This window comes from Triticum aestivum, chromosome 6D, assembly GCF_018294505.1.
Source record: "Triticum aestivum cultivar Chinese Spring chromosome 6D, IWGSC CS RefSeq v2.1, whole genome shotgun sequence".
NCBI classification, from domain to species: domain Eukaryota; kingdom Viridiplantae; phylum Streptophyta; class Magnoliopsida; order Poales; family Poaceae; genus Triticum; species Triticum aestivum.
The window spans coordinates 287,991,696-288,063,784 of record NC_057811.1 but is presented as its reverse complement, the minus strand read 5'-3'; the positions used below and the strand labels follow the sequence as shown (position 1 = coordinate 288,063,784).

Genomic DNA, 72,089 nt, shown 5'->3' with positions numbered 1-72,089 from the left:
GGCATCATCGACAAAGCTGAAGGAAATATGCCCTAGAGGTAATAATAAAGTTATTATTTATTTCCTTATTCTCATGATAAATGTTTCTTATTCATGCTAGAATTGTAACCGGAAACGTAATACATGTATGAATACATAGACAAACAGAGTGTCACTAGTATGCCTCTACTTGACTAGCTTGTTGATCAAAGATGGTTATGTTTCCTAGCCATAGACATGAGTTGTCATTTAATTAACGGGATCACATCATTAGGAGAATGATGTGATTGACTTGACCCATTCCGTTAGCTTAGCACTTGATCGTTTAGTATGTTGCTATTGCTTTCTTCATGACTTATACAAGTTCCTATGACTATGAGATTATGCAACTCCCGTTTACCGGAGGAACACTTTGTGTGCTACCAAACGTCACAACGTAACTGGGTGATTATAAAGGTGCTCTACAGGTGTCTCCGAAGGTACTTGTTGGGCTGGCGTATTTCGAGATTAGGATTTGTCACTCCGATTGTCGGAGAGGTATCTCTGGGCCCACTCGGTAACGCACATCACTATAAGCCTTGCAAGCATTGTAACTAATGAGTTAGTTACGGGATGATGTGTTACAGAACGAGTAAAGAGACTTGCCGGTAACGAGATTGAACTAGGTATTGAGATACCAACGATCAAATCTCGGGCAAGTAACATACCGATGACAAAGGGAACAACGTATGTTGTTATGCGGTTTGACCGATAAAGATCTTCGTAGAATATGTGGGAGCCAATATGAGCATCCAGGTTCCGCTATTGGTTATTGATCGGAGACGTGTCTCGGTCATGTCTACATAGTTCTCGAACCCGTAGGGTCCGCACGCTTAAAGTTCGATGACGGTTATATTATGAGTTTATGTGTTTTGATGTACCGAAGGTAGTTCGGACTCCTGGATGAGATCGGGACATGCGAGGAGTCTCGAAATGGTCGAGACGTAAAGATCGATATATTGGACGACTATATTCGGACATCAGAAAGGTTCCGAGTGATTCGGGTATTTTCGGGGGTACCGGGGAGTTACGGGAATACGAGGAAGAAGCAATGGGCCTCATGGGCCAAGTGGTCGAAGAGATGAGGCAGGGCGCGCGGCCCCCCTAGCCCAAACCGAATTGGACTAGGGGGCCAGCCCCCTTTCCTCCTTTTCCTCCCTCTCCTTCCTTCTCCTTCTCCTTCCCTTCCTTCCCCTCTCCTACTTGGACTAGGAAAGAGGGGGGAATCCTACTTGGAGTAGGATTGCCCCCCTTGGGCGCGCCTCCTCCCCTTGGCCGGCCCTCTCCTCCTCCCCGTCTTTATATACGGAGGAGGGGGGCACCCCATAGACACAACAATTGATCCCTTGGATCTCTTAGCCGTGTGCGGTGCCCCCCTCCACCATAATCCACCTCGGTCATATCGTAGCGGTGCTTAGGCGAAGCCCTGCGTCGGTAGAACATCATCATCGTCACCACGCCGTCGTGCTGACGAAACTCTCCCTCAAAGCTCGGCTGGATCGTAGTTCGAGGGACGTCATCGAGCTGAACGTGTGCTGAACTCGGAGGTGCCGTGCGTTCGGTACTTGATCGGTCGGATCATGAAGACGTACGACTACATCAACCGCGTTGTGCTAATGCTTCCGCTTTCAGTCTACGAGGGTACGTGGACACACTCTCCCCTCTCGTTGCTATGCATCACCATGATCTTGCGTGTGCGTAGGATTTTTTTTTAAATTACTACGTTCCCCAACAGTGGCATCCGAGCCTGGTTTTATGCGTAGATGTTATATGCACGAGTAGAACACAAGTGAGTTGTGGGCGATATAAGTCATACTGCTTACCAGCATGTCATACTTTGGTTCGGCGGTATTGTTGGATGAAGCGGCCCGGACCGACATTACGCGTACGCTTACGCGAGACTGGCTCTACCGACGTGCTTTGCACACAGGTGGCTGGCGGGTGTCAGTTTCTCCAACTTTAGTTGAACCAAGTGTGGCTACGCCCGGTCCTTGCGAAGGTTAAAACAGCACCAACTTGACAAACTATCGTTGTGGTTTTGATGCGTAGGTAAGAACGGTTCTTGCTCAGCCCGTAGTAGCCACGTAAAATATGCAACAACAAAGTAGAGGATGTTTAACTTGTTTTTGCAGGGCATGTTGTGATGTGATATGGTCAAGGCATGATGATAAATTTTATTGTATGAGATGATCATGTTTTGTAACCGAGTTATCGGCAACTGGCATGAGCCATATGGTTGTCGCTTTATTGTATGCAATGCAATCGCCCTGTAATGCTTTACTTTATCACTAAGCGGTAGCGATAGTCGTAGAAGCATAAGATTGGCGAGACGACAACGATGCTACGATGGAGATCAAAGTGTCTCGCCGGTGACGATGGTGATCATGACGGTGCTTCGAAGATGGAGATCACAAGCACAAGATGATGATGGCCATATCATATCACTTATATTGATTGCATGTGATGTTTATCTTTTATGCATCTTATCTTGCTTTGGTTGACGGTAGCATTATAAGATGATCTCTCACTAAATTATCAAGGTATAAGTGTTCTTCCTGAGTATGCACCGTTGCGAAAGTTCTTCGTGCTGAGACACCACGTGATGATCGGGTGTGATAGGCTCTACGTTCAAATACAACGGGTGCAAAACAGTTGCACACGCGGAATACTCAGTTAAACTTGACGAGCCTAGCATATAACATATATGGCCTCGGAACACTGAGACCGAAAGGTCGAGCGTGAATCATATAGTAGATATGATCAACATAGTGATGTTCACCATTGAAACTACTCCATCTCACGTGATGATCGGACATGGTTTAGTTGATTTGGATCACGTGAGCACTTAGAGGATTAGAGGGATGTCTATCTAAGTGGGAGTTCTTAAGTAATATGATTAATTGAACTTAAATTTATCATGAACTTAGTCCTGATAGTATTAGCATATCTATGTTGTAGATCAATAGCTCGCATTGTTGCTCCCCGTTTATATTTTGATATGTTCGTAGACAAAACTAAGTTGAAAGATGTTAGTAGCAATGATGCGGACTTGGTCCGTGATCTGAGGATTATCCTCATTGCTGCACAGAAGAATTATGCCCTTGATGCACCACTAGGTGACGGACCTATTGCAGGAGCATATGCAGACGTTATGAACGTTTGGCTAGCTCAGTATGATGACTACTTGATAGTTTAGTGCACCATGCTTAACGGCTTAGAATCGGGACTTCAAAGACGTTTTGAACGTCATGGACCATATGAGATGTTCCAAGAGTTGAAGTTAATATTTCAAGCAAATACCCGAGTTGAGAGATATGAAGTCTCCAACAAGTTCTATAGCTAAAAGATGGAGGAGAATAGCTCAAGCAGTGAGCATGTGTTCAGATTGTCTGGGTACTACAATCGCTTGAATCAAGTGGGAGTTAATCTTCCAGATAAGATAGTGATTGAAAAAATTCTCTAGTCACCATCACCAAGTTACTAGAACTTCGTGATGAATTATAATATGCAAGGGATAAACGGAAATGATTCCCAAGCTCTTCGTGATGCTGAAATCGACGAAGGTAGAAATCAAGAAAAGCATCAAGTGTTGATGGTTGACAAGACCACTAGTTTGAAGAAAAGGGCAAAGGGAAGAAGGGGAACTTCAAGAAGAACGGCAAGCAAGTTGCTTCTCAAGTGAAGAAGCCCATGTCTATACCTAAGCCTGAGACTAAGTACTTCTACTGCAAAGGGACTGGTCACTGGAAGCGGAACTGCCCCAAGTATTTGGCGGATACGAAGGATGGCAAAGTGAACAAAGGTATATTTGATATACAGATTATTGATGTTTATTTTACTAGTGTTCGTAGCAACCCCTCGGTATTTGATATTGGTTCAGTTGCTAAGAGTAGTAACTCGAAACGGGAGTTGCAGAATGAACAGAGACTAGTTAAGGGTGAAGTGACGATGTGTGTTGGAAGTGGTTCCAAGATTGATATGATCATCATCGCACACTCCCTATACTTTCGGGATTAGTGTTGAACCTAAATAAGTGTTATTTGGTGTTTGCATTGAGCATGAATATGATTTGATCATGTTTATTGCAATACGGTTATTCATTTAAGTTAGAGAATAATTGTTGTTCTGTTTACATGAATAAAACCTTCTATGGTCATACACCCAATGAAAATGGTTTGTTGGATCTCGATCGTAGTAATACACATATTCATAATATTGAAACCAAAATATGCAAAGTTAATAATGATAGTGCAACTTATTTGTGGCACTGCCGTTTAGGTCATATTGGTGTAAAGCGCATGAAGAAACTCCATGCTGATGGGATTTTGGAATGAATTGATTATGAATCACTTGATGCTTGCGAACCATGCCTTATGGGCAAGATGACTAAAGACTCCGTTCTCCGGAACAATGGAGCGAGCAACTGACTTATTGGAAATAATACATACTGATGTATGCAATCCGACGAGTGTTGAGGCTCACGGCAAGTATCATTATTTTCTGACCTTCACAGATGATTTGAGCAGATATGAGTATATCTACTTGATAAAACACAAGTCTGAAACATTTGAAAAGTTTAAAGAATTTCAGAGTGAAGTGGAGAATCATCGTAAACAAGAAAATAAAAGTTTCTACGATATGATCGCAGAGGAAATTTTTTTTGAGTTACGAGTTTGGCCTTCAATTAAAACAATGTGGAATAGTTTCACAAACTCATGCCACCTGGAACACCACAGCATAATGGTGTGTCCAAACATCATAATCGTACTTTATTGGATATAGTGCAATCTATGATGTTTCTTACCGATTTACCACTATCGTTTTGGGGTTATACATTAGAGACAGCTGCATTCACATTAAAAAGGGCACCATCTAAATCCGTTGAGACGACACCGTGTGAACTGTGGTTTAGCAAGAAACCAAAGTTGTCGTTTCTTAAAGTTTGGAGTTGCGATGCTTATGTGAAAAAGTTTCAACCTGATAAGCTCGAACCCAAATCGGAGAAATGCATCTTCATAGGATACCCAAAGGAGACTGTTGGGTACACCTTTTATCACAGATCCGAAGGCAAGATCTTTGTTGCTTAAAATGGATCCTTTCTAGAGAAGGAGTTTCTCTCGAAAGAAGTGAGTGGGAGGAAAGTAGAACTTGATGAGGTAACTGTACCTGCTCCCTTATTGGAAAGTAGTTCATCACAGAAATTTGTTCCTGTGACTCCTACACCAATTAGTGAGGAAGCTAATGATGATGATCATGTAACTTCAGATCAAGTTACTACCGAACCTCGTAGGTCAACCAGAGTGAGATCCGCACCGGAGTGGTACGGTAATCCTGTTCTGGAGGTCATGTTACTTGACCATGACGAACCTAAGAACTATGAGGAAGCAATGATAAGCCCAGATTCCGCGAAATGGCTTGAGGCCATGAAATCTGAGATGGGATCCATGTATGAGAACAAAGTGTGGACTTTGGTTGACTTGCCCGATGATCGGCAAGCCATAGAAGATAAATGGATCTTCAAGAGGAAGACAGACGCTGATAGTAGTGTTACTATCTACAAAGCTAGAATTGTCGCAAAAAGGTTTTTCGACAAGTTCAAGGTGTTGACTACGATGAGAGTTTCTCACTCGTATCTATGCTTAAGTCTGTCCGAATCATGTTAGCAATTGCCGCATTTTATGAAATCTGGAAAATGGATAAACAAAACTACATTCCTTAATGGATTTATTAAAGAAGAGTTGTATATGATGCAACCAGAAGGTTTTGTCAATCCTAAAGGTGCTAGCAAAATATGCAAGCTCCAGCGATCCATCTATGGACTGGTGCAAGCATCTCGGAGTTGGAATATACGCTTTGATAAGTTGATCAAAGCATATAGTTTTATACAGACTTGTGGTGAAGCCTGTATTTACAAGAAAGTGAGTGGGAGCACTACAACAAATAGTTATAAAAGATAATTTACCACATCCGAATCATAAAGCGGGAGAGGGCCGACGGGGACAGACATCAAGACCATGGCACTATGTATAGGAAACAATCATACAAAGTAAGACAATTATACAAGTAACTATATAAATCATACAATCATACAACACTACTGCAAGATACTGCTAACGCGACACTACGATCAGAGACCCTTTGCTGAAACTGTGTGCGATGCAATAATCGCAAACCCTGGTGTAAAAAAACCGCCAAAAAAGGTGCAAAACATTTGCGATGGCAGAGCCATCAAACTCGGTTCAGATTTTAGTTGCGTTTGCGATGCAGGGCACACGGTTAATCCATTCAAATTGTCTGTGATGAGGCAGAACAACAGAAACGGGCAGCCATAACAATGTGTGTGCGATACAGGACACACGGTTAATCCATTTGAACTATTTGCGATGAGGTAGAACAACAAAAACGGACAACCATATCAATGTGTGTGCGATATACGGCATACGGTTCACTCGGACAAACTGTTTTCGATTAGGGAACACAATAGAAACGGTTCAACTTAACAAGATGTGTGTGATATGCGGCATACAGTTCGCATGGATGAACTGTTTGCGATGAGCCAAAAGAACACAAACGAGTCGTGTAGACAAGATGTGTGTGATACGTGGCAAACAGCCAACTTGGATGAACTGTTTGCGATGAGAAATTACAACACAGACGGTTAATACGGTTACTTCGTGTGCGATTCTATGTGTACAAAAAACTTTGAAAAATGCAAACTAGTTGCTTGCGGTGGCTAGGAATATCACACACAATGCGTCTGCGAGTACTCGTGTGCGATGATTAGTATGTTACACATACGTTTCCTTATGTTAACATGTGTGTGAATTTGTAATATGGACAGTTAATATGCAAATGCCTTCTGGACATCGGGCACACGCTTAAATTCAATGAACTGTGTACGATACTAATACTTTCCATGAAAATTTATTTACTTGGGTAACAGCATTTGAGTAACATATATATAGTGGTTACACTATTCGACAAAAGGAGGATCTTCGTAACATGGTTTTGACAACCATATGGTCCATATCTACATACTTAACATAGTAACAACTATCACATTTTAAGAGGCTGAGGGCCAACAACCATATGGCCCATATCTACATACTTAACATATATAGTAACAGCTAGCACATTTTAAGAGGCTAAGGGCCAACAACCACAACTATCCACTGGAAGCAGCTTGATCACGGCGACTCGGCATCTCGTCAATGAAAAGGAAGAGCCCTCCTGTGCCTTGGTAGAGCATGAGTAGAACAATGTCTCCAATTTTCCAATATGGATGCATTGCCACGAGAAACGAGAACTTGTTAATTTGAATGGTTCCATTTCTACGGGAAATGCAGTACCTTGCAATCACTTTGGCGTTATTAGCAGGAACAACTGTAATTCCACCACACCGGGAAATCGATCCAGGAATTGCTACAGGGGGCAATTTCTGTTGACATGTAGAATAAAAAACAATTGTAACATATCGTTGAAGATATATATAGTTTATGAGCATCAACATTAAAATAAGACTTTTTACCAGCGTTTTGTGCACACAATTGGTCTTGTTCAGTGTGTGCACCATAGGTCTAATTAATCTCATCCAAAATCCAGCGTTCAGATGATGTGCTATCTCTATCAGATTATCAACAAAGTTTATGTGTAGCGACCAGACCTCAAATGGCCTGTGCTGCTGTGCACCAGTGTCATCCCTGGATCAGTAATGCTGACACGCACAGTACAAATGGAGGATTTATAACAGAGTAGCAATCACACACTTATTACATCGAGTAACTCCGAAGAGTTAAGTATGATAAACATGGCTTAAGGCCATCTAACAATGATAACAGCGGAAGACTTGGAAGATAAGTGAGTCCATCACACCAGCGGCATCACTGAGTATAAGACCACGACCTAAAGCACCTTACTCGTCGTCTGAAAAGTCTGCAACATGAAACGTTGCAGCCCGAAAACGGGTCAGCACATAGAATATGCTGGCAATGTAACACATAGAGAATAATGAACAAGGATAATGCTATACTATATGCATTTATGGCTGGTGGAAAGCTCTATGGTTACAGTTTTTGCGAAAAGCCAATTTTATCCTACTTCAAAAGGAATAAATTTTATTTAACTATCATGGTGGTTGAAACATTGAGAAGGTACCTCCAACTCAATCCCAATTAAGTAACATCATTAACCCAACAAAATTAATTATAAGTATCACGGTGATGAGATTCAAATGATAATCCAGGTACTAGATACTCAAGTTGTCCATAACCGGGGACACGGCTAACCATGATTAGTTTGTACACTCTGCAGAGGTTTGCGCACTTTTCCCCACAAGACTCGATCGCCTCCGCTTGATTCTCGCACTGCATGATGTTTGAGAAACGGATGACCGAGACACAGTCTTTCAGAAACAAACACTCTTTACTCTGGATGGACCGGTACACCTACTTTCCCCTACATCTGCTAGTCCACCTCTTCAAGAGATCCTGTAACCTACTCAGCTATGCTAGAGCCCATAATAGCTTGTGGCTGCACACGGAAGTTTCTAGCATGAATAATCTTATGATCCCTTTGAGCCTGGGTGGCGGACCTTATACAAACAGACAACACTGGGTTCTCCAGGTGCCTCAATCCACCCAGATGTGAGTTTTAGTTGCCACCTTAAGTTGAACCATTAATAAACATCTCACATCTGTCGTGAATATCACTCAAACCCAAATCCACGTCTACGAGCATAGCATGGCAATAATAAAAGCAACGTAGAAGTAACTCCCAAGGGTTTGATAAGAAAACAGGTAATAGGTACTACCTCAACTACTTCCCAGTTCCCACAATTTAATTAGATCCTAATCATGCAATGTTTGAAGAATAGATCTAATGCATAAAAACTGGGTATGAACGAGGTATGATCAAAGTGTTACTTGCCTTGCTGATGATCCGCAAAACCTAGCGAGTCGAAGTAACAAGCGGCACACTCCGGGTACTCTATCGCAAACAAACAAGCATACAATCAGTACTCATCTAATGCACAGGTAAAACTCGAATGAAAGATCCGACCAGAAAGTTCAACTTAAGAACTCCGGTTTGCAAAAAGAATCAACTCGAAAGAAGCAACGAAAGTCAAACGGCGAAAGAAAGAAACTTCGTTTGCTAATCTGAATCTAGGTCAAATTTTACTGTAGCAAAAACTTGTTTGAGTAGGTTAAACGGAAAGAGAATTTCGAGACGAAACTCTAGGCGCTTGAATCGCCTGATTCCGATAAACGAGCGAGAAGTTAAACAGAATCGAAGATTCGATCAGAAATCGAATCTGAGAAAATAACGAGAAAATCCGACGAAAAAGAAAAACGGACGAACGGTTAAGTAACGGACGTTCGTTAACAGAGAAAAACCGACGAACGCGTTCGTTAAAACGAACGGTTCGGCAAACGCTCGCAAAATAATAAAACCAAAAAAACCGATCTAGGGTTTTTTTAAAACGAAGGGTTTTTTTTACAGAAAACCGGCAACGACGGAAACGGGCGGCGGCAGTACCTCGACGGGCGGGCTCCGGCGAGGGGCTCCGGCGGGCGCGGGGCTTGGCGGCGGGGCTCGGGCTCGGGAGGGGTGCGGCGACTCGGGGCGGCGGCTCCGGCGGCTCCCAGCGGCGGCGGCAGCGAGGCAAATGGCGGCGGCGGCGAGGCGAGATGCGGGCGACGGTGGGGCTACTCCGGCGGCGGCGGTGAGAGGAAAAAGGAGAGGGGGGTATTTAAGGAGGGGGGTGCGAGGTGGCTTGGGGGAGGGGTCGGGCGAGGGGAGGCGTGCGGCGGCCGGACTCGGCCATGGCGGCAGCGGCGTCCCGTGCGGAGGAAGGAGAGGGCGCGGACGGGCCGGCGCTCGGCTGGGCTTCGGCCCAGCGGGCGTCGCGCGGTTTTTTTTTAATAAGTTTCGCGGAAAATAATTCATAGAAAAATAAATAAAAAATCAGAAAAATATGAAATAAATTTTCCCCGTCTAGTTAGAAAATCTAGAATAGGGTGAACATTTTTATAATCCAAAATAAATATTTTGAAAACATGCAATATTTTTAATGCAATAAAAATTGCAAATAAAATCCAAATAAATTCCAAATAATGATTTTAACATTTTTCCTCCAGTATTTCAATTGTTTTGGAGAAGTCATATTTTCTCCTCTCGTTTATTTAAAATGAAATATTTTTCCGGAGAGAAAAATAATTAAAACCACAATCCTCGTTTGAAAATCAAATTCGAAAATTCGAGAAAATCCCCAACTCTCTCCGAGGGTCCTTGAGTTGCTTAGGGTTTATCGAGGATTTTGTCAAAATGGAACAAAACATGATATGCAATGATGATCTATGTATAACATTCCAAATTGAAAATTTGGGATGTTACAAACCTACCCCCCTTAAGATGAATCTCGCCCTCGAGATTCGGGTTGGCTAGAAAACAGGTGGGAGTGGTCTTTCCGTAGATCTTCCTCTCGCTCCCAGGTGGCTTCATCTTCTGTGTGGTGACTCCACTGAACTTTGCAAAACTTGATAACCTTGCTGCGGGTAACTCGGCTGGCATACTCGAGAATCTTAACTGGTTTCTCCTCATAAGTCAAATCACTTTCCAACTGTATCGCTTCCAGTGGCACAATATCTCTCAGTGGTATCTCAGCCATCTCTGCGTGGCACTTCTTCAACTGCGAAACATGAAATACATCATGTACTCCAGACAATCCTTCGGGCAATTCCAACTTGTATGCAACTTCTCCCATACGTTCCAACACTCTGTATGGTCCGATAAAACGGGGCGCTAACTTTCCCTTAACTCCAAAGCGCTTCACTCCTCGAAGGGGTGATACTCGAAGATACACTCTGTCTCCGACTTCGTGAACTGTCTCCTTTCGTTTAGAATCAGCATAACTCTTCTGTCTGGACTGGGCTACCTTGAGCCTATCGCGAATCAACCTTACTTTCTGTTCAGACTCCTTAATCAAATCTGGTCCAAACAACTGACGGTCTCCAACTTCGTCCCACAACAACGGTGTTCTACACCTCCTTCCGTACAAGGCTTCGAAAGGGGCCATCTTCAAACTGGTTTGGTAACTGTTGTTATATGAAAACTCTGCATATGGCAAATTGTCGTCCCAACTAGATCCATAATCTAGTGCACATGCTCTCAACATGTCCTCCAAAATCTGGTTGACTCTCTCGGTCTGTCCATCTGTCTACGGGTGAAAAGCTGTACTAAATTCCAGCCTGGTTCCCAATGTTTCATGTAACTGCTTCCAAAACTTCGAGGTAAATTGGGTTCCTCTGTCTGATACAATGGTCCTCGGAACTCCATGCAAACATACGATCCTGGTCATGTATATCTTTGCCAACTTAGCACTGGTGTAAGTGGTTTTCACTGGAATGAAATGAGCCACTTTCGTCAATCGGTCGACTACAACCCATATCGAGTCATAGCCTGAACGAGTCCTGGGTAATCCTGTGATAAAATCCATGCCTATTTTATCCCACTTCCATTCGGGTATCGGCAATGGCTGTAGCAATCCTGCTGGCTTCTGATGCTCTGCCTTCACTCTCTGACATACATCACAAACTGCTACATACTCCGCAATATCCTTCTTCATTCCGGTCCACCAGAAAGTATTCTTCAAATCCAAATACATCTTGGTATTACCTGGGTGAATCGAGTATGGTGAATCATGGGCTTCCTGCAGAATCAACTTCCTGATCTCCGGATCATTTGGCACATATACACGGTCCTCGAACCATAAGGTATCGTGCTCATCCTCACGAAATCCCTTGGCTTTTCCTTTGCTCATCTTCTCCTTTATCTCCTCAATCTCCTGGTCTGTCTTCTGAGCTTCTCTGATCCTTTCCATCAAGGTAGACTGAATCTCCAATGTCGCTAAATAGCCTCTTGGGACTATCTCCAAACATAGCTCGCGAAGGTCCTCGGCTAACTCCTGAGGTAACTCTCCGGTCATGAGGGTGTTAACATGACTCTTGCGGCTCAACGCGTCTGCTACTACGTTAGCCTTTCCGGGGTGATAATGCAATCTCATATCATAATCTTTAATGAGCTCCAACCATCTTCTCTGTCTGAGATTTAACTCCTTCTGCGTGAAAATGTACTTCAAACTCTTGTGATCCGTGTACACTTCACAATGATTTCCGATGAGAAAATGTCTCCATGTCTTCAATGCATGCACCACGGCTGCTAATTCCAAATCATGCGTAGCATAATTCTTATCATGGGGTTTAAGTTGTCGTGAAGCATACGACACAACTCTTCCTTCCTGCATAAGCACTGCTCCAAGTCCTCGACGAGAAGCATCGCAATAAACTTCATAGTCCTTGCGTTGATCTGGCAGAATCAACACTGGTGATGTAACCAATCGTTTCTTCAACTCTTGGAAACTAGCTTCACATTCCTCAGTCCAATTGAATTTGGTGTCCTTCTTCAATAGCTCAGTCATGGGCTTAGCAATCCTTGAGAAATTCTCGATGAATCTCCGGTAGTATCCTGCAAGTCCAAGAAAACTCCGGATTTCTCCAACTGTCGTGGGTGATTCCCAACTTGTCACTGTGTCAACCTTGGCAGGGTCTACTGCTATTCCTTCTCCAGAAATAACATGTCCAAGGAATCCAACTTCCTTCAACCAAAACTCACACTTGCTGAACTTGGCATATAACTGATGTTCTCTGAGCTTCTCAAGTACCAATCGTAAATACTCCTCATGCTCTTCTTCATCCTTGGAAAAGATTAAAATATCATCAATGAACACCACGACGAACTTATCCAAAAACTCCATAAACACTTTGTTCATCAGGTTCATGAAATAGGCAGGTGCGTTAGTCAGTCCAAATGACATAACGGTATACTCATACAATCCATATCTGGTGGTAAATGCCGTCTTGGGTATATCCTGCTCTCGAATCTTTAACTGATGGTATCCTGATCGTAGATCAATCTTGGAAAATACTTTAGCTCCTTGCAAGCGGTCAAACAAATCATTGATCATCGGCAGTGGGTACTTGTTTTTGATGGTCACTTCATTCAATCCTCGGTAATCAACAACCATCCTCAGCGATCCATCTTTCTTCTCCACTAGAAGTACTGGTGATCCCCAAGGTGACGAACTTGAGCGAATATAGCCTTTATCCAGTAACTCCTTGATCTGCTTCTTAATTTCCTCTAAATCCTTTGCGGGCATCATGTACGGTCTCTTAGATATTGGCCCTGTGCCTGGCAAAAGTTCAATCAAGAACTCAATGTCTCTATCCGGTGGCATGCCTGGCAACTCTTCTGGAAATACATCCGGATAATCCTTCACCACTGGTACTTCCTCCTGTACAACTCCTGATAAGGAATTCACTTGAGTCCTCTTCGGCATATGCCGGGATACATACTTGATCCTTTTTCCTTCTGGGGTGGTAAGCAAAATCGTCTTGCTGGCACAACGATAGCCAATCCATTCCCAAAATCACATCCAAACCTTGCGATTCAATAACAATGAGGTCTGAGGGGAAAACATGCCTACCAATGGCCAATGGTATCTGAAAACATCCTTGGGTGGCCATATACTCTGCTCCTGGCGAGGTTACTAACATGGGGCTTTTGAGAACTTGGGTGGACATCTTAAACTTGTTTACGAATCCCCTTGATATGTATGAATGCGATGCACCAGTATCGAAAAGAATGGTTGCAGTAAATGACTTAACCAAAAACTTACCTATTACTGCATCAGGCTGAGCTTCAACCTCCTCCACGCTCACGTGGTTCACATGTCCTTTGTTGAACGGGTTCGGCTTCTTCCCAGAGCTTCCATTGCCATTTCCATTTTGGGCTTCGGGGCAATCAGTAGCATAATGTCCCGTCTTCTGGCACTTGAAACAAGTAATGTGACTTAGATCTCTCTTGGTTGGGGTAGATGGGTTGGTGCGGTTCTGTCCGTTTCCTCCTCCATTCCCATTACCTCTCTTGGAGCCATTATGGTTGTGCGAGCTACCTCCTCCATGGGTATGTTGAAACTGTCCTCCCGGCTTCGGGGTAAAACGGGGCTTCTGCTGGGCTCCAGAATTGTACTTCCCTTGTCCATACTTCCTCTTACGGTTTTCAATCTGCTGTTGCTTCCCTTCAATCATGAGAGCTCTATCTACTAGCTCCTGGTAGTTGTTGAAGGTTGCTACCATCAACTGCATACTCAGTTCATCATTCAGTCCTTCCAAAAACTTCTCCTGCTTGGCTGCATCTGTAGCAACGTCATCTGGTGCATAACGTGCTAACTTACTGAAATCCTCCACATACTGGCCTACGGTGCGTCCTCCTTGGCGTAGGTTGCGAAACTCGCGCTTCTTCATAGCCATAGCTCCTGCTGAAACATGAGCTGTACGGAAAGCTTGCTGAAACTGGTCCCATGTGACAGTGTCAATAGGGTGCGTGGCTGTATAATTCTCCCACCATGATGCTGCGGGTCCATCAAGCTGATGTGCGGCAAAACGCACTCTTTCCGCATCTGTGCATCCTACAGTGGTCAACTCCCTTCCAACTTTGCGGAGCCAATCATCTGCTACAATCGGCTCGGTGCTACTGGAAAACACCGGCGGGTTTAGCCTTAAGAAACGGGCTAAGTGATCAACAGGTGGTGGTGGCGGTGGGTTGTTGTTGTTGTTGCCTTGGTTCTGAACTAACACTTGCATCAGGGCATTCTGTTGCTGAATCAACTGGGTGATCTCTGGCGGGAAAACAAATCCGGTGTCGCGTCTCGGAGGCATCTGATAGGTTTAGAAAAGATGAGAATTAAGAGTAGAATGAGGTCTAGAGGGAAAACACTACCCATATGCTCATGAGACAAATTCAATCAATATCACTCAATCAATCCAAACAAGGCCAAACAATCGATCTAACTAGCGTTACAAAGTGCTTGAACTATACTATTAAATGGAGGAAAACTACTACTGATATGGTGGTCTACTAGAAATTCTGATCCGTTGAAGACTCCATGATGTCTGCTCCAGCTTCATCAATCCATTCGTCTTCACTTGGTTCTGAGTCGGTGTCGTCGATGATGATGTAGTTATCCGGACAAGTGCATTCGTCGACTTCTGCTTTTGGTACTGGATTTCCCACGAATGCTCCAATCTTGTTCTCCAGGTCGTCAATCTTCCCTACTAGTGCGTTGATTTCGTCCAAGTAATCTTCGCGTGTAGCCTTGAGTTCTTCTTGGAGCTCCTTGATCTTTGTTAATGCCTTCTTCAGTTCTTCCTTGTCCGTGCACATCTGGTTCTCCTGGCGTCGGATATGTTGGTTCTGCTCCTGGATGAAAGCTGCAATTGATCCATCCTTCTTGGTCTTGATCATCTCCCATTGCGCGTCTCGACGTCCACAAATTTGGTAAATTGTATCCTTAAGCTCCTGGTGATAGACTTCTCCAATGCGTCCCATGGCGATGTGTGCGGCCATGCTCTTCCCTAAACTCCAAGTTGGTGCTTCGAAAACCAATCTCATGGGTTCCGTAATTGGCACAAACGTCCTTCCTGGAATGATAACTTGAATCTTCCAGGTCTCCTCTTCAGGTAATGTGGCGTTGTAGGTTCCGGTGACGCTTGGTATTCCTATGTTCAAGTACTTGGTGACTTCCTTCAAGTGTCGACCAAACGGCGTGTCTTCATCCGGTTGCATGAACTTGCTCCTTGCATTCGCCATTCCTAAAAGAGTAGAAAGTGGAGAGGGGTCAGAAATGAGAAGAGAGAAGCTTTCTAGGGCTTAAGCTTAGTGGTCGTGTCCTATAGCCAGCGTGTGCTCTGATACCAACTTTGTAGCGACCAGACCTCAAATGGCCTGTGCTGCTGTGCACCAGTGTCATCCCTGGATCAGTAATGCTGACACGCACAGTACAAATGGAGGATTTATAACAGAGTAGCAATCACACACTTATTACATCGAGTAACTCCGAAGAGTTAAGTATGATAAACATGGCTTAAGGCCATCTAACAATGATAACAGCGGAAGACTTGGAAGATAAGTGAGTCCATCACACCAGCGGCATCACTGAGTATAAGACCACGACCTAAAGCACCTTACTCGTCGTCTGAAAAGTCTGCAACATGAAACGTTGCAGCCCGAAAACGGGTCAGCACATAGAATATGCTGGCAATGTAACACATAGAGAATAATGAACAAGGATAATGCTATACTATATGCATTTATGGCTGGTGGAAAGCTCTATGGTTACAGTTTTTGCGAAAAGCCAATTTTATCCTACTTCAAAAGGAATAAATTTTATTTAACTATCATGATGGTTGAAACATTGAGAAGGTACCTCCAACTCAATCCCAATTAAGTAACATCATTAACCCAACAAAATTAATTATAAGTATCACGGTGATGAGATTCAAATGATAATCCAGGTACTAGATACTCAAGTTGTCCATAACCGGGGACACGGCTAACCATGATTAGTTTGTACACTCTGCAGAGGTTTGCGCACTTTTCCCCACAAGACTCGATCGCCTCCGCTTGATTCTCGCACTGCATGATGTTTGAGAAACGGATGACCGAGACACAGTCTTTCAGAAACAAACACTCTTTACTCTGGATGGACCGGTACACCTACTTTCCCCTACATCTACTAGTCCACCTCTTCAAGAGATCCTGTAACCTACTCAGCTATGCTAGAGCCCATAATAGCTTGTGGCTGCACACGGAAGTTTCTAGCATGAATAATCTTATGATCCCTTTGAGCCTGGGTGGCGGACCTTATACAAACAGACAACACTGGGTTCTCCAGGTGCCTCAATCCACCCAGATGTGAGTTTTAGTTGCCACCTTAAGTTGAACCATTAATAAACATCTCACATCTGTCGTGAATATCACTCAAACCCAAATCCACGTCTACGAGCATAGCATGGCAATAATAAAAGCAACGTAGAAGTAACTCCCAAGGGTTTGATAAGAAAACAGGTAATAGGTACTACCTCAACTACTTCCCAGTTCCCACAATTTAATTAGATCCTAATCATGCAATGTTTGAAGAATACATCTAATGCATAAAAACTGGGTATGAACGAGGTATGATCAAAGTGTTACTTGCCTTGCTGATGATCCGCAAAACCTAGCGAGTCGAAGTAACAAGCGGCACACTCCGGGTACTCTATCGCAAACAAACAAGCATACAATCAGTACTCATCTAATGCACAGGTAAAACTCGAATGAAAGATCCAATCAGAAAGTTCAACTTAAGAACTCCGGTTTGCAAAAAGAATCAACTCGAAAGAAGCAACGAAAGTCAAACGGCGAAAGAAAGAAACTTCGTTTGCTAATCTGAATCTAGGTCAAATTTTACTGTAGCAAAAACTTGTTTGAGTAGGTTAAACGGAAAGAGAATTTCGAGACGAAACTCTAGGCGCTTGAATCGCCTGATTCCGATAAACGAGCGAGAAGTTAAACAGAATCGAAGATTCGATCAGAAATCGAATCTGAGAAAATAACGAGAAAATCCGACGAAAAAGAAAAACGGACGAACGGTTAAGTAACGGACGTTCGTTAACAGAGAAAAACCGACGAACGCGTTCGTTAAAACGAACGGTTCGGCAAACGCTCGCAAAATAATAAAACCAAAAAAACCGATCTAGGGTTTTTTTAAAACGAAGGGTTTTTTTTACAGAAAACCGGCAACGACGGAAACGGGCGGCGGCAGTACCTCGACGGGCGGGCTCCGGCGAGGGGCTCCGGCGGGCGCGGGGCTTGGCGGCGGGGCTCGGGCTCGGGAGGGGTGCGGCGACTCGGGGCGGCGGCTCCGGCGGCTCCCAGCGGCGGCGGCAGCGAGGCAAATGGCGGCGGCGGTGAGGCGAGATGCGGGCGACGGCGGGGCTACTCCGGCGGCGGCGGTGAGAGGAAAAAGGAGAGGGGGTATTTAAGGAGGGGGGTGCGAGGTGGCTTGGGGGAGGGGTCGGGCGAGGGGAGGCGTGCGGCGGCCGGACTCGGCCATGGCGGCAGCGGCGTCCCGTGCGGAGGAAGGAGAGGGCGCGGACGGGCCGGCGCTCGGCTGGGCTTCGGCCCAGCGGGCGTCGCGCGGTTTTTTTTAAAATAAGTTTCGCGGAAAATAATTCATAGAAAAATAAATAAAAAATCAGAAAAATATGAAATAAATTTTCCCCGTCTAGTTAGAAAATCTAGAATAGGGTGAACATTTTTATAATCCAAAATAAATATTTTGAAAACATGCAATATTTTTAATGCAATAAAAATTGCAAATAAAATCCAAATAATGATTTTAACATTTTTCCTCCAGTATTTCAATTGTTTTGGAGAAGTCATATTTTCTCCTCTCGTTTATTTAAAATGAAATATTTTTCCGGAGAGAAAAATAATTAAAACCACAATCCTCGTTTGAAAATCAAATTCGAAAATTCGAGAAAATCCCCAACTCTCTCCGAGGGTCCTTGAGTTGCTTAGGGTTTATCGAGGATTTTGTCAAAATGCAACAAAACATGATATGCAATGATGATCTATGTATAACATTCCAAATTGAAAATTTGGGATGTTACATTATGACATGCTTCAAGTCCTTCCAGTGGAATTTGATACGCTTAGTAACATACAGATCATTCACTATGCATCGAACATATCCTGCTTAAAAGGTAGAAAGGTATTATTTATTCAGAACATGGCAGAAAAATATATAGTGCGCATAAATTGGTAAATACAATTTGTTACTGCCTAGGAACGGAGTCAGAATATAATATCACAATTGGTTGCTTAAATAGTGATCAATTTGTTGCTTAAATAGTAATATGACAGCATGGACAAAGTTGAAAGGACACTAACCTCGATCAGACTTTGATAAAACTTTCATGGACAAAGTTAAATTGCTGATGACGTTGGGGAAGTAAACATCGATGTTAATTAGACCAGGCTGTGGTGCACGCACTAGAATCTTATTGCCAGCTTTCAGTTCATAACACTTAGAGATTTTTCTCCAAACGTCCGCATTAAAATAGGAGTGACCATCTTTATCAAGTTTTATGCTAACCATGATTGTAAATCCATGCTGCGTTGTCAATATGACATCCTGGGAGTCATCAGCAAAGTAAAGCTCAAGATTTCCTTCTACTCCTGTTCTTGCAAAGCAAGGGATGTACTGCTTGAAATGAAAATTAAGATTGTAAATTAGATATATTGAAATAATATAGCAAGATGCAAATATGGGAGTAACTGATAGAACAAACCAATATATAGATGAAAGCAAGGTACAAAAATATAGAATTAAAAATAGATAATGTAACAAAGATCTGATGCAAATATATAGATAATGTAGCAACAGACGGTATATGTTCACAAATTTAGGCCATGCCGACCGTGGTAGGTTGAGATTGAACATACCGAGCGCTCCCTGAAGTCATCCGGAATGGTGAGATAGAACTTCGTTTTTGACTGGCCACAACCACAATTGCCCGATTTGTGCTCGCACTGTGGACACATGAATGAACACCCATGAATCAGCTAGAACAAAGATGATTCCACGGGGATTTCCGCCGGTTGATTAATAGCGACGGACGGACTGCGATAAGAGATGAGTGAATATTTCGCTAATTAAGTTGATTACCTTCTCCATGAGAAAAATCCCCGGCCCAATCCCGCAGAAAACCCCAGTCGACCAGAGTCTAGAATGTCAGTGCAGATAGGCGGCGGAAAGTGGTAGGGGCGAAATCCTGCGCCGTTTGGATCTCGACCTACGCCCGCCGCCAACAACCGTCGAGCTTAGGCTGCAGAGTTGCGGAGGAGTCCGCGGCGAGTGAGTGGGGATGAAGTGGGTGAGGGTTTTGTTTTTTCCTTTTGCATGTGTGAGTGAACACACACGGTTCGCAGAGGCGACGGAGATGAATCGTGTGTGATAGTAAATCACCGAGATTGAATGGGAATCCAAATTTCCTTTGTCCTTCATCCATGAGTTTTTTTCTACGATGAACATAAACCCTGCTAATCACCGTGTTCAAATTTGACACTTTTTCGGGTTCATTTACAATATTTAGGGGATTATGTGCATTTTGTAGGCATTAATGCACATAATTTTAATTCAAACAATTGGTGCTTGAAAAGGTGCACAAGAACGGTCTGGAAAAACCATACTCGTGGTATTTAGTAACTTCTCAAGCCTTTTACAAGGAATGTGCAGAGATTTCAATGGAATGCGTGGCAATAGTCAACCACAAACGCGTCATTTACTGGGTTATCAAGTACAGAACAATGAAATATGTGCTTGAAAAACAAGACGCCTGGCATGGTGCCATGGTATGGCCTCACCGTGCCTTGGTTAAAAGCTGAGAAGGTTTGATTTATGTCGTCATGCACGCCCTTCATAAATCAAACCATCACCGAGGAAGTTCAATACTTTCGAGAGGGAAATCACCAAGATTGAAGGGGAATCCAAATTTCCGTCCTAGTTTGGGAATCAGTTTTTTTCCAACGATCAACATACCGCCTCAAATGCAACGTGTTCAAATTTGACATTTTTCCGAACTCATTTACCATATTTAGGGGATTATGTGCATTTTCTAAGCATTAATTATGCACATAATTCAAATTCGAACAATCGGTGCATGAAAAGGTGCACAAGAACGGTCTGGAAAACCATGCTCGTGCTATTTAGTACATTCTCATGCCTTTTACAAGGAATGGGCAGATATTTCAAGGAAATGTGTGGCAATAGTCAACCATAAACGCGTCATTTACTAGGTTAACAACTATACAAAAATGAAATACATGCTTGGAAAACATGACGCCTGGTGGGGTACCATGGTATGACCTCACCGTGCCCTGGTAAAAATGTCGTCATGCACGCCTTTCATAAAACGAACCATCACCAAGGAAGTTTCATGGTTTCAAGGGGGAAATCACCAAGATTGAAGGGGGGTCCAAATTTCCTTTGTCCTTTGTCCACAAGTTTTTTCTATGATGAAAATACAACCTGCAAATCACCGTGTTCAAATTTGGCACTTTTCCGGGTTCATTTGCCATATTTAGGGGATTATGTGCATTTCCTAGGCATTAATGCATGCACATAGTTCAAAACTAAATGTGAGAGCTTTGATATTCGTACGATTAGATCCTTCTGCCCTAGGCGGTTTGATCAATTCGCGTTCTCACCTTCTATTGGAGCCTCTGGCGGGATTCTCGTCGTTTGGAATTCCTCGATCTTTCATGGCCAGCTTGTGGATATTCAGAGGTTTGGTGTTGTCGTCTCCTTCCAATCATTGCAGAATTCTAAAAAATGGACCCTAACCTATGTCTATGGGCCATGTGAGGGTCAGCCTAGGGACGATTTCGTTAGTTGGCTTTATCATCTACAAATCCCTCCCGATGAAAATTGGCTCTTGTTGGGGGACTTTAATTTCATCAGATCTTTGGAAAACCGAAACCTCCCCGGTGGTGATACCAACGATATCTTTCTCTTCAACGAAATAACTGGTCACCTTGGACTTTTGGAGTTGCCCTTGAAGGGCCGTAGCTTCACCTGGTCTAATATGCAGCAAAACCCCCTGCTTGAGCAACTTGATTGGTTCTTTACTACTACTGATTGGATTTCACACTACCCAAACACTGTGGTTACTCCACTAGCCAGAACTACCTCCGATCACGTGCCTTGTGTGGTGTCCATTGACACTACCATTCCTGCGGCCAAGATTTTTCAGTTTGAAAATTTCTGGCTGGATATGCCGGGGTTCATGGATTGTGTCTCCAAGTCCTGGAATGCACCTATCTTCTCTGATCTTTCTGCTTCTGCGGTTATCACAAGGAAATTTAAGCGACTGTGGTATGATTTGAAAATTTGGAGCAAAAAGCTATCGTACATCAAAAAGCTTACTGTTGATTGCTCAAAGGTGATCCTGCACTTTGATCAGTTGGAGGAGGTACGACCTTTAACACGGCCGGAATTCAACTTCCGGAAACTTGTGAAGTTTCACTATGAACATCTGTTAAGACTTCACTATATATATTGGAAACAGAGGTGCACTATTAGGTACATCAAGGTTGGCGAGGAGAACTCAAATTTTTTTCATGCCATGGCCTCTGAGCGTATGAGGAGAAACTCCATCTCCAGTCTGAAAACCAGTTCCATGCTTGATCCAGTGACTGATCACGCTCAGATGGCGGGAATCCTTTGGGCCTCGTTCAAATCTAGGATGGGCCAGGCCCAAGGGATCATTATGGGCTTTGATTTGAACCATTTAATCCAATCCATCCCGGGACTGGAGGAGCTGTCCTTGCCATTTTCTGATGAGGAAATTAACAAAGTCTTGCAGGATTTGCCGGTGGATCGGGCACCTGGTCCAGATGGCTTTAATGGGATGTTCGTCAAGCGCTGTTGGCCTATAATTCAGGAGGACTTCTTGAGGATGATTCGGGATTTTTATGAGGGGAAGCTTTCGTTGGAAAATATCAATTCCTCCCTCATTACGCTCATACCCAAGATCATTTCACCAGAAGGGCCCGATGATTTCCGGCCAATCTCCCTCACCAACACTTGTCTTAAATTCCTAACAAAATTGTTGGCCAATAGGTTGCAGAGGGTGATCCTTAAGTGCATCCACAAAAATCAGTATGGGTTTCTTAAGGGTAGGTCGATTCAGGATTGTCTGGCCTGGAGTTTTGAGTATATTCATCAGTGTAAACAATCCAAGCATCCAATTATAATCCTTAAGTTGGACTTTGCTAAGGCCTTTGACACCGTTGAGCATGAGGTTATTCTTCAGATGTTGCAGCATAAAGGGTTTGATGCCAAATGGATTCTTTGGATTAAACAGTTGTTGTCTACAGGTTCTTCTTCTGTTCTGTTAAATGGCATTCCTGGAAAGCAATTCTTGTGTAAGTGTGGCGTCAGGCAGGGTGATCCACTCTCACCTCTGCTGTTCGTCATAGCAGCAGATCTGTTGCAATCTGTGGTCAACCAAATGCTGGTGTCTGGCACACTCTCTTTGCCTCTTCAGACCCATGACAGGGATTTTCCCATCATTCAATATGCGGATGACACGATCCTATTTCTTGCAGCTAAGGATGATGAGCTTGTTGCCCTCAAGAATATGCTGCTTACATTTCAACAATCCACTGGTTTAAAGGTCAACTTTGCTAAATCCTCAATGATCCCACTGAATATGCCTAATGAGGAGGCTGACAGACTTGCTGCTATTCTCGGTTGTAAAATTGGCCAGCTTCCATTTGCTTATCTTGGATTGCCTTTGGGAACTACAAGGCCAAGGATCATTGACCTCATGCCCTTAGTTGACAGTCTTGAAAGGAGGTTAACTGCAAGCTCTTCTATGCTAAATCAAGGCTCTCGTTTGCAGCTTCTCACCTCTGTCCTGACCTCTCTGCCAATATACTTTCTGTGTAGCCTCAATATCCCAGCCGGGATCATTAAGCAACTAGACAGAATTTCAGGCAATGCCTTTGGAGGGGTAACACTGATGTTCCAAAACAGTCGCTGGCTGCTTGGGAACTTGTTTGCAGGCCAAGAGATAAGGGTGGTTTGGGTATTATTAATCTGCACATCCAGAACAAAGGCCTGCTTCTCAAGCATCTTCACAAATTCTATAACAAGGTTGATGTTCCTTGGGTGACTCTGATATGGAATAGCTACTATGATCATGGGGTTCCACAGGCAACAGCTAATGCTGGATCTTTCTGGTGGAGAGATGTTCTGAAGCTGCATGAGGCTTATACTGCTATTGCCTCAGTACATATCAACATGGGTGATTCTGCTCTGTTCTGGACTAACTCTTGGCACATTGGGGGCTCTGCTAGACCCCTATGTTGGAGATTGCCAAGGTTGTTTTCTTTTGTCAATAATGACAGGATCTCTGTGCGGGAATTCCTTCAATCCCAAGATCTTTTCTCTATGTTTTATTTGCCCCTTTCTCATGAGGCTGCTGCTGAGTTGCAAATTTTGGAAAGTTGGATCATGCAGTTAGACAGAGACCCTACCTTACCTGATGTTTGGATATGGCCTGGTCAATCAAGAGGGTACAGTGCGAAAAGTTTTTACATGATCATGCACTCACACTTACCTACAATACAACCTTGCAAATGGCTTTGGCAGAGTAAGTGCACCATGAAGATCAAGGTGTTCGGCTGGCTTTTATTCTTTGACCGACTTAACACCAAGGATATGCTGGTTAGGAGACACTGGCGCTCAAACCAAGATGGCAATCTTTGCCTCACCTGCAGTGAGCTGGCATATGAGGATAGAATACATCTGTTTTTTAACTGCACCTTCAGCTGTAGAGTCTGGAACTATCTGGGTATTGATTGGTCTGGAGGCTCAGATATTCTGCAATGTATCCTGCACGCCAGGTCCAGCTTCACACACCCTTTCTTCATTGAAGTTATGCTAACAACAGCATGGAATATTTGGATTTTGCGAAATGGCAGAATCTTCAGAGCTGAGAGAGCTACTTTCAGTGCTTGGAAGTGTAAATTCATCCATGATATTTCTTTGCTTGCTCACAGGGTGAAGGACTGTAACAAACCAAAGCTATTGGCTTGGATTGCTTCTTTGTTGTAAAGCAAGTACAGTTAGTTAGCAAATAGGTAGACTCTTTTCCCTTTTGTTTTCCTTCCTTGTATAGTTTGTTTTTTACTTGTACAGTGGTGCTTTATCTAATAAAGGGCTGTGGGGCTTTGCCTCACAGTATATATTCAAAAAAAATGCACATAGTTCAAGTTCAAACAATCGGTGCATGAAAGGGTCCACAAGAACGGCTTGGAAAACCATGCTCGTGCCATTTAGTAAATTCTCATGCCTTTTACAAGGAATGGACAGATATTTCGATGAAATGTGTGGTAATAGTCAACCACAAATGTTTGTTTGTTGGGTTTTCAACTATAGAAAAATGAAATAAATTCTTAAAAAACATGACGCCTGGCATGGTGCCATGGTATGACCTCACCATGCCCTGGTAAATTTTTTTAGAAGGTTTGGCATGTGTCGTCATGCACGCCCTTCATAAATCAAACCATCACCGAGGAAGTTCCATGCTTTCGAGAGGGAAATCCACAAGATTGAAGGGGAATCCAAATTTCCGTCCTAGTTTGTCATTCAGTTTTTTTCCAACGATCAACATACCGCCTCAAATGCAACGTGTTCAAATTTGACATTTTTCCGGTCTCATTTACCATATTTAGAGGATTGTGTGCATTTTCTAGGCATTAATGGACATAATTCAAATTCAAACAATCGGTGCATGAAAAGGTGCACTAGAATGGTCAGAAAACCATGCTCGTGTTATTTAGTACACTCTCACGCCTTTTACAAGGAATGGGCAGATTTCAAGGGAATGTGTGGCAATAGTCAACCATAAACGCGTCGTTTACTGAGTTAACAACTATACAAAAAATGAAACACATGGTTGGAAAACATGACGCGTGGCGTGGTGCCATGGTATGGCCTCACCATGCCCTGGTAAAAATTGGAGAATGTTTTCCTTATGTCGTGATGCACGCCTTTCATAAATCGAACCATCACCGAGGAAGTTTCATGGTTTCGAGGGGGAAATCACCAAGATTGAAGGGGGGGGGGCAAATTTCCTTTGTCCTTTGTCCATGAGTTTTTTTCTACGATGAACATACAACCTGCAAATCACTGTGTTCAAATTTGGCACTTTTCCAGATTCATTTGCCATATTTAGGGGATTATGTGCATTTCCTAGGCATTAATGCACATAATTCAAGTTCAAACAATTGGTGCATGAAAGGGTGCACAAGAACGGCCTGGAAAACCATGCTCGTGCCATTTAGTAAATTCTCATGCCTTTTACAAGGAAGGGACGGATATTTTGATGAAATGTGTGGCAATAGTCAACCACAAACGTTTGTTTATTGGGTTTTCAAATATAGTAAAAATGAAATAAATGCTTGAAAAACATGACGCCTGGCATGGTGTGCCACGGTATGACCTCACCATGTACTGGTAAAAATTAGAGAAGGTTTGGCTTATGTCGTCATGCACGGCCTTCATAAATCGAACCATCACCAAAGAAGTTCCACGCTTTCGAGAGGGAAATCACTAAGATTGAAGGGGAATCCAAATTTTCTTTGATATTTGCCCTGGAGTTTTTTGTACGACGAACATACAACCTGTAAATCACCGTGTTCAAATTTGGCATTTTTCTGGGCTCATTTACCATATTTAGGGGATTATATGCATTTTCTAGGCATTTAGCGCATATAAATCCAATCCAGCTACAGGTGCACGGGAGTGATGTGAGGGACGTGGATTGTCGTTCGATCATGGCGCATCCTACGGTGCACAAGCGTGATCCGCGTGGCTGGGGTTCCGGCCAATCATAATGCAACACACAATAGGCTCAGCGCACACTATTTCCGGAAGCGACGGAGATGAACCGTGTGCGATAATGAACGAGCAAAATTGTAAGGGAAGCCAAATTTCTGTTGTCGTTTGTCGTTGAGCTCTTGAATACCACCGCACTGTATGGCTGCCCGGCCCCTCCATCCCAGAGCTCTCTCCAGGCGTTGTCCATGGCACCGCGGCGCACAGTAACCGGTAAGGAAATGATGGCATCCCGCTGTGCCGCGTTCCTCGCCGCCCGCGACCGCACACATGGTAAGGAAGCGATGGCATCCCGCCGCGCCGTGTTCCTCGCCGCCCGCGACCGCACACATGGTAAGGAAGCGATGGCTGATACGTCTCCAACGTATCTATAGTTTTTTATTGTTCCATGCTATACTATATTCTGTTTTGGACATTAATGGGCTTTATTATACACTTTTATATTATTTTTGGGACTAACCTATTAACCGGAGGCCCAGCCCAGAATTGCTGTTTTTTGCCTATTTCAGAGTTTCGCAGAAAAAGAATATCAAACGGAGTCCAAACGGAATGAAACCTTCGGGAACGTGATTTTCGGAACGAACGTGATCTAGAGGACTTGGACCCTACGTCAAGACATCAACCAGGAGGGCACGAGGTAGGGGGGCGCGCCTACCCCCCCAGGCGCGCCCTCCACCCTTGTGGGCCCCCTGTTGCTCCACCGATGTACTCCTTCCTCCTATATATACCTACGTACCCCCAAACTACCAGATACGGAGCCAAAAACCTAATTCCACCGCCGCAACCTTCTGTACACGTGAGATCCCATCTTGGGGCCTGTTCCGGAGCTCCGCCGGAGGGGGCATCGATCACGGAGGGCTTCTACATCAACACCATAGCCTCTCCGATGATGTGTGAGTAGTTTACTTCAGACCTTCAGGTCCATAGTTATTAGCTAGATGGCTTCTTCTCTCTTTTTGGATCTCAATATAATGTTCTCCCCCTCTCTTGTGGAGATCTATTCGATGTAATCTTCTTTTGCGGTGTGTTTGTTGAGACCGATGAATTGTGGGTTTATGATCAAGTTTATCTATGAACAATATTTGAATCTTCTCTGAATTCTTTTATGTATGATTGGTTATCTTTGCAAGTCTCTTCGAATTATCAGTTTGGTTTGGCCTACTAGATTGTTCTTTCTTGCAATGGGAGAAGTACTTAGCTTTGGGTTCAATCTTGCGGTGTCCTTTCCCAGTGACAATAGGGGCAGCAAGGCACGTATTGTATTGTTGCCATCGAGGATAAAAAGATGGGGTTTATATCATATTGCATGAATTTATCCCTCTACATCATGTCATCTTGCTTAAAGCATTACTCTGTTCTTATGAACTTAATACTCTAGATGCATCCTGGATAGCGGTCGATGTGTGGAGTAATAGTAGTAGATGCAGGCAGGAGTCGGTCTACTTGTCTCGGACGTGATGCCTATATACATGATCATACCTAGATATTCTCATAACTATGCTCAATTCTGTCAATTGCTCAACAGTAATTTGTTCACCCACCGTAAATACTTATGCTCTTGAGAGAAGCCACTAGTGAAACCTATGGCCCCCGGGTCTATTCTCCATATTAATCTCCCAACAACAAGCTATTTCTGGCGCCGTTTTTATTTTTACTTTCTTTACTTTGCATCTTTATCATAAAAATACCAAAAATATTATCCTATCATATCTATCAGATCTCACTCTCGTAAGTGACCGTGTAGGGATTGACAACCCCTTATCGCGTTGTTTGCGAGGATTTATTTGTTTGTGTAGGTGTGAGGGACTCATGCGTGGCCTCCTACTGGATTGATACCTTGGTTCTCAAAAACTGAGGGAAATACTTACGCTACTTTGCTGCATCACCCTTTCCTCTTCAAGGGAAAACCAACGCAGTGCTCAAGAGGTAGCAATGGCATCTCGCCGCGCCGACTTCATCGCCACCGCCGGCCAGACAGTTACATGGGCGGACTTTGAGGGTGCCATGGCCGAAAGGGTGGTGGATCTAGAGGCGGCCAAAGCCGCACAGAAGGAGCGGAAAAGGGAGAAATCAGTCAAGAAAAGAGAGTCCCGCCGCCGCAAGAAAAAAGAGGTCGCACGATGTGGTGAGGAGAGCTTGGCGAAGATCGAAGCACGATTGGCTGCCGCCTACAAGGCCGGGAAGGAGAACGCCGGCGTCTGGCCAGCATGCCCCGATGGCAGCATGTGAGAAGTAGTTTAAGTTTGTATTATTAGAGCAAATTACCAGTAGTACTTTAAGTTTGTAGTATTAACGTACAATGTCGGTAAGAGCATCCTTTGAGGGCTTTGAGCGTTGATTAGCATGTGTGCCCTTGTGCGTTTTTTGCGTTAATCATTAGAAGATCACAAAACACACAGTTTCTATGCCGTACCCATCTGCGTTTTTTTTGCGTTAATGACCCATAAGTTAGTTACCTGTGCAATCTTTCCTAATAAACCAGGCGTACCATTGACCGAAAAAGTCAAGTACACGTGTACATTTTTTTGGAGACGGGGCGTGCCAACTTTCCTTTTTCTCGCACACGAGTATTTTTCGCGCTTCGTTTGTGTTGTGTGTTTCCCCCGCCCAAGTTTCAAGTTTCGCAGCGAAATTTTCATTAGGCGCGCAATTTCAGAATTTATTCCTCCAACCACATCCCCACCCTCAGTATCCCCCCTCGCGCCTCCCCTACCGGCATCTCAAACCACCACCGCCGCAACCACATCTACGTTCTGCTCGGATCCAGTCAGGTAACCCACCGATCTCTATCACGGCCCCGGCCTGATTGCTTAAATGGCGCATGCGAAACATCCTCATGCCTCCAAATCCCCACCGCCAGGAGCTGATGGCAGTCCATGGCGCGATGGCCGCTTTGCGTGTTGACCCGGAGGAACACCTCGCCTCCACCGCCGCCCCCGACATGGTGCAGGCTCTGGCCTAGATGAAGTCCCCAGCGACTACCCCCAGGACTTAACAGGTAAGATCTGACCAGCTAAATCTTACCAATACCACTTGCAATGGCTATGACTTGTACGGTTGATGTATTAAGCATGTTCGTGCCTTGTTTATTTCAGTACTGCACACTGTGTGATGTTCAAATATTACCGTGTCCAGCTCAATTTCACCAATACCAGCAACAAACTTACAATACATGACTCTGGATATCACTAGAGATGCTGCCCATTTGCTATTTTTAGTGGATGCTAACCCTGTTGTACTTAACATGCCTGTCCATGTACTTACGCTGGGTCATAACGGTCGATGCTGTTGTTTGCCTTCGAGGTTAGCTGCATCCCATGTCTTACAGTATTTCACATCATTTGTGCAATTGCAGTTTAACTTCTACCATTTACTGGTTGCCTATAGGTACACATGTTAGTGGCATTGATCCACGCTTCGACCCGGAGGAACAGCTCGCCTCCGCCGTCGCTGACTTTGGGCGGGCTCTAACCAAGATGAAGTGCCCCAGCAACTATCTTTCAGGACTTACCAAGTATGTACTCACCAGTTCAATCTTACCAATACCAGTTGCAATAAATGGCTATGTTCTGTACGGTCGATGTATTAAGCATGTTCTAGTAAACATGCCTAACACGTTTTTGCTACTTTCCCTACCTTTTTATAGACATCTGGGCCATTCTCTACTCTGGCACCACCTGCCTTGTGATGTTTAACTATGCCAATTGCATTTTTATCAGTACCGGTTTCAATGTCTATTAAGCCTGTTGCAATTAACAGTTGAATCCATTTTTAAATAGTTGTATGTCAATGGCTACAAACTTACAAAACATGACTTAGGATGTTGTTAAGCCTGTTGCAATTAACAGTTGTATCCATTTTTTAATCTGTCCATTTGCTATCATGCTACTCTCCGCAATGAAGATATACTAAAGATGCTGCCCATTTGCTATTTTTGGTGGATGCTAACCCTGTTCTACTTAACATGCATGTCCATGTACTTACGCATGGTCATAACGGCCGATGATGTTGTTTGCCATCGAGGTTAGCTGCATCCCATGTCTTACAGTATTTCACATCATTTGTGCAATTGCAGTTTAACTTCTATCATTTACTGGTTGCCTATAGGTACACATGTCAGTGGCACTGATCCACGCTTCGACCCGAAGGAACAGCTCGCCTCCGCCGCCGCCGACTTTGGGCGGGCTCTAGCCAAGATGAAGTGCCCCAACAACTACCTCTCAGGACTTAGCAAGTATGTACTCACTAGTTCAATCTTACCAATACCAGTTGCAATTAATGGCTATGTTTTGTACGGTCAATGTATTAAGCATGTTGTAGTAAACATGCCGATCACGTTTTAGCTATTTTCCCTACCTTTTTATAGACAACTGGGCCATTATCTGCTCTGGCAGCACCTGCCCTGTGATGTTTAACTCTGCCAATTGCATTTTTATCAATACCAGTTTCAGTGGCCATTAAGCCTGTTGCAATTAACAGTTATATCCATTTTTAAAGAGTTGTATTTCAATGGCTACAAACTTACAAAACATGAATTAGGATGTTGTTAAGCCTGTTTCAATTAACAGTTGTATCCATTTTTTAATCCGTCCCTTTGCTATCGTGCTACTCTTTCGAAATGAAGATATCACTAAAGATGTTGCCGTTTTATTACCATTTGCTATTTTTGGTGGATGTTAACCCTCTTGTAGTTAACGTTGGCTTTCCATGTACTTACACAGGGCTACAGTGGGCGATGCTGTTGTTTGCCGTCGAGGTTAGCTGCATCCCATGTCTTATACACCATCTATTCCTAAATATAAGTATTTTTAGAGATTCCAATATAGACTACATAAGGAGCAAAATGAGTGAATCTAGATTCTAATCTAAAGTATATCTATAATTCTATATACATCCGTATGTAGTTCATATTGAAATCTAAAAAAACGTGTACTTAGGAACATAGGTAGTTGTATTTTACATCATTTGTGCAATCTCAATTTAGCTTCTAACATTTACCGGTTGCTTGTAGGTACATATATGAGCGGTACTGATCCACGCTTCGATCCCTTTTGCGTATGGGGCAATGAGATATTTATGAACAAGCGTCAAGTGAGGAAACTAAGAAAGATTGTTAGGCGAAAGAAACGAGTGATTGGAATTAAGCTCTTTATTTATACTTTGTCGAAGACAACAGTGAACTTTAGGATGGTAAGTAATGTGTTGCCTTTTCCCCCTGCCCACAACAAGTTACTCTATTAGACCTCAGTATTTGATATTTTTCTCTTTTCATTGGTTTCCGAAGCTATTTACTGATGATTACCTTGCAAACTACATGACCGGAGTGGAGACAACTAAGGTTAAAGTATATAATTCATGCTACCATGATAATGCTCTAGAAGTCTTCCTGAAGGCGGTGAAGTATGGGCGGGCGATCGTCACAAGGGGTTGGACAAAAGTGGTTCGTGCCTATGGCATGCAGGAAGGCACATTATGGGCATTCCGCTTCTTCAACACCGTTGGCAGTCAAAATGATTTACACTTGTCTCTTCACCTTTACCGCCTTTAAATATTGTGGTTCATCATAGTTAATTGCTGCCTAATCCTGTAATTACTGAACATATTGTACTGGCAATTTTATTTATGGATTCGTTGTTGAACCATTGTGCTGATAATTTGAATTGCACATTTCATATTTCAAATTTCCAATTCGAATAATATACTACAGGCAAAAATAAAAAGAGAACAGACGGTCATGGAACTTTGCAAATGGCTCTGGCAGTAAAAGCGCTTGTGATGGTTAGCCCAACGCCACACAGTTTTCTACATCCAATCATGTGTGATGTAGTTCATGAAAGCAAATAGTTAACCAAGGCAGAGCATGTGTCATGGCTACACCTTTCACACACGAGCGTATACATAAAACTGTGTGGGATGTACATACGAACGGAAACGTTTTCCCTGGATTGACTGTGTGGGATGTACATAAGAACGGAAACGTATTCCTTGGATTGACTATGTGTGATATATATATGGACGGAAATGTTTTTCTGGGATTCACCGTGTGGGATGTACATACCTACGGAAATGTTTTTCTGGGATTCACCATGTGGGATGTACATACCTACGAAAATGATTGGGTTTCGATACCTCGCCCGATCGCACACGACCTAGCCTGTGTCCCAGGAGGGCCTATCCCCGACGATTTCTGGGTCGTGTGAGAAGGACCCCCCTATCGCCCACACTTACTTGGCGACGGTTCCAAATGCCGTCACGGAAAGGGGTTAAAAACCGTTTGTATAGCACCGACGCGTACTAGTGCAAGTAACTATATAAATAAAGCACAACATAAAAAATTGAATTCCTAATAATAATCTGGATCTCCGGGTTCAATAAATGCTCCGAGATCAATAAATGCATCATCACCATCAGTATCAGTAATGACGTGCTCATCATCATCATTAATAAATGCATCATCATGTGGAAGGCCACCTTTACGTAATCGGTCAAGCATTGACAAGTCATCCGTAGCAGTAACCTCTTCTAGTTCAGGCTCTTGTTGTTCCGGCTCAGGGGTGAAGTCGGGTTCACTATCGCTGTCTACTTCAATGTTCTAGGGTGAAGTAGAGCGGTTCTTGAAATGTTTTTTGGAAAGACGTGTTTCTTGGAAGAATTCTCCTTCATATGTGTCTGGGTTAATGTGAGGTTCATAATCCTCTTCATTGGGGGGAGGTGGTCTAACACGTGGCGGCACTTCATAAACGACATCCCAACCATTGAGATTTCGATCACTTTGACAGGACCACAGTAGATAGAAAACTAGTCTTGCCTGTTGAGCCATAATATAGACATCGGGAACATCCCAATGGGTGCTTTGTTTGATTTCCACTAGCCCTATATGTTCATGAGTGCTTCTAGTCTCCTTCGGATGGAACCAAAAACATTTGAAGACTACGACGTTTGGTGGGTTTGCACCATAGAATTGAAGTTCATAAATTGCCTCAACTCTTCCATAATACTCGGTATCTCCTTTGTTGATAGCAGAGACACAACAATTTGTAGACTTTCGGTCGGCCATAGATAGCTCTTTGCCATAGGTACGAAAGAGATACCCATTGATGCCATATTTGTCAAATGAACGGACCTTAAAGTCAAAACCATTAGCGACTTGTCTCAATTCGGCGTCCATAAACTCTGAATTAGCCTACAAGTTTAATATGAATGGGATTGTTGCATTAGCCACAGATTAGACGAAGAAATGAAATGGTCTAATGGATATTATCGTTTGTTTGAACCAAGAGATGAAACCAGGATAGCCGCCTCCATGCTTTGCCAGAAGCTCATACTCTTCGACGGGATCCTTTTGGATCACTGCTCCATACGAGAATTTGGTGACGTATCGACTGTATCAAATTTATCCGGCAATAAGAGCAGTTCAATGGAATTAGAAGTTGCGAAACAATGTACCGAGAACTTACTCGATGTACGGCCGCACTTCTGTTAGGTTGGTGAAGATATACAACGAAATGATATGTCATTCTTCGAAATCCAACGTGAAGGAATTAGAAGCACCGGCTGGTGCGAGACCCCCTTTGAATAGGCCGAGGTTGGATCCACCCTTTTTAGGGTCGTCAGCATTGTACCGAGGCTTCGGATTATGCAAATGATGATTTTTGGCTTCGTAGTGTGCTGTCACGAAGTTTGCCGCCTCCTCAGTAATGAATGCCTCAGCCATCGATGCTTCAATTCTACGTTTATTTTTACATTTTGCTCGTAGCGTCTTCTGCATCCTCTCAGTTGCGTAGCACCAATGATTTTGCACGAGCCCCCCAATCTGGCCTGGGTTGGGAGATGCAAAATCAAGTGCTGCATTGGATTAAAGAAGCCCGGCGGAAAGATCTTCTCTAACTTGCAGATCAACTCCGGTGCCAACTCTTCCATTTCTTCTAGCAGACCAGGCGATAGTTATTTCGCACAAAGAACACAGAAGAAATAGCTCAGCTCTGCCAGTACTAACCATTCATCCTCAGGGATGAAGCCACGCAACATCACCGGCATTACCCACTCAATACATATGTGCCAATCATGACTCTTGAGATCAAATATCTTCAATTTATCAAGACTCGCTCCCCTCTTTAGATTCGCTGCATACCCGTCAGGGAACATCAACTACTTTTGCACCCACAAGATAATTTCCCTCATAGCTGGCCTTCCAAGATAAAACCATGCCTTTGGCTTCGTCCAGTTCTGCTTTCCTTTCGGTTCTTTCATGTTTTGTAACGGCCTATCACATAGCGCCTCCAGATCGACTCTAGCCTTAGTATTATCCTTTGACTTCCCCTATATGCCGAACAATGTACCAAAAAGTGCCTCGGCGATATTCTTTTCAGTGTGCATAACGTCGATGTTGTGTGGGCAAAGGAGGTCTTTGAAGTAAGGCAGATCCCACAAGCATGTCTTGTGAGTCCAGGCGTGTTTCGAATTATACCCCTTGAAATACCCTGGACGCTCTGGATCTGGCTCGAGAGTGTTTAACTGATCCAGGGTCTCTTGGCCTGTCAACGCAGGTGGTGCAGAGTTTTTGACAACTCTACCTTTGATGAACTTCTTCTTGTCTTTCCTGAACTTATGGCGAGGATCCAGAAACTGTCTATGCATGTCGAAGCAAGAAGCTTGCGACCGGCCTGAAGCCAACGAAACTCAAGAGTTCCTTGTATGTGGGGCACGGGAACCTTCCATGCACACACCAGCCAACGAATGGTGCATATGCCGGCAAGTCATGTGTCGAGTACATGTACCAGACACGCATTATGAAGTTCCGTTTGCTAAAGGCGTCGTATGTCTTGAACCCATTATCTCAGGCTTCTTGCAATTCGTCCTTCAGCGGCTGTATGTACACATTCATATTCTTCCCCGGATAGTTGGGCCCTGGAATTATCAATGTCAGGAAAATGTTCTTTCTTTGCATAATCTGTCCGGGGGGAGATTGAGTGGAAAGAGAAATACGGGCCAACAACTGTATTGGGATGCCGTTAGACCAGACACACTGAACCCATCCGTGCTGATGGCAAGTCGAGGATGCCTCAGATCTGCCGCTTTGTCATCATGTAATACCTCGAAGCGCTTCCATGCTTCACCGTCCGATGTGTGCACCATCATCAGCTTCCCATCTGCATCTAGTTGTGTTTTTTTGCCCATTTTGTGCCATGTCATCTGTCTGGACGTCTCTTCGACCATGAAAAGACTTTGAAGTCTTGGTATGATTGGCATATACCGAAGAACATTAACGGAGATTTTGGTTTGCGCCTTCTCACCCATACCGTTGTCTACCACAACATACCTGGATGACTTGCAAATGGGACAATAGTTCAAGTCCGCATACTGAAGCCTAAATAACACACGTCCTTTCTCACAGGCATGTATCTTCTCATAGGGCATCTTAAGAGCACAAAGGATTTTGTCTGACTGGTACATGTTTGCAGGTAGTACATGGCCTTTGGGTAGAAAACGTCCAAATACTGTCATCATCCCATCGTAGCATTCTCTGCCCAAGTTGAGTTGAGCCTTCAGAGCCATTATTTGTGAGATGGCATCCAACTAACAAAGCTCAGTGTGCTCATGGAGAGGACGTTTTGAGGACTCCAACATTTAATTGAAGGCCTTTGCAGATTCCTCCATCTCATTGTCCGAGTCCCGAGCATCATCAAAGTCTTGCACCATGTCTTCCATCCCGGTACCATGCTCGTCAGTGCGACGATGAAGCACCTCAGCTCTGGCACATTGGGCAGACTCACCATGAAATGTCCACACCGTATAAGCTGGCGTAAAACCTCTCTTCTACAAGCATTTGCCCATTTCATCCTCTGTCCTCCTGTGCCAATTGTTGCACCCGGCACAGGGGCACCAGGTTGTCCTCTGGCCATTTGCAAATGCGGCTCTCAGAAACCCCTTGGTTTTTGTTAACCATTCAATGGTTATGTCTTTCTGACTAGTGTGACCGGTGTACATCCATGCACGATCACTCATCTTGCCTAGCTACTAGACACATAAGAAATACATATATAAATCAGCATGTATATATTCATCAGTTAATGGAGTTTGTCACTTTTATTACATCCACGCAACCTAGACGCTAATAGGTAAAGATAGGTCCTAATCCCGCCCGAGTATGTGTAGATTGGGTTCGTTTTCCCATGCTCTACTCCGGATCGGACGCAAAATTTCGGCAGCGCCTCCCCGCTATTCTCCTGATACACGTCTCGGCAATAAGCAGAGAGGATGTGTACCCGGAGAACAACAGGGAGGCACTGACGAAATTCTACATCAGATCCGGAGGAGAGCATATGGGATAACGAACCCAATCTACACATACTCGGGTTGTCCATGGATAACGTTGGACAATTCGAAAGAATCGCGGTTACTGATGATTGAAGACACCTATAGCTAGCAAGTTTCATCCGCACGAAGATTGGAACAGAGCAAATGAAGGGGGGGAGGAGATATCATTTGTGCTCACCCACGAACGCAGGGGTGGAGCTCGTCGAACACTAGACCCTCGCGGTGACGAAAAAACTGCACATTTAAATCGAAAGATGAGTAACATAGCAATATTGTTTTTTCCGTCAACCTAACTAAATACTGACAACAGGACGAGCGGGTTAGGGGGTTCCTCAGTGTCGATGGAACCCTAAATAGCAAGTATCATCGGTGTGAGATACATGTGGCGCTCGGCGTTGAACACTAGATCCACATCCCACAAGTGACGCCCGCGCCCGGCGCCCCGCCGCAACAATAGTTCTGGGGGCCGATGACGGTCGAACGCCTTGGTGAATTTGTCTGGTAGCCTCTATGATGAGGATTAAAGCCAAGTTTTAAAACTTCAAACAACCAAACCGACTTGAGTCAGTTTGGGTGTTTCAAGTTTCAACACTTGGCTTTTAATCGTCATCGCAGAGGCTGCAAGACAAATACGCATAGGTGTTCGACCGCCATCGACCCCGAGAACTGTTGTTGCGGGATGCCGGGCGCCGGCGTCACTTGTGGGACGTGGATGTAGTATTCGACACCGACGACCACATGTATCTCGCACGGACAATACTTACTATTCAGGGTTCCATCGACGTCGAGGAACCCCCTAACTCGCTCGTCCCCGGGCGCCCTCTGGTATGGCGACGCACGGTCAACCGGTCAGCACTCGGACCGGGGGATTCTCGACATGGGTGACGGCGTCGGGACCCACTGGCTCCACCATCAATCCCCTCGGAGACCGGCGATCCACGACCCTCTTCCTTTTTCCTTTTTCCTCTTCTTCTACTTATTCTTCTTTTTTTCAACTTTCTTCTTATAATTATCTAAACATAAACCTAGCACTAACCTAATCCTACCACTAACCTAAACCTAAACAACAAATAACAGTAGAAAAAACAAAACAAAACTTCACTTTGGCTCCGGCGGTGGTGGAGGAGGCGGCGGGCGGTGGGGCGGGGCGGCGGCGGGGGCGGGGGGTCGGGGGCGGGGGCGGCTCAGGCCCGGGGGCGGCTGCGCGGGTGAGGAGAGGGACATGAGAGAGAGAGAGAGAGAGAGAGAGAGAGGGTGGGGCATAGGCGCCGGCTCTATTTCAGTTAGGTCACACTCTTTGTCGTCTGCTAGCAGACGGCAAAGAGCCTAGATAGTGGGGTGGGGCCGAGGGGAAACGGCCGTTAAAACGGTCACTTCCTTTGCTGTCTGTTTGCTGACGGCAAAGAAAGTGACCGTTAGGTCGTTCTTGTTAGTCCGCCACCCACCCTCTTTGCCGTCTGGCAAAGCTTCTATGCCGTCAGCTAGCAGACGACAAAGAGCAGGATGACGGCAAACACCTTCTTTGTCGTTCGCTCTTTCTTTGTCGTCAGCTTTCTTTAAGCTGATGGCAAAGACCTTCTTTGACGTTAACTAGCAGACGACAAAGATGTTGATTCCAGTACTGATAGAAACCAAATAATAAAGAATGCCTTACTTAACAAATGCTTGTGTAAGCTTCTTATTGGGAAGGAGTGGCAAACTCTCTTGTGCAAAAAGTATTTGAGCCCGACAATTGTGTCTCTGGCATGTGGGAAATGCATGGGGATTTATATTTTGGGGCATGTTCGATGGCGGCAAAGAAACATCTTTTCCATTTAGAATCCTTGACAATTAGGAATGGGTCCGAGATTTGCTTTCGTGAGGATAGGGTGCTAGAAAACGCTACTCTCTGAAAATAATATCTAGTCTTATAATGCATTGCTCACTCTAAGAATGATACGATTGCACAAATTTTGACCACATCACCGCCAGATATATCTTCGCATGGGATTTAGTCTTTCCCCGTCTCGTGTCATGGTAGTATGTCACTATATTCTAGCCCACTTGGATTCTACTAACCCAGGACCGGGATGTGTTTTACTAGGATCTTACGCTAAACGAGTCTTTTAGGGTAGACTCAATGTATCGGGCATGTTCGCACTTAGAGAATTTAGTGGATAATAACAAAAATATCTAGAAGTCGAAGATACAACTAAAGTAAACTAAATCATGTGGTACCTTCCTCGAGGTGCCGTCCTAACCAAGGACAACCATGCTCAGCATAGTTGATAAGGAAGTAAAAATGTGGTGTTTTGGTCCTCACGACGAAACAATTAAACATGCCATCTTCAATCCATTTTTTGTGTGCTCTAGGGTCTGTCATTCAAATAGCATCCGACTTGTATCTACTCTACATCGACTAGAGTACCAACCGTTCTTTACAACGGTGTGGATGTGTTTGAAGTAGGTGGCCAAGGATGATTTTTATCCCACATGGATAGCAATGTAGTCTACAAATAGGCTCTCCACCCTCCGCTTCATAGGAAAGTTTCGATCTTCTATGACATTATTGTTGGCGACGTTTTTCTTTTCTCGTTTTTAATGTGTGTAAGTTCGTATTGGCTATGTGCATCTTAATTATGTAGAACTCAGTATATACTCATTATGATGCTGCATTTCTAGTTCAAAAATACTACAACTACGTAATCTATTACGAAAAGTTACATTATTTCCTTTCCTCAACTAAATACCCTCCCCCTCCTTGAATTTCACGGGGTGGGCCTGGGCCTTTTTTCCCCTCCCAACCAAATTTGGCCACCTCAGCTTGTTGGTAAGTCACATAGAAAAATTTACATAGGTTTAGCAAAGCTCTTTTCAGTTACTCTCGTCATTTCCTAATACAAGGCCACAAACTTAAATTATTGTAAGGTAAAATTTAATGCATGCTTTGCAAGCGAACTTGCCTTCCCATTTACCGGGTTAATTAATAATGCGCATGCAAATTAGAGTAAATTGAGTGGACATGAGAGAGGAAGTACGTAAATTAAGAGTGTCATTAACATCAAGGCATGCATGCGAGTAGTTAAACCATCGGTTGCTTGTACGAGGCAACATTATCATTTTTTTGCTTCAATTACTGTTAGTGGGCTTATATAGTGATTTTGTATTAAAAAAATGAAGGGAGCAATAAAAATGACCTTTATAAAAAGAATCAAGTGATCTATAACAACTCTCTAAATACTATTATTTATCGAGACATAATAAACAGATTAAAGTGACCAGAAGCGATAGGCATTCAAAAATGGAGCGTGACACATTTTTCTCCACTAAGTAATCAGAATTGACAACAATTAAGATGGGACATTGGCAGGGAAAGAAAAGCAATGATGAACCTCTAGACAATCTGAGACACGTCGCAAAAGATCAATAATAGCAAATCGGTAGATGTTGCGCCGGGTGTACCCTAGCGAAGAAATTTCTCCAGGACACGACATAGCCTCTCTGAATTGTGAAGCGGCACTGGGGCCTGAGGTGGATGAGCCAGCCCCCATGCCACTGATGAGCAAGAAGCTGAAGATCGAACATCATAGGCGCCTAGAAAATTAGGGCAGGCCATGCTGAGCTGTTGCTGCTGGCTCAGTGGTTGCTGACCCAACATTTGGAGCTGAGGTGAGGTCTCATCATCCCATCATCATCAAGCCGCGCGCACATAACATATTCGGACCCTCCACACGCGCCAGACCTAACAAAGAGGATCTTTCAGGTTGAAAGGCAAGAAAATTATTATTACTATATCTTCGGTGCATTTGATTCTCCCGTGGAATTTCTCATCCAGGCTCATCTTTCTCTCTCTCTCTCCCCTCTTGTTTTCGTAACTCTTCTAGACGCCAAGTGGATGGCAATCATGGGATACGGAAAAGAAGATAGTGCTTGGTGATGGATGGCCTCTTTCTTGTACGTAGTACTATCAAACATGATTCGAAACTGCTATCATCATGACCATGTTTTGTCAAGCGTTGCCACTCGATCGGGTTGATAATTCTCAAAAAATAATACTCTCTCAAAGTTGTACTAAAGCAGCGGGTATAATAGTATACAGTATAGAGAAGTAACCTGTGGAGTTCCTATTTGATTTATTTTGACAATTATGCATCATCACTCGCAGCTACAGGAAGAGAGAAACAAAACAACCTTAGGCCTTGGGCAAGGTAGACAACCCAACAAAAATATGCGACGGAAGAAGCAAATTACAAAAACCTAATGGCTGGCTGGCTGCTAGTGGCACTGGGCTGCTAATGCCGGTCGGCGGAGACGCTTCTTCCCAGCGGCCACAGCTTGCTGAGCATCCGCTTCGGGTTCCCCGCCGGCATAGCGCAGAAGGCCCTGAACCGCAGCGACGCGCTGCGCGACAGCCCGGCCTTGCGCACGAACTCCTCGTCGTCCTCATCGTCCTCCTCCATCTTCATGCGCAGCGTGGCGATCTTGGACGCCGCGCGCCGGAGCCCCTCCACGCTCCAGTCGTCCCCCGGTGACGCGCCGGACGCCAGGGCACGCAGCCGCTGCTCGTCCACCCGGTCGGCGTCGTCCTCCTCCGACCCGGACTTGGACAGCAGCGCCTTGATGTTGCTAGGCAGCTCGCCGGCGACGGGCGCGCCCGACAGCGCCGCCGCCCGCGCGTGCTCGAAGAAGAGCACCTGCACCACGACGCGGAGCGGGAGAAGCTCGTTCTGCGCCGCGTGCGAGCACGCCTTCTCCGACAGCCTCCGGCAGTTGAGCACCCGGCACAGCCGCTTTCTTGCGCTCTTGCTCATCTCCGGATGCACCTGCAACGTTCAGAAAAAAAATGGCAGATTAGAACTCTCCATTTTTTATGCAAACAAGTTGAAAAACTATCCAACTTCCAAGTAGGGGTCTGCGCCGCGACACAACGAATTTGAGGATTGGAAAAAGAAATCACCTTGAGGTACGAGTCGACGACTTTGTAGAGCCCGTCGTGCTCCGGGCGAGCGCTGTCAGGCACGGCCTCGGCAATCGCGAGCAGCTTCTCCACGGGCAGGTGGGGATCCTTGGCCACCTCCATCAGGAACGCGTCCACGAGCCTGCCCACCCTCGCCAACGCGTACTGCGACACCGGCGCGGCCGACGACGACCGCCGCGCGCCGTCGAACCCCACGCTCTCGTCGGACCTCGACCGCCGGTGCCCGTCCGACCGTGCCGGGCTGTTGTCGTCGGGGCTCCTCGCCGGCGCGGTGGCCGCCGCGTGCCGCAGCGCGAACTCGTGGAGGATGGCCGCCACGGCGTCCACGTCGTACAGCATGTCACTCATGCAGGACACTGACGGGATGAGCAGGTCGCTAACGCTGGCCTCCTCGAGCTGCCATGCCACCCTCCTCACCAGCTCTGCCTTGGACGCGGGGGACGCGCTCAGGATGTTGGCCGCCTTGAGGAGCTTGAGGAGGAAGGCGCAGGAGACGGCGTCCTTGTCCACCGGGAGAAGGCTCACGATCTTCTCCAGGAGGAGGCGGTGCCTCGTGGTGATCTGCTTCACGCTGGCGCCGACGGCGTCGTCGAACGGCTGCTCCGCGGCGAGCCCGTCCTTGGCAACGTTGGGCAGCCACCGGCGCGCGTAAGTCTTGAGCGCATCGCCGATCGTCTTCTCGTTGACGGCGCCCGTCGATTTTACGGCCACCATGATACGCCAGAACATATCAACGCCAAGCTCCGCGACGTCGTGCGCCCACCAGGGCGACGCGGACGTGGACTTGGCGGGGAGAACGGCGGCGGCAGGGTTGGCGATGAGGTCGGCGACGGCGTCCACGCAGCGGGAGGTGAGGCCGAGCTCCTCGCACAGCGGCACGTTGTGGCGCGTGGAGTGGAGCACGGCGAGCGCATCCTTCCACCGGCGGAGGAGGCAAGAGGCGAGGAAGGAGTCGAGCTTGGCCACGAGGTTGCCGCGGTCGGCGGCCTCGGACATGCCGAGGTGAGCGGCGGCGCAGCGGAGCGGGACGAGGTTGCGCGCGCTGACGGTGATTGTGATGCCGTAGCAGAACTTGGCGCAGACCTCGAACGCCTCGGCGCCGCCCGGGAAGCCCGCCAGCTCGATGACGTCGCCGTCGCCGCCGCAGCCGGACTCGGCACAGAGCGCTTGCAGAAGCAGGCATTTGGAGAGCAGAGGAAACTGTCGTCAGGAAACAAACAATCTTTTCAGGGTCCGATCGAGAAGAAATTCATCATTCCAACCGCGAACACAAACCAGGAAATCAATTCTTGCATGGCAATGCAAGCTAAGATCAGAGAAACAATCAGAGGATGCGATCGTAACATGCGCAGAATAGAGACATGAATGAATCTGGTTCTTGGATTGGATCGTCCATTACCTTGTGGAGATGGTAGAGGCATTTGCCCACCAGGATCTGCAGGTCAGTGGCCACCTCCGTGTACACGGACCTGGAGCAGAAGGAAGCGCGGAATCAGGCACAAAGCTCGCACAAGAAACTATCTGACAGAGATGGCGCGGAATGAGGATCAGCACGTACCTCTCGGAGTCGGAGGAGGAGTAGAAGGTGTCGGGCCTGGTGCCAAGTTTCATAAACTTCATGGTGGCCGAGTACTAGTAACTAACAGAGGAAGGAGGTTTGAGTGGGCGGAGGAGGTTGGTTGGTTGGTTATAACTACCAGCAGGCGAGTGAGGATGAGTGCTAACTTTGTGTGAGCCGTGGGAGGCTTGGAGGTGGCTCTACTTCTACTTATATCATGCATGCACAAGCAAGTGGTTGGAGGGAGGAGAGAGAAACCTTCCCCAGATTCAGTATCCATCCTCCTAATTCGAGGTGTCGTCAGATTTGATTTGATTTTATCAGAGGGAAGGGGAACAGGAATATGCAGTCCAACTATGCGGACATATAGTGTTTGCTATGCCAGTCCATTTTGGTGAACTTTCAGTGCGGCTTGCGACGCTCTTAAAGTCGAGATGAGGATCGGGTTGGAGGTGGACATGTGAAAACAGGGACCAGAGAGGAGAGGGGCATGCACAAGTCAAGAGAAATGGGCAGGATCTTGCAGGTTTTTGGCTGGGGATCGCGGGATCAGATGAGCAGGATGGGCTCCTCCTAGCTGCACGGCTTAGGTTGGCCACCTACTTGATGCGCCTTCTAAAACAGCTAATAATTCCGGCTCAAAATCAATACTACCACTACTACATACAAAAGGTTTAATAACAAAATTCTACAATGTGGCTTGGAGCTCCATGTCCACGTGCCCATAACAATGGGAAAACTCGGGTTAGAGCAACGAACGCACGTCTCCAACCCTAGTTAGCATAGACAAGTACTTCTGCAATGTGGCTTGGAGCTCCATGTTCCCGTCCTACCTTCTCCATGCTGCATCCACATCGTGCTCCGACCATTGCCCCTTGCTGCTGTCGGAAGCATCTGCACCCCGCCACGCGGCCCGTTTTCGTTTCGAATCCTTCTAGCCGCCTTTCCCTCGATTCCACATCACGGTCCAGCATGCGTGGAATCGTCCGGTCGCCTCCGGCTGCGCCTTCCAGCGTCTCAACGTGAAACTTGCTAGAGCGGCTAAGAACCTGAAGATTTGGGCTAAAGGTTTCTTCAGCGAGACAAGGCTCCAGATGCACATGGCCAACGAGATCATTCTGCGTCTCGACATCGCCCAGGAAAGCAGACAGTTGTCGCGCGGCGGGCTCCAGCTGCGGAAGCAGCTCAAGCTACGCATCCTCGGCCTCGCTGTGATCGACAGAGCTCGGAAGCGGCAGGCGTCGCGTGTCACCTGGCTCCGTGCGGGCGACGCCAAGACGGCGTTTTTTCAGGCTAAAATCAACTCCAGGCACCAGAAGAACTTCATCCACGCCCTCCGTACCCGCGACTCCATTGCCACCTCCCACAGCGACAAGGAGCGCATCATTCATGAGCACTTCAACTCCACACTGGGGACGGCGACGCCTCGTAGTTGCACCATTGACTGGGACGCCATCCACTTGCCGACCCTGCCCGCGGCCGGCCTCGACAACCCTTTCACCGAGGAGGAGGTGTGGGCGGCGATCTGCAAATCTCCGCAGGAGAAATCCCCAAGGACGGACGGCTTCAACGGCACTTTCTTCCGCTCCTGCTGACCCATCATCAAGGTGGACGTCATGGCAGCCTTTCACTAGTTCTACAACCTCGCGGGGAGAGACATGTCGATGATCAACAACGCGGCAATCATCCTTTTACCAAAGAAGGACGGGGCAACAGAGATCACGGACTACAGGCCCATCATCTTGATCCACTCGATCGCGAAGCTCATCTCCAAGGTCCTCTCCATTAGGCTAGCGTCCGTCATCGGCTCCATCATATCACGTGCGCAAACGGCATTCCTGAAGACAAAGTACATCCACGACAACTTCCTCTACGTGCAAAACTCCGTCCGTGCCCTTCATCTCCGCAAGACACCATGTCTCCTAATGAAGCTCGACATAGCAAAAGCGTTCGATACCGTGTCCTGGGAATATCTCCTGGAGCTGCTACAGAAGCTAGGGTTTAGTGCGCGCTGGCGCGATTGGGTGGCTCGCCTCCTTGCCACGGCATCCTCTTTGGTCTCCCTCAACGGCACGGCGGGCCCGAGTATTCTCCACCACCGCGGCCTGCGGCAGGGCGACCCGTTGTCCCCCTTCCTCTTCATCCTAGCCATCGATCCGCTGCACCACCTCATCGCTGCAGCAGTGGAGCAACAGCTCCTGCACCGCCTCCCAGGGCGCTACCAGGCGCTCCGGGTGAGCCTCTACGCCGATGGCGCCGTCATCTTCATAAACCCTAGCCCAGAGGAGGTCGACTCTCTGTTGCGCATCCTAGGTGATTTTGGAAGGGCAACGGGGCTTTGCATCGACCCGGCCAAGTCCACGGTCTCACTGATCCGATGCGAGAATATCAACGTTGCAGAGGCACTGCAGGGTTTTGCGGGCTCCATTGCCCCCTTCCCCATTAGATACCTAGGGTTACCGGTCACTACAGGTCGTCTTCGCCTAGTTCACCTCCAGTTCATCATCGATAGAATCAAGGCGAGATTAGCAGGCTCGAAGGGCAAGCTGATGCCGCTGGCGGGACGCCGAGTGCTTGTCCGTTGCGTGCTGAGCGCCATCCCCACCTTCGCGCTCACCGTCCTCCGCGTCCCGGAGAAGATTCTTAGGGAGATCGACAAGTGTAGGCGGCGCTTCCTTTGGCGGCAAGACGAGGAGATCTCAGGGGCCAGCCGCAAGGTCAACTGGCCGGCGGTGTGCGCCCCGACAGAGCAGGGGGGCCTGGGCATCCCTGACCTCCAGCGCTTCGGCAGGGCGCTCCGGTTGCGCTGGCTCTGGATTGCCTGGCATCACCCGGAGAGGCCCTGGGTGGGCTCCGAGCTGCCATGCGACGATGCGGGCAGAGCCCTCTTCACGGCCTCGACAAAAGTGATGATCGGAGACGGGTCTCAGGCCTCCTTCTAGCTCTCCCCCTGGCTTGGGCATGGCAGCCTCTCGCAGCAATTCCTAAGGCTTTTCAACCACTCTCGACGCAAGCACAGATCAGTACAAGAAGCGCTCAACGACAACACCTGGATCCGTGACCTCGCCCATGGAGACAACCAGCACCTCCTCGAGGATGTCCTGGCCATGCACCATGAGCTGCAGCGAATGGTGGTGCACCTACGGCCAGGAGTGCCGGACGCTCTCAACTGGATAACTTTGAGCTCGGGGAGGTACTCGGCCAGGTCTGCCTACCAGGCGCAGTTTCAGGGCAGGACGGCGACCTCCCTCGACCAACTGGTCTGGAAAGAATGGGCGCTCGGGAAGATCAAGATCTTTTCATGGCTGCTTCTCCAGGATCGGCTTTGGTGTAACGACAGGCTACAGCAGCGTGGTTGGACGAACGGCTACTTCTGCCAACTCTGTGTCAGGAACCTGGAATCCTCGCGCCACCTGTTTTGGCACTGCCCGGAGTCCAGGCGGGGTTGGGACGAGATCGGGCAATGGCACGGCTGCTCTGCGCTCTCCCCTATGGACTACTGGCGCCATGAAAGCTCCACCACGATCGTACAGAGCATCTTGGAGCACACTGCCCCCCCCCCATGGCGACAAGGGGTGCGAACAATCCTGCTGCTGGCCCGTTGGGAAATATGGTAGGAGAGAAACCAATACACCTTCCGGCAGCACCTGCCATGTGTGAGAGGCATCATCAGACGCATCAGAGACAACATCAAGCTCTGGAGGATCACATGAGAAACGTGCATCGAGAGCCCCTTCGAGGAACCCCCATGACACATAAACTTTTCCTGTTCTAGGGTTTTTGGCCGTCTTTGGCAAACCCTACGTACTGATCCTAGGATCTTCACCACCTTTACTGTTTCCCGCTGCTTCCTGCTATGAACAATGAAAATGCCAGCAATTGCTGGATCTTTCAAAAGAAAACAAAATTCTACTAGTAGTATATCGGCTAGGTGAAGATTACAATGAATCAGAAAATAAATGATAGGTCTACAGTTGGGTCACAGGAATTTCTGCTCAGGATCCTGCTGCCTCGGTTCCGGCTTCCGGATAGTACGACATAAGTTAGGCTTTTAGAGCATCTACAACTGGACTAGGCAAATTCGTCCCTTCAAATGCCCACGGACCGGCCGGACACGGGCACTGACTGGGCACTCCTCAGATCGCATCGTCCACATTCATATATCTCATATTCAATCCACTGTATCTATACTAAACCATGCAACGTCAATCAAACTACGTAGATCAGTAGACGGACACATAAACGGACATAGGTTGTTGTTGCTGCGTCCTTCCTCTTCCTCTCGCTCAGCAGCACCTCCCTCTCGATCACTCTCTGACACAGCAAAGAAGAAGAAGGAGGAAGAAGAAAGACGCAAGGACACAAGTGTTTTTGCCGGAGCACGAACTCCGCCCGCCGCACGAACGGCGTCCTTTTTTTTTCTCGAGCTCAGACTCGATCTGGCGATTTACAACGGTGGAGGGAGCTGGCCTTTTATCCCCAGCACGCACGGATGCGCCGCACCACGCTCCCACTGCACACACCCCCACGTCCACGCTCCCAGGCCCGCGTATCCGCCGCGCACGCATGCAGATGCCGCAGGCCGGGTCAAGCGCCCCGACGTGGTCACCACTCCGTTTCTCTCGCCTACACACAACGGCCCACGCGCTCGAACGCGAGGACACACACGCATGCACACCTGGTCACGCACACACGCGACCCAGGCTGCCACGGCCGAGCCCGACGCGTTCACCGCCGCGCACGCATGCGCACCGCGTCCCGGGCTCTTCCACGGCTTATTCCCAACACACTCCCCCTAAGTCGTGAACTAGAGGAGGCCGTCGTCCTCGACGCCGGCGACGTCCGCCAGTAGCGCGCGCTCCGCCGCCGGCTCCCTCCGCAGCTTGGGGCAGTCCCTCTTGAAGTGGCCGCGCTCGCCACAGCCGTAGCAGCGACCGCGCCGGTTCCTGCCGCTGCTCGACGCCACGCTCTTGCCGTCGTCGTCGTCCCGTGCTCCGCCTTGACGCCGCTCCCACGCCCGCCACTGCGCCGCAGTGTACAGGAGCTGTCCGTCCGCCCGCTCGCCGCCGTCTTGTCCACGGCGCCGAACTCGCTCGTCGAACGCGCGCAGTCGCCCGAGCGCCTCGTCGAATGCCATCGTCGTCACGTCGTGGAACTGCTCGATGCCGGCGATGACAGGGAAGAGGCGATCCGGCACCGTGTCCAGCAACTTCTTGACAAGTGCCGCGTCGCCCGGCGTCTCCCCGAGGTTGGCATACCTCGCCGCCATCGCCGCGAGCCTCCCACCGTACACGTCGAGCTCCTCGCCGTCCGCCATCTTCATGCGGTCGAAATCGCCGCGCAGCGTCGCCAGCCTCGTCGCGCGCACCCGATCGGCGCCGACGAACCTCACCTTCAGGGAGTCCCATACCTCCCTGGCGGCGAGCTTCGTCGACACCTGCAGCAGCACATCCTCCGGCAACGCCCCGAGGAGCAACGCGCGCGCCGTCTTGTCCTTCCGCGCGTTCACCGCCGCATCGCCCGGCGCCACCGCCTCCCACACGGTGTGCACGTCGAGGATGGCCTGCGCCTTGATCGCCCAGACGGTGTAGTTGTCCACCGTGAGCATCGGCATCGCCATTGACGCTGATCCGCCCGCGCCACCACCGTGAGGAACCAACGCCATTGCTGCCGGTGATCGCCCGAACCGAAGCTCTGTATACCAATTGTTGTTGCCGCGGCCTTCCTCTTCCTCTCGCTCAGCAGCACCTCCCTCTCGATCACTCTCTGACACAGCAAAGAAGAAGAAGGAGGAGGAAGAAAGACGCAAGGACACAAGTGTTTTTGCCGGAGCACGAACTCCGCCCGCCGCACGAACGGCGTCCTTGTTTTTTTTCTCGAGCTCAGACTCGATCTCGCGATTTACAACGGTGGAGGGAGCTGGCCTTTTATCCCCAGCACGCACGGACGCGCCGCACCACGCTCGCACTGCACACACCCCCCACGTCCACGCTCCCAGGCCCGCGTATCCGCCGCGCACGCACGCAGACGCCGCAGGCCGGGTCAGGCGCCCCGACGTGGTCACCACTCCGTTTCTCTCGCCTACACACAACGGCCCACGCGCTCGAACGTGAGGACACACACGCACGCACACCTGGTCACGCACACACGCGACCCAGGCTGCCACGGCCGAGCCCGACGCGTTCACCGCCGCGCACGCACGTGCATCGCGTCCCGGGCTCTTCCACGGCTTATTCCCAACATAGGCAAGCATAATACATTTACCAAAAAGATCATGAACGGATGTTCAAAAGACCACCAAAGTTCTACGTGGATGCTCTTGGTCCTCGCAAGGACGGCCCTCGGGCAGATGACGACTTTTCATCTTTAAATCGATCTTTCTCGAGATTGTTATTGGAATGAATTAGACAAAGCTCGGGCATGGATTCATGTTGGCCCACGGCGTGGTTAGGTTCCTCGCTCAATGACTACAATTACGACCCCGGAATGTTTTTTAACATAATATAGACACAAGCGCTCATATATAGGTGCATACACTCACCCTTGGTCTTATGGGCACGTGCGCGAAATTTTTTGGTTGTCGTCAATAAGGTTAATCCAGTTCTGGTATGAGAGCGACAATGACCATTTAAGTTTGTTATGTTTGAAATGATTTGTACTTCTGATGAACCTTTGTAATTGACACGAGTTCTTTTTGCAAAAAAATCGATAGATCGAATTACTTGGTGCAACATACTCTCCATTAGTCGGATTTAATTGTGCCAACGTTGTGCTTGCTTGATCGCTTTTTCATTAGAGGCTAGGCTATGGTTAGGCGGGCTATCAGCTAGTTCTAGTATGTAATGTTAGTTGCTTTTGATAAATACGTAAGTAAATGAGAGTGGAGGCTCCAATTCATGTCGCCACTTAATAGAGACGCGGCAATTAGGAAAACCAAACAGTGGTCCAGAATAAGAAAGGGAAAAAGGTTCCACCGGAAGTCAGGTGTCCTACTTTATAATAGAGTCAATTACATTGATGGTGCTAGAACTTGGCGCAAACGGTCACTTTGGTGCTAGAAGTTGCGGTGTACATCGAAGTGGTGCAAAAACTTGGCTCAAACGTGCAAATACAGTGCTAATCGTATTTATACAGAATCTGCGCTGACTAGGCGCGTGGGTCCCACTGTCAGCCACTGGACCTGGAAGAGGGGGGTGTGGCCTGTTTTTTTAAACCTCGGAATATATCTTTTTGCAAAAAAAAGATCCATATATGGACGTGCCATTTTTCATCTCTAAACAGTGGGTCCCGTCGGTCAAAATTAACAAGAAAAAGGGCAGACCAAGACTCGAACACACGACCAAGGCTAGAGAGCAAACCTGTCCTACCGGTTCACTATTCCTGTTACAACGTCATTAATGGATAACTAACCTATATGTATTCAGAAGGTTCTTTATGGCAACATGTATTTAACAGGTTTTTTTTTTAGAGAAACTCGCTATCTTTATTCAAACAAAGCAAAGGTCATAGGTACAAGGTTTGGGTCATAAGGATTGCCCAACCAAATATATGGACCTACACCTAAATTATGTATCTAACAGGTACGCATCTGAAGTTTGGATGGGCTGCAGATATTGCGGCCCATTTTGCACGAGCTATTTTTTAAAGATATATTTATAAAATGTAAGTTACAAAATTATGTACCGCTCAAAAAAAAGTTATAAAATTATGTTTAAATGTTTGTGTGCTATAAATGTTTATACAAACAAACCATGATTAGTAAATAAAAAATTAAATACACATGCATGCACTATATAAAATATCTAGTTAATACAGAAATATAAAATGTATATTAAGTAAAAATGTTCATGTGTTATTTTCTAAACAATGGTATATTTATTTTAAAAATACCATGCATCCCAACGAAATAAATTATTTTTAAAACTTGTTCATGTATTATTTCAAAACACATTCGTATATTTAAATAATATTATGAATTGTAAATATATTTATATAATTTAAAATGATAAAATTTATTTTAAATTACATTTGAAAATATTATTTATTGTAAATATATACTGTTTTCGAATATAAGTCATTAGTAAAAAATATACACCTGTGAATAATTATAGTTGTTAAGTAAATGTTTGTATTCATCATTATAAAATTTAAATATATGTCATGAGTATATACTTTTTTTATTCATTAAACATTGTATATAATACACATTTTAAATGTCCATAATAACTAAATATTTTATATATACACGGGTATATATTTCATTGTTTTTTATTACAAAGTATTGATAACAAACAAATATTGGAACATAATTTTTATTACTTACGTTTTAAAATATCTTATAAAAATAGCTTGTGAAAAATGGGCTGCAATATCTACAGCCCACTTAAGCTCCACATGCGTCTTCGCTAAATATTTATACGGTTATGATCATTAGAGAACTAAACAATGTTTATGTTGGAGTGGTTAGCTGGTTGTTTAGGTAACCTGTGGTCACAGGATCAAAACCTGGGTGAAATCTTTTATTTTAATATTGACAGGCGGGCCCACTAGGCATAGAGAAGAAAAATGCCACGTCCATATGGTCTTTTTTGTCAAAAATATATTTTAGGGATTTTTGAAAAAAACATTCTGCCTGGTTCACGGGCTGACAGCGGACCCCACGTGCCTAGTCAGCACAAATTATGTATACAAAATGGGATATGCACTGTATTTGCACGCTCAAGCCAAGTTTCTGCACCACTTTAATGTACACCGCAACTTCTAGCACCAAAGTGACCATTTACGCCAAGTTCTAGCACCACCGGTGTAATTGACTCTTTATAATATTATATGCTCATCGTCTGCGGCCAAAAAGGTTCCTAGTTTAGGCCGAATGTGTCTTTCTGAATCTAGTATTAGAGTTTGGACCCGATGCCCTTCAGCTGGCTTGGCTGAACAAGCCTTCGGTTCAGACTTATAAGAGCATATACAGCTGGACATCTCAAATCCGTTTCAAACCTTCAAACAGGCTAATCCAGCCAGGTGCCTTAAACCGTCTTTAAATGTTTGGACTGACCGGCATCCCTCATATCCAGCTTAAATATGGAACATATACGGGGTGGTCTGGGCATGCCGGGGCGTGTCCGCCTGACAAGCCCGGTCCACCACCGACCTCACAGCTGTCCCACCAAAAACTCTATCTGACTCATCGCTTCGAACCCTAGCTCACCTACACTCTCCTCTCTCGCTCTTTCCTCTCCTCTCCCCGCACCCATTCCGATCTAATCCGGCACAATGTCCAGCTCCGGCAGCCGCTCCGACTCCGAGCTGGATCCTGACTTTGAGCTGGCCCTCCGCATTGAATTGGAGCGGTCCAAGGTGGAGACCGGGGTCAACTCCGGATCTGCAGCGTTGTCGCAGACGTAGCTCCCCCGCGGGCGTAGCTTGGATGCTAGCGCTGGTCCCTCCCGGCCCGTGCGCAGCTCCGGCAGGCCTGCGCAATTCGTGACTCCCCTGCGCGCGCTGGCTGCTGCTCCCTACGTGTGGGCAGCGGTGGGTGCTTGTGCACGCCTCACCGGCCCGGAAGCGCATGTGGGAATCAGAGGCGCGCTCCGCCCGCCGCGAGAGGCAACGGGAAAGGGAGAGGAAGGAGGCGGAGCAGTTCATGTGCCGCAGCCGTGTGATGCAGGTGTAGCCAGACGAGGACGCACGCCTCCTCGATTGGGTCTACAGTCGATCGTTTAGGACCGCGGAGACGAACGCCCGGCGGCTCTGCCGAAAGAACGCCAAGGCGCTCTGGATTGCCATTGAGCAGTCCGAGCGCGAGGCGGCGGGGGCAGCAGCGGAGGCGGCTCGGCTCGCGAAGCTTAAGCGATACCAGGACAGGGCCGTCCGGCGGTTGAAAGGGCTCATCATCCTCTTCGACACCTCGGACGGTGATACACCTCCAACGTATCTATAATTTATGAAGTATTCATGCTATTATTATCCATCTTAGATGTTTTATATGCATTTATATGCTATTTTATATGATTTTGGGACTAACCTATTAACCTAGAGCCCAGTGCCAGTTTCTGTTTTTTCCTTGTTTTTGAGTTTTATAGAAAAGGAATATCAAACAGAGTCCAATTGATGTGCCAATTTTTGTTGATTTTTTATGGACCAAAAGAAGCCCCTGGAGCAAAAGAGTTGGGCCAGAAGAGTCTCGGGCTGTCCACGAGGGTGGGGGGCGCGCCCACCCCCCTGGGCGTGGGCCCCTGCCTCATGGACGACTCGGAGACCCCCCTGACGTGAAACCAATGCCAAAAATTCCTATAAATATAGAAACCCCCAGAAATTAACCTAGATCGAAAGTTCCTCCGCCGCAAGCCTCTATAGCCACGAGAAATCAATCCAGGCCCTCTCCGGCACCCTGCCGGAGGGGGGCATCATCACCAGAGGCCATGGAGGATCATCGCCATGAAGGCCAAGGACCAGAGGGAGAACCTCTCCCCATCTAGGGGGAGGCCATGGAGGAGGAAGCACAAGGGGGAGAACCTCTCCTCCTCTCTCTCGGTGGCGCCGGAGTGCCATCGGGAGGGAAATCATCGCCGCGGTGATTGTCTTCATCAACATCACCATCATCATCACCATCGTCATCTATTTTACGCGGTCCACTCTCCTGCACCCCGCTGTAATCCCTACTTGAACACGATGCTTTATGCCACATATTATGATCCAATGATGTGTTGCCATCTTATGATGTTTTGAGTAGATATCCTTTGTCTTTGGGTTGATTGATGATCTAGATTGGTACGAGTTGTATGTTTTATTTTGGTGCTGTCCTATGGTGCCCTCCGTGTCGCGCAAGCGTGAGGGATTCCCGCTGTAGGGTGTTGCAATACGTTCATGATTCGCTTATAGTGGGTTGGTGAGTGACTGAAACACAAACCCAAGTAAGGGGGTTGTTGCGTATGGGAATAAAGAGGACTTGATGCTTTAATGCTATGGTTGGTTTTACCTTAATGATCTTTAGTAGTTGCGGATGCTTGCTAGAGTTCCAATCATAAGTGCATATGATCCAAGTAGAGAAAGTATGTTAGTTTATGCCTCTCCCTCATATGAAATTGCAATGACGACCACCGGTCTTATTAACGATTGCTTAGGACAAATCCGCACATCGATCCATCATTATTCCACACTCGCTATTTATAATATTTAGTATTATATTCTAACTTTATGATAACAACACCTACTTTTATATTTTAGCTCTCCGATATCATGCAAAGTCATCCTCTGCATACCCACAACGTAGTTTTATTTCTCGTTTCTAGTTGGAAGCAAACGTTCGGTGTACGTAGAGTCGTATCAGTGGCAGATAGAACTTGAGAGAATATTGATCTTACCATTAGCTCCTTGTGGGTTTGACACTCCATACTTATCATTTCCACCATTGGGAATTGATATGATGATTCCCTGCACTTGGGGATTATCAAGCTCTTTTCTGGCGCCGTTGCCGGGGAGCAATAGCGCGGGGTTGATATTCTCGTGTGTGCTTGTTTGCTTTCTTCACTAAGTAGATTTTGTTTTTCCTTTTTGTTTCTGTTTAGTTGTGGGTGAAACATACAAAAAAATTAAAATAATGAAAATACAAAAAAAATTACTTGCCTCTCATGCCTAAAAAGTTTTTCAAAAAGAGAAGTGATTGGAAAGTTATGCATTGAAGAAGTGAGGGTCGACCTTGAGCACTTGTGTAAGGGCATATTTATCCCTAAGATGTTTTGGTGATTGATGACAATGGTTTTGTGGACTAATCATGTGCGTTGAGTGTTTTTCAGAGATTCATTCTTTTGGCACGAGACGATTTCCTCCCCTCGGAGCTTAAAGCGAAGACGGTGTAGTCCTTTCGGATTAGTTTGGTGGACTAGTTTCATAGGGATCACCGTACTATCAAGAGGGGGTCCGTTTTGGAAAGGCTAGGGCGGAATCATCACATACACTTCCTTTGCCCCTCCCTCCGAGCCTTTCCGTTTCGATGATGGGCTTGGTTCTCCTCTCTTTGTGCCCTCTCTGGTCCCAGCGGTAGTACCGCAGGCCAGAGCGGTAGTACCGCTTGGGTGCTACAAGCGGTAGTACCGCTCTGGAGCGGTAGTACCGCCCAGAGCAGTAGTACCGCTAGTAGCCCCATGTGTGTACTATCTCTGGTCCCAGCAGTAGTACCGCGGGACGGAGCGGTAGTACCGCCTGGGTGCCACAAGCGGTAGTACCGCTCTGGGCGCGGTAGTACCGCTCTGGAGCAGTAGTACCGCTAGTGGCCCCAAGCCGTAGTACCGCGGTGGTCTCGTGCTAGTACCGCCTCGATTCGAGGGTTCCTTTTTCATGTCGGGTTTTACGGTACTGGCCGCGGCTGTGGGGGGCCGTAGTACCGCTCCTGTGCGGTAGTACCGCCCTCCCTCCGTGGTAGTACCGCTGTGGGCCAAGCGGTAGTACCTCCCATAGTGGCAAGCGGTAGTACCGCTGGCACAGCGGTACTACCGCTCTCTTCGGGGCAGAAGGGGGTAACGGTTGGTTTGTTCCCCCCCACTATATAAAGGGGTCTTCTTCCCCAAAGTTGATCTATCTCTTCCCCCAAAAGCTCCATTGTTGCTCCAAGCTCCATTTTCGCCCGATCTCTCTCCCTAGCCAATCAAACTTGTTGATTTGCTCGGGATTGGTTGAGAAGGCCACGATCTACACTTCCACCAAGAGAAATTTGATTCCCCCCACTTATCCCTAGCGGATCTTGTTACTCTTGGGTGTTTGAGCACCCTAGATAGTTGAGGTCACCGTGGAGCCATAGTCCATTGTGGTGAAGCTTTGTGGTGTCGTTGGGAGCCTCCAATTAAGTTGTGGAGATTGCCCCAACCTTGTTTGTAAAGGTCCGGTCGCCGCCTTCAAGGGCACCAATAGTGGAATCACGGCATCTCGCATTGTGTGAGGGCGTGAGGAGAATACGGTGGCCCTTGTGGCTTCTTGGGGAGCATTGTGCCTGCACACCGCTCCAACGGAGACGTACTTCCCTTCAAAAGGAAGGAACTTCGGTAATACATCCTCGTCTTCACCGGCTCCACTCTTGGTTATCTCGTTCCTTTACTTTAGCAAGTTTACTTGTGCTATATCTCTTACTTGCTTGCGTGCTTGTTGTCATTGCATCATATAGGTTGCTCACTTAGTTGCATATCTAGACAACCTATTTTGATGCAAAGTTTAATTTGGTAAAGAAAAGCTAAAAATTGTTAGTTGCCTATTCACCCCCCCCCCCTCTAGTCAACTATATCGATCCTTTCAACTTGTGTTCATGCTCACGGAAACAATGTAGAATTTTTCATGGAAGTTTCTCTGTAAATAATTATCCCCTTGTATATATCCATTGTATTATAAAAATAATGTGCCAAGCTTTGGTTTTAGGAAGATTAGATTGCTTGTTTACTATTTGCAGAACAAAAACAGAAACTTTGGCTGTAGCGCGTGATTTTACATTTTTTACTGGAAAGTCAAATGGGTCTGAAACTTTTTGTACATTACTTATGTACAAATTTGCAATGAAAGAAGATGAAGAACCTCGTGAGCTTTTTCGGAGAGTAACCAAACTCGCGGTCTCGCTCCGAGATCATGGAAGTAAGGACACGGATGACAATTGGATCAAGCGCAAGTTCCTCAAGGCAATGATGCCCTACCACAAAGCCATGTCCTCCATAATTCGTCAAAGGCCGGACTTTCACACCTTGTCCTCAAGTGAAGTGTTGGATGAGTTTGTGGCTATGAGCATCTTGGACAAGACCGCCGACAATGCGGTTCTTCGCTCTCAAAGAGTTAAGAAGCCCAACCTCGCTCTAAAGGCCAAGGTTAGTATGGAGGAAGAGGATGAAGAGGAAGAAGAGGAGGGCAACCTCGAAGATACGAAGTATGCCTATCATGAACACATGGCTCTTGCTTCAAGGCAATTTTGGAGCAAGAAGAACTCGAGGCCAAACTTCAACAAAAGCAACTCAACTGGCGCAAAGGGCAAGCAACGGATGAGGACTTGCTTCAATTGTGGCAATGTGAGCCACTTTGTTGCGGAGTGCCCTTATGAGAAGAGGGAAGACAATGGTGGCAAGATCATTAGAAAAGACAAGGCCAAGTCATTCCCCAACAAGAGCAACTTCACCAAGAAGACTCCTCCCAAGGCATTGGTGGTTCAAGAAGAGTACAATGAGGATGATGACGATGATGAAGATAGTGAGTCGGTTGCCATGGCCTCCGTTGCCATTGCGAAGACTCCACGGGTGTCTCTCTTCGACTCACCCAATGAGAACATCACCGCCAAGTGCCTCATGGTTAAAGCCACCAATAAGGTAACCTCCAACATCAAAACTACCATCATTAATCATCCTTCTTCAACGGATAGCATTGATGAACATGAGGGGACAAATGTGGAGGAAAATGAGTTTGAGATCTTTATGGGTAAACTCAAGGGTAAATCCAAGAAGCACTTCGTTGCTCTCTTGGAACAACTTGGTGAAGCCAATGACATGATCGAGGCTCACGAAGATACCATCTCTAAGATGGAGGGGCATAGTCGTGACTATGCCGATGAGATTTCGGATCTTTCCAATGCTCTTGACGAAGAGCGTGGTCTTTGTTTGGCTCTTGAGGAGTCATACAACGATGATCATGCTAAGTTAAAGAAAGATCTTGATCATGCTCTTGTTGTGTCTCGTGTGCTAAACTCCGAGAAGGCAAAACTTGGGGTTGATCTTGCTAGACTCAAAGAGGAGTTTGGCATTCTCGACAAGGCTCACAAAGTCTTGAAGGGTGTTCATGCTAGCCTCAAGGAGTCTCATGATCAACTCCAAGTGAAGCTAACAAAGGAGAAAGCCACCTTTCCTCATATGGTGTTAATTGATAATGCAAATGCTACTAACCCGTGTTGTGAGCATGTGCATCTTGTTGAGGAGAATGCTAAGTTGAAGGAGCAACTTGAGAAAGGCCTTGTGTCATGCATACAAGGTGAGAAGAACCTCAATGACCTCTTGAGCAATCAAAAGGAAGTTGTGGCCAAGGAGGGGATTGGGTTCACACCCAATCCCAAGAACAAGAAGAAGAATGACAAGACCAAGCGACCTCCTCCTCTCAAGCAAACTTTTGTGAAGGAGGGAGAGGGTGCTTCCAAGGAGAAGAAGAACAAGGCGAAGGGTGGCGGTGTCAAGAAGAGCAATACCACTCCTTCCAACAAAGCCTGCGACTTTAATCCTTCTTATGTGTTATGCCGTGCTAGTGATGGGCATGTTTATGCCAAATTCGTTGGTTCTCCTCATGAGTACATTGAATGGTCTATTTGGGTTCCTAAGACCCTTGTTGCTAACATCAAAGGACCCATTACTAAATGGGTACCTAAAACCAAGCATTGATCTCTTGTAGGTGTTTTCTTCCGGTGGGGGATCATGGTTGCTCGATAGTGGAGCTACAAATCATATGACCGGAAGCAAGGACTTGGTGGTGGACGTGCACAAAATTCCATCTATGCCCACCAATGTCGAGTGGGGTGATGCCTCGTCTTCTAAGGTATTGGGACTCGGCAAAGTCGTCATTTCTCATGATCTCACGATCGAGAAGGTCATGCTAGTTGAGTCCCTTGCATACAATTTACTTTCCGTTCGTCAACTTGCTATCATGGGTTTTGCCACCTTCTTTGATATTGATACCGTGGCCCTCTTGTGGAGCAAGACTCTTAAAGTAGCCTTTGTTGGGCATGTCGAGAACGGTCTCTATGTGATTAACTTTTCGGAGCGACCCACTAAGACTGCGACATGCCTAATGGCTAAAGTTGACGTGGGATGGCTTTGGCATCGCCGTTTAGTCCATGTCAATATGAGATCTTTGCAAAGTCTTCTCAAGGGGGACCATGTCCGTGGACTAACGAACGTTAGTTTTGCCAAAGATCGTGCTTGCAGTGCCTGTATCGAAGGAAAGCTTCATGAGAAGGCTCACCCTCCCACGACTCTTATTTACTCGAAGAGGCCGTTGGAGCTCCTTCATTTGGATCTCTTTGGGCCTCCATCCTTTGATAGTCTTGGGGGTAGAAAGTATTGCTTGGTAATTGTGGATGATTATTCTAGATACACGTGGGTGTATTTCTTCAAGAGGAAGAGTGAGACCCAACAAACAGTCATTGACTTTGCAAATGAAGCCCAACGTCAACACAATGCAAAGATCTTGACAATAAGAAGTGAAAACGGCACCGAGTTCAAGAACTACACCTTGGATGAGTTTCTCAGTGATGAGGGGATCAAGCATCAATATTCCGCACCTTACACCCCTCAACAAAATGGTGTTGCGGAGAGGAAGAATCGGACGTTGATGGATGCGGCAAGGACCATGATGGCGGAGTTCAAGTCTCCATACAACTTTTGGGCCAAAGCCATCAACACCGCGTGTCATGCTTCAAATCGGCTCTATCTTCGCAAAGGCTTGAACAAGACTCCATATGAGATCCTCACGGGTAACAAGCCCAACCTCAAGTACTTTCGGGTGTTTGGGTGTAAGTGTTTCATTCTCAAGAAAGGTGTTCGTTTGTCTAAATTTGAGACTAGAGCTCATGAGGGCATATTTGTTGGGTATGCTACAAACTCCCATGCTTACCGTGTTCTCAATAAGTCCACGGGACTTATTGAGGAGACGTGTAACGTGGAGTTTGATGAAAATAACGGCTCCCAAGTGGAGCAAAGTGGTACTTGTGATGTAGGTGATGAAATTCCTCCCCAAGCCATAAGAAGAATGGGTATTGGATATATCCTACCCATTGAGGAACCCCTTGTGGCTGAAGGAGAAGGACAATGCTCCACTCAAGTGGAGCCATCACCAACCCAAGACCCACACGCTTCCGAAGAACAAAGTGAAGGCCCTCAACCTCATGAACAAGATCAAGGGCAAGATCAACCTCAAGATGGTGGTGATCCACCAAATGATGCCCAAGGTCAAGTTCTTCCCCTCGAGCTAGTTCAAGATCAAGAACAAGCTCAAGACGACGCTCAAGATGATCAAGTAACCCCTCCTCACTTCACTTCCGAGGAGGAATTGGAGCGTCGTGCCGTTAAGATCGCTTCCAAGCTCACCACCAAAGGTCATCTCATGGAGAATGTGGTTGGAAGCCTAAGAAAGGGGGTAGGCACTCGTAGACAATTAGCAAACTATTGTGAACATCATGCGTTTGTTTCGTGTGTCGAACCCCAAAAGGTTTATGAAGCGCTTGAGGACCCGGATTGGCTCAACGCCATGCATGAAGAACTCAACAACTTCGAACATAACCAAGTGTGGAAGTTAGTGCCAAGGCCAACCGGGAATCATAATGTCATTGGAACCAAGTGGATATTCAAGAACAAGCAAGACGCTCATGGAATCATTGTTCGCAACAAGGCTCGTTTGGTGGCACAAGGCTACTCCCAAGTCGAGGGTATCGACTACGGTGAAACCTTTGCCCCCGTTGCTCGCCTTGAATCTATTCGTTTGTTGATTGCTTATGCTTCTCATCATAATTTCACTTTGCAACAAATGGATGTGAAGAGTGCTTTTCTTAATGGTCCCATAAATGAGTTGGTATATGTCAAAAAAAACCCCGGGTTCGAAGATCCATATTTCCCCGATACAATCATGTGTATCAACTCCACAAGGCGCTCTATGGCCTTAAACAAGCCCCACGTGCGTGGTATGAGCATCTTACGGAGTTGTTACAAGATCGTGGATTCGAAATCGGGAAAATCGACCCCACTCTTTTTACTAAGAAGGTCAAAGGGGAGTTGTTTGTGTGCCAACTATATGTTGATGATATTATTTTTGGTTCCCCTAACAAAGCTTTCAATGAAGAATTTTCCGCTCTCATGACCTCAAAGTTCAAGATGTCTATGATGGGAGAGTTGAAGTTCTTTCTCGGATTCGAAATCAAACAAAGAAGAGAAGGAACCTTCATCAACCAAGCCAAATACACTCAAGACATGCTAAAGAGATTCAAGCTAAGTGATGTCAAGCCGGCTTCCACTCCAATGCCCACCAAGTGCCAACTTGACATTGATCCCAATGGTAAAGCGGTGGATCAAAAGGTATATCGCTCTATGATTGGATCTTTGCTTTACCTTTGTGCATCTAGACCGGATATCATGTTGAGTGTGGGAATATGTGCACGGTTTCAAGCCGCACCTAAGGAAAGCCACTTTGTGGCGGTCAAGCGAATCTTTCAATATTTGGCTCATACCCCAAACTTTGGCCTATGGTACCCAAGAGGAGCAAACTTCAAGCTTGTAGGTTATTCGGACTCCGATTGGGCGGGAGACAAAGTGGATAGGAAGTCCACTTCCGGAGGGTGCCAATTTCTTGGTTGCTCTTTGGTAAGTTGGTCTTCTAAAAAGCAAAGTTGTGTGTCTCTCTCGTCCACCGAAGCGGAGTATGTGGCGGCCAGAATTTGTTGTGCACAACTCTTATGGATGAGGCAAACTTTAAAGGATTACGGTGTCATTTGTGACAAAGTGCCTCTTTGGTGTGACAATGAAAGTGCTATCAAGATTTCTCTCAACCCGGTGCAACACTTCAAGACAAAGCATATTGAGATTCAGTATCACTTCATCTGGGATCATATTAGGCGAGGGGAGATCGAGCTCAACTATGTCAACACTCATGATAACCTTGCAGATATTTTCACGAAGCCATTGGATGAAGCAAGATTTCGCGAGTTAAGGCATGAGCTAAATATCATTGATTCGAGCAATGTGGTTTGAACCTTTGCACACCCCTCACATTCATTGTGCTTTCTTGTCTAGGTGTAGGCATGGACGTAGGGGGAGTGTTGTTCTCTCAATGAACTTTCCCTCCCCCCACAATGCATAAACTGATCTCACTCTTTCACATTAGCCATTTTTTATGGTACTTGTGCTTCAAAGACGAGCTTTGGTCATGGGCCCAAGGATAATTCTTCGCGGTGCCATACCAAGTGACTCAAACATAGGTGGCCTCGGCCACCGCCCTCTCGTATAGAGGCGTGTGTTTCTTGTTCTCTTGCTAGTGCTCTTGTTGGTCTTCTTGCCGGTGTTTCCCGTCTTTCGTTTTGCACCATATGTGTTGAGTCTGGTTTGAGTTGCGCTGGGCGGTACTACCGTTGTGCATGAGCGGTACTACCGCTGGAGCGGTATACCGCTCCACGGAGCGGTACTACCGCTTATACGGCTAAGCGGTACTACCGCCCCTCACCACGGTACTACCGCTGAGGGGCGGGGCCAAGGGGTTAAGTCGTGGGCAGGGGTGGTTTCCTCCACCCCATACCCATTTGCTTCGTCCCCTGGTTCCTCTTCCTCTCTCTCCAGCGCCATCTCGCCGCGGGAAGGCTCCGGCGGTCCTCCGTCTCCGGACCGTTCCTCTCCATTTCCTTCGGTGGAGTCGATTCCCACCTCGTCCTCTTGCCATGGATGCCGGTATTGCCCCCGTTCCTCTTCTCTTCTTGTCTAGTTTTCAGATCTCGCGTTTTAGGGGCAATAGTAGTTGCATCTCTAGATTTTTGGCCAAATCTAGGCTTGAGTAGGTTGGAGAAGGCAACTAGACTCTTTGGATTGATGTTTGGTAGGTTTATTTTTGAATTTGGCATCCCCGGTAGTGCCGGATCTGACCACGGCAGTAGGGATTCGCCGTGCCCCGTCTCGGGCGGTACTACCGCCCATCTGGCACGGTACTACCGCTGGAGCGGTACTACCGCTTATGTGGATAAGCGGTACTACCGCTGAGCAGGCACGGTACTACCGCTGGATGCCCAGTTCCATTGTTTCCTACCACATGTTGATCCATCTTTGTTGTGTTTATTTGGTTTTGATCGTTCCTTCTGGTTGTTTCTTGTGTCCGTGTGTTTGGTTCCAGGTGATGAACATCCTGAGCAGCAAGTCCGCCGTGTCAACCCCGGGCGTTCAACGTCGAAGCGGTACCGCTCATCTGAGACTGCAGGTGGTTCTTCCAGTGCTCCATAGCCGGCAGGGGGTGCTTCCTCAAGTGCTAATCCTCCTCGCAAGAAGAAGATTGCCAGCCGAACGAAGCCAAGTGGCAAGAAAGTGACTGAGATGTCTAGCAAGGAATTCTGGGACAGGTGTCGGCGCAACCCCTATGAGGAAGAACAAGAACCCAATCTTGTCAACCGCCCGTTCTGGAACCGCTTTCAGTATGCCACATACTTTGATGTGATCAAGGCTAAGAAGAATCTCTTTGTCAATGTTCATTCCATCAACACGGATGCTATGGAGAAGGACCTTGAGTACTTTGGTGATGCCCTACAGATGTGCTCTCAGTTGAACATTCTCAGGATCATGCAGTTCAACAAGGACTTTGATGCAGATTTGCTGGCACAGTTCTTTGCCACTGTTCACCTAGGGACTGACGCAGACAGGACTCTGACTTGGATGACAAATGGAAAGGTGCTAGCTGTCAAGTGGCAGGCCTTCATGGGGCTGCTTGAGGTGGAAGATCAAGGGCTCGAGACTCCAGTTGGTTTTTGTCCTCACCAAAATGTCACCTCCACTCACAAGCAAGCCCTCTGGCCCTACTGTACTCGGAAGGTCCACCCTGAGACCAGGAAGGAAACCTATGAGTTGTCTACATATCTGGACATCCTTCACCGCATCTTCCGCGAGACTCTCTTTGCTCGTATTGGGAATCTGGACATGGTACACTCTTACCTTGTGGACATGCTTCTCTTCTGCCAGCGTGAGAAGGATGCAAACACCGGCGAGTCTCTGGACATCTCTCATGTCATGTGGTCTGAGCTTCTGGCGGCTGTTTCTGAGCGCAAATGCCCAATTTATGGTCCGTTCATCATGTTGCTTATTGAGAGGGCCTGGAGACGTACCTATCCTGAGGAGCAGCTGGAAACTGGAGAGTTGGTCTCTCATGAGATCAAGCGTCTGAGGAAGAAGGATAATTGGGGTAGATCTGGAGCTCCATCTTCTGCTGCTGCCATGGAGACCGAGGACGAGGCTGATGCCGGTGATGATGATGAGGAGTATGTGCCTCCTGGGACAGAGCCTTCTGCAGCAGAGCCCTCTTGGGCAAAGAAGCTCAAACGCAAGATGAAGAAGCTGTTCTGCCTGGAGTCTCATGGTCAGTACATGACTCATGTGGCTGAGAAGAAGGCAAGAGGACGTCACAAGGAGCTGATGCGTCAGATGGGTGCGACAGTCACCAGCGGCTCAGAGGGTCAGATTACTGAGGAGGAGGAGTGGATCTAGCAGCACTGTCCGTGGACCGACTCAGATGCCGAGCAGTTTCCGGGCGAGGACGGCAGTGCAGATGATCACGCAGAGTCCTGATGTTCGAGATCCTCAGCATGCTCTCACCTGGAGCCGTAGGCTAGCTCTTTGCCCCTTTTGGTGTCTCGATGCCAAAGGGGGAGAGAGAGTTTAGGGATTTGCGTCGTTATGTTGCGAGTGTGTCTTTGCCTTTGTGCTTTCGTTATGTGCTACTTTGTGCTTTGCTTGGACCTTGTGCTTTGCTTGGTTTTGTGTTCAGTGAGACTTTAGTTCGAGTCATATGGTGTGAGACATATGCTACCCTATCATTATCATATCTTTATCTTTGTCTCTAGTCATTTGATATCTCATGAGTTATATGCTTCATTATGTTATATATCCTGCTATCTTGTTTCGGTGTTGGTCTCTAAAATACAGGGGGAGTGTTGATCCTAGTATGTGTGTCGTGCAGTTCAAAGCACTTATCTTGATGGCACACATCTAGGGGGAGCCCGTCTATATTTTAGAGACTTGGGGTTTGCTTATGTCCTTTGTTTTTTTCCCAGTTGTGCAAATCCCGTATTGTCATCAATCCACCAAAAAGGGGGAGATTGTAAGGGCATATTTATCCCTAAGATGTTTTGGTGATTGATGACAATGCTTTTGCAGACTAATCGTGTGCGTTGAGTGTTTTTCAGAGATTCATTCTTTTGGCACGAGACGATTTCCTCCCCTCGGAGCTTAAAGCGAAGACGGTGTAGTCCTTTCGGATTAGTTTGGTGGACTAGTTTCATAGGGATCACCGTACTATCAAGAGGGGGTCCGTTTTGGAAAGGCTAGGGCGGAATCATCGCGTACACTTCCTTTGCCCCTCCCTCCGAGCCTTTCCGTTTCGATGATGGGCTTGGTTCTCCTCTCTTTGTGCCCTCTCTGGTCCCAGCGGTAGTACCGCAGGCCAGAGCGGTAGTACCGCTAGGGTGCTACAAGCGGTAGTACCGCTCTGGAGCGGTAGTACCGCCCAGAGCAGTAGTACCGCTAGTAGCCCCATGTGTGTACTATCTCTGGTCCCAGCGGTAGTACCGCGGGACGGAGCGGTAGTACCGCCTGGGTGCCACAAACGGTAGTACCGCTCTAGGCGCGGTAGTACCGCTCCGGAGCAGTAGTACCGCTAGTGGCCCCAAGCCGTAGTACCGCGGTGGTCTCGTGCTAGTACCGCCTCGATTCGAGGGCTCCTTTTTCGTGTCGGTTTTTACGGTACTGGCCGCGGCTGTGGGGGGGCGTAGTACCGCTCCTGTGCGGTAGTACCGCTCTCCCTCCGCGGTAGTACCGCTGTGGGCCAAGCGGTAGTACCGCGCTTTGGAGCGGTAGTACCGCCTATAGTGGCAAGCGGTAGTTCCGCTGGCATAGCGGTACTACCGCTCTCTTCGGGCAGAAGGGGGTAACGGTTGGTTTGTCCCCCCCCCACTATATAAAGGGGTCTTCTTCCCCAAAGTTGATCTATCTCTTCCCCCAAAAGCTCCATTGTTGCTCCAAGCTCCATTTTCGCCCGATCTCTCTCCCTAGCCAATCAAACTTGTTGATTTGCTCGGGATTGGTTGAGAAGGCCACGATCTACACTTCCACCAAGAGAAATTTGATTCCCCCCACTTATCCCTAGCGGATCTTGTTACTCTTGGGTGTTTGAGCACCCTAGACGGTTGAGGTCACCGCGGAGCCATAGTCCATTGTGGTGAAGCTTTGTGGTGTCGTTGGGAGCCTCCAATTAAGTTGTGGAGATTGCCCCAACCTTGTTTGTAAAGGTCCGGTCGCCGCCTTCAAGGGCACCAATAGTGGAATCACGGCATCTCGCATTGTGTGAGGGCGTGAGGAGAATACGGTGGCCCTTGTGGCTTCTTGGGGAGCATTGTGCCTGCACACCGCTCCAACGGAGACGTACTTCCCTTCAAAAGGAAGGAACTTCGGTAACACATCCTCGTCTTCACCGGCTCCACTCTTGGTTATCTCGTTCATTTACTTTAGCAAGTTTACTTGTGCTATATCTCTTACTTGCTTGCGTGCTTGTTGTCGTTGCATCATATAGGTTGCTCACTTAGTTGCATATCTAGACAACCTATTTTGATGCAAAGTTTAATTTGGTAAAGAAAAGCTAAAAATTGTTAGTTGCCTATTCACCCCCCCCCCCCTCTAGTCAACTATATCGATCCTTTCAACTTGTGTTCATGCTCACGGAAACAATGTAGAATTTTTCATGGAGGTTTCTCTGTAAATAATTATCCCCTTGTATATATCCATTGTATTATAAAAATAATGTGCCAAGCTTTGGTTTTAGGAAGATTAGATTGCTTGTTTACTATGTGCAGAACAAAAACAGAAACTTTGGCTGTAGCGCGTGATTTTACATATTTTACTGGAAAGTCAAATGGGTCTGAAACTTTTTGTACATTACTTATGTACAAATTTTTCCAATTTTCAAATTTATTTCATAATTTTTGGAGTTACAGAAGTTTACTGAACTTCCAGATTACTACAGACTGTCCTGTTTTAGACAGATTCTGTTTTCTATGTGTTGATCGCTTATTTTGATGAATCTATGGGTAGTATCGGGAGGTATGAACCATGGTGAAGTTGTAATACAGTAGATATAGTTCTAATATGAAATTGGAATGAGTTTGAAACAGTACCTATAGGTAGTGATTTGCTTTATTATACTAACGGATCTCACAAAGTTTTTGTTAAAGTTTTGTGTGGATGAAGTGTTCGAAGATCGAGGAGCTATCAATATGAGAATAATAAAGAGAGGCAAGAGTTCAAGCTTGGGGATGCCCAAGGAACCCCAAGTAAATATTTCAGAGAATACTCAAGCATCTAAGCTTGGGGATGCCCCGGTTGGCATCCCATCTTTCTTCTTCAACAAATATCGGTATACCTCAGTTTTTGTTTTGTTCGCATGATTTGTGTCCTTTGCGTTTTTATTTTTCTTTAAGAACCATGCTAGTATGATATGTCCCTTCATCAATTTATAGAATACTTCATGCGCTTCACTTATATCTTTTTAAGTATGATCTTATAGAATTGCTCTTTGTGCTTCACTTAAATCTTTTGAGTATGGTTTATAGAATGCTTCGTGTGCTTCACTTATACATTTTGAGCTTGGATATTGGTTAGTATATATTAATTGCATAATGCTCCATGAACTTCACTTATATCTTTTGGAGTATGAATAATACTATCATCTAAAGCGGGCTTGGAAGACAGTCAACTTTAGGAACTAGTGATCCCGCTGTTCCGAATGAGAAGAGTTTTGCTTATGTAGAGAGTAGAAAAATTTCTATGCTAGTAGATCATGAAGAGAATGCTTTATGTGATGGTTATATTGTTGAATTAATTCATGATGCTACTGAAAATTATTATGAGGGAGGAATATATGCTTGTAGGAGTTGCAATAATACCAAGTTTCCTCTCTATGTGCTTAAGGTTTTGAAGTTATACTTGTTTTGCCTTCTTATGCTAGTTGATTCTTGTTCCTATAAATTATGTGCTCACAAAATCCCTAGGCATAGGAAGTGGGTTAGATTCAAATATGCTAGTCATATTCTTCATAATGCTCTCTTTATGTTTCAATTCTTTTCTTTTATGTGAGCATCATTGAAATCATCATGCCTAGCTAAAAGGCACTAAAGAAAAGCGCTTGTTGGAAGACAACCCAATATTTACCCTTACTGTTTTTGTGTGTTTACATGATTAAGCTACTGTATTAATCATGTTTTATAGATTTTGTTTAAATAAAGTGCCAAGCAAGACCTTTGGGAAGACTTGGGTGAAAGTTAATGTGATCTTGCTGTAAAAAACAGAAACTTTGCCCTCACGAGATATAGCTGCCATTTTTTACAGAAGAGTGATTTTGAGTTGATTCTTTTTGCAGAAGATTAATAAACAAATGCCTCACGTCAACCAATTTATTTCATAATTTTTGGAGTAGCAGAAGTATGGTTGCTGTTCAGATCATTACAGACTGTTCTGTTTCTGACAGATTATGTTTTCATCGCATAGTTTGCTTGTTTTCTAGTTTCTATGGCTTATATTTCTCAATATAAATTGTAGAAATGATATGGTACAGTAGGAATGGTGTGAGAACAATTATGAACCTTGTCTTTGACAATACCAAAGTGAATGGTTTACTCTTTATTATACTAACCTATCTCACGAAGTTCCGTTAAGTTTTGTGTGATTGAAGTTTTCAAGCTTTGAGTGAGATATCGATATGAGGAGAATAAGGAGTAGAAAGACCCTAAGCTTGGGGATTCCCAAGGAACCCCAAGGTAATATTCAAGGAATACTCAAGCGCCTAAGCTTGGGGATGCCCCGAAAGGCATCCCCTCTTTCGTCTTCAAAACTATCGGTATACCTTACTCGGAGCTATATTTTTATTCGTCACATGATATGTGTTTTGCTTGGAGTGTATTTTCATTTTTACTTGCTGTTTGAATAAAATCATTGGATCTGAAATCTTGAATGAAATAGAATTCTCCCATGGCTAGTTAATTATTTGCCTACTCAGTGTTCTTCACTTATATCTTTTTGGAGTAGTTTGTCATTTACTCACGTGCTTCACGTATATCCTATGAGTAAATGGTTGAATGAATTGAATATCATAAATCTGAATTTATATATGTTTCATATGCTTATAACATGGGGAGTAATGACTTCACACATAATAAGTATAGGTAGTAAACTTATTGAAGGTTAGCAAACTCAGAATTGGTCACTTGAACAATTCATGAAAGAATATTGAAGGAAGAGAGATATCACATATAAATATACTATCTTGGACATCTTTTGTAATTGTGAGCACTCATTAAAATATGACATGCTAAAATGTTGATGTTGGACAAGGAAGACAACGTAATGGGTTATGTTTTCTTATATCCGAAATAAAATATATTGTCATGGATCATCCAACATGATGAGCTTGCCTTTCCCCCTTATGCTAGCCAAATTCTTTGCACCAAGTAGAGATACTACTTGTGCTTCCAAATATCCCTTAAACTAGTTTTGCCATGAGAGTCCACCATACCTACCTATGGATTGAGTAAGATCCTTCAAGTAAGTTGTCATCGGTGCATGCAATAAAAATTGCTCTCTAAATATGTATGCTCTATTAGTGCGAAGAAAATAAGCTTTATACGAACTTGTGATAGGGAAGAAATAAAAGCGACGGACTGCATAATAAAGGTCTCTATCACAAGAGGCAATATAAAGTGACATTCTTTTGCATTAAGATTTTGTGCATCCAACCTTAAAAGCACATGACAACCTCTGCTTCCCTCTGCGAAGGGCCTATCTTTTACTTTTATCTTCTACCTTAAGCAAGAGTCATGGTGATCTTCACCTTTTCTTTTTACATTTTATCCTTTGGCAAGCACATTGTGTTGGAAAGATCCTGATATATATATCCAATTGGATGTAAGTTATCATGAACTATTATTGTTGACATTACCCTTGAGGTAAAAGGTTGGGAGGCGAATCTATAAGCCCCTATCTTTCTTTGTGTCCGATTAAAACTTTGAACCCATAAATATCACGTGAGTGTTAGCAATTGCGAAAGATTAAATGATAGTTGAGTATGTGGAGTTTGCTAAATCAAAGCTCTGACATAGACCCTTCCTGAAAATAAGATGAATTGCAATTGTTTGATGACTAAGAGCACTGTTTGTTAGTTTTCAAGAAAGTTTATGATCTATACTTTAACATGTGAATAGCTTGTTACTTGATCATGAAAAGTTTCATGAGATGAGCTACTGTTATGACATATAATGATGCTAGAAAAGGTGATTGAAATTATCATTGATCAAACTTGTGCACCTGGTAGCATTCACACTTCATAAATTATTTCTTTTATCATTTACCTACTCGAGGATGAGCAGGAATTAAGCTTGGGGATCCTGATACGTCTCCAACGTATCTATAATTTATAAAGTATTCATGCTATTATATTATCCACCTTAGATGTTTTATATGCATTTATATGCTATTTTATATGATTTTTGGGACTAACTTATTAACCTAGAACCCAGTGCCAGTTTCTGTTTTTTCCTTGTTTTTGAGTTTTACAGAAAAGGAATATCAAACGGAGTCCAATTGATGTGCCAATTTTTGTTGATTTTTTATGGACCAAAAGAAGCCCCTGGAGCAAAAGAGTTGGTCCAGAAGAGTTCCGGGCTGTCCACTGATAACCCACAAGTATAGGGGCTCGCAACAGTTTTCGAGGGTAGAGTATTCAACCCAAATTTATTGATTCGACACAAGGGGAGCCAAAGAATATTCTCAAGTATTAGTAGTTGAGTTGTCAATTCAACCACACCTGGATAACTTAGTATTTGCAGCAAAGTATTTAGTAGCAAAGTAGTGTGATAGTAGTGGTAACGGTAACAAAAGTAACGGTAGCAAAAGTAATATTTTTGGTGTTTTGTAGTGATTGTAACAGTAGCAAAGGAAAAGTAAATAAGCGAAGAACAGTATATGAAAAGCTCGTAGGCATTGGATCGGTGATGGAGAATTATGCCGGATGCGGTTCATCATGTAACAATCATAACATAGGGTGACACAGAACTAGCTCCAGTTCATCAATGTAATGTAGGCATGTATTCCGAATATAGTCATACGTGCTTATGGAAAAGAACTTGCATGACATCTTTTGTCCTACCCTCCCGTGGCAGCGGGGTCCTAATGGAAACTAAGGGATATTAAGGCCTCCTTTTAATAGAGTACCGGAACAAAGCATTAGCACATAGTGAATACATGAACTCCTCAAACTATGGTCATCACCGGGAGTGGTCCCGATTATTGTCACTCCGGGGTTGCCGGATCATAACACATAGTAGGTGACTATAGACTTGCAATATAGGATCAAGAACTCACATATATTCATGAAAACATAATAGGTTCAGATCTGAAATCATGGCACTCGGGCCCTAGTGACAAGCATTAAGCATAGCAAAGTCATAACAACATCAATCTCAGAACATAGTGGATACTAGGGATCAAACCCTAACAAAACTAACTCAATTACATGATAGATCTCATCCAACCCATCACCGTCTAGCAAGCCTACAATGGAATTACTCACGCACAGCGGTGAGCATCATGAAATTGGTGATGGAGGATGGTTGATGATGACGATGGCGACGAATCCCCCTCTCCGGAGCCCCGAACGGACTCCAGATCAGCCCTCCCGAGAGGTTTTAGGGCTGGGCGGCGGCTCCGTATCGTAAAACGCGATGAATCCTTCTCTCTGATTTTTTTCTCCCCGAAAGTGAATATATGGAGTTGGAGTTGAGGTCGGTGGAGCGTCAGGGGGCCCACGAGGTAGGGGGCGCGCCCTAGGGGGCAGGCGCGCCCCCACCCTCGTGGGCAGGGTGTGGGCCCCCTGACGTGGATTTTCTTCTGGTATTTTTCTTATTTTCCAAATAGATGTTCCGCGGAGTTTCAGGTCATTCTGAGAACTTTTGTTTCTGCACATAAATAACACCATGGAAAGTCTGCTGAAAACAGCGGCAGTCCGGGTTAGTTCCATTCAAATCATGCAAGTTAGAGTCCAAAACAAGGGCAAAAGTGTTTAAAAAAGTACATACGACGGAGACGTATCAACTCCCCCAAGCTTAA

At 46.0% G+C, this 72,089-nt stretch overlaps 1 protein-coding gene across 1 annotated transcript; it reads right to left on the bottom strand.

Annotated features, from left to right (window-relative positions):
* Positions 1–40,745: 40,745 nt before the first annotated feature.
* On the bottom strand, positions 40,746–43,513 carry LOC123144688 (BTB/POZ domain-containing protein At1g67900). Its single transcript, XM_044563897.1, has 4 exons — positions 43,198–43,513; positions 43,039–43,108; positions 41,619–42,839; positions 40,746–41,484 (listed from the first exon to the last, which is right to left on the bottom strand). Exons 1-4 carry the CDS (start codon positions 43,257–43,259, stop codon positions 40,954–40,956), a joined length of 1,884 nt encoding a protein of 627 aa, XP_044419832.1. The 5' UTR covers positions 43,260–43,513; the 3' UTR covers positions 40,746–40,953.
* Between the last annotated feature and the right edge of the window lie 28,576 nt (positions 43,514–72,089).

Excerpts from the sequence above, each read along its gene's own strand:
- LOC123144688 (XM_044563897.1), bottom strand. The coding sequence starts at position 43,259 with ATGAAGTTTATGAAACTTGGCACCAGGCCCGACACCTTCTACTCCTCC. Across the intron at positions 43,109-43,197 it reads TCCTCCTCCGACTCCGAGAG|GTCCGTGTACACGGAGGTGG; the intron begins GTACGTGCTGAT and ends CTTCTGCTCCAG. Across the intron at positions 41,485-41,618 it reads TCGTCGACTCGTACCTCAAG|GTGCATCCGGAGATGAGCAA; the intron begins GTGATTTCTTTT and ends TGAACGTTGCAG.